At 56.1% G+C, this 67,708-nt stretch overlaps 4 protein-coding genes across 7 annotated transcripts in view; 2 read left to right on the forward strand and 2 right to left on the reverse strand.

Moving 5' to 3' along the window:
- Positions 1–10,800: 10,800 nt before the first annotated feature.
- On the reverse strand, positions 10,801–22,066 carry GML (glycosylphosphatidylinositol anchored molecule like). The gene is made up of 4 exons (XM_043601937.1): positions 21,788–22,066; positions 19,686–19,768; positions 19,033–19,140; positions 10,801–11,270 (listed from the first exon to the last, which is right to left on the reverse strand). Exons 2-4 carry the CDS (start codon positions 19,747–19,749, stop codon positions 10,975–10,977), a joined length of 468 nt encoding a protein of 155 aa, XP_043457872.1. The 5' UTR covers positions 19,750–19,768; positions 21,788–22,066; the 3' UTR covers positions 10,801–10,974.
- Positions 22,067–22,721: 655 nt separating this feature from the next.
- On the forward strand, positions 22,722–30,097 carry LOC122495878 (lymphocyte antigen 6K-like). The gene is made up of 4 exons (XM_043601938.1): positions 22,722–22,867; positions 27,623–27,718; positions 28,483–28,587; positions 29,741–30,097. The coding sequence occupies exons 2-4, from the start codon at positions 27,640–27,642 to the stop codon at positions 29,998–30,000; spliced, it is 444 nt and encodes a 147-aa protein (XP_043457873.1). The 5' UTR covers positions 22,722–22,867; positions 27,623–27,639; the 3' UTR covers positions 30,001–30,097.
- A 6,261-nt stretch (positions 30,098–36,358) lies between these two features.
- LOC122496111 (cytochrome P450 11B1, mitochondrial-like) lies at positions 36,359–43,023 on the forward strand. 2 transcript variants are annotated; one of them, XM_043602255.1, is made up of 9 exons: positions 36,359–36,597; positions 36,992–37,147; positions 38,190–38,389; positions 38,519–38,722; positions 39,143–39,297; positions 40,319–40,485; positions 40,916–40,994; positions 41,092–41,289; positions 41,519–43,023. In XM_043602255.1, the coding sequence occupies exons 1-9, from the start codon at positions 36,359–36,361 to the stop codon at positions 41,630–41,632; spliced, it is 1,512 nt and encodes a 503-aa protein (XP_043458190.1). In that variant the 3' UTR covers positions 41,633–43,023. The 2 variants fall into 2 exon arrangements, with proteins under 2 accessions (XP_043458190.1, XP_043458191.1); XM_043602256.1 differs by lacking the exon at positions 41,092–41,289.
- Positions 43,024–64,251: 21,228 nt separating this feature from the next.
- The window catches only part of LY6E (lymphocyte antigen 6 family member E), a 3,776-nt gene continuing 319 nt past the window's right edge, over positions 64,252–67,708 (reverse strand). The window contains exons 1-4 of one of the 3 annotated variants that reach the window (XM_043601940.1): positions 66,499–66,604; positions 65,926–66,035; positions 65,379–65,498; positions 64,252–65,223 (exon numbers count right to left, since the gene is read on the reverse strand). In XM_043601940.1, coding sequence (XP_043457875.1) covers positions 65,003–65,223; positions 65,379–65,498; positions 65,926–66,035; positions 66,499–66,539 — 492 coding nt within the window. In that variant the 5' untranslated portion in view covers positions 66,540–66,604 and the 3' untranslated portion in view covers positions 64,252–65,002. Of the gene's footprint in view, positions 65,242–65,378; positions 65,499–65,925; positions 66,036–66,498; positions 66,605–67,708 lie in introns of those variants that run through there. The other 2 variants (XM_043601939.1, XM_043601941.1) reach the window with 2 other exon arrangements.

The following is a 67,708-nucleotide window of genomic DNA, read 5'->3' on the forward strand; positions in this document are numbered from 1 at the left end:
ATCCTGATTCTGTTTGGGGAGGTTATATGTTTCTAGGAATGTACTCATATCTTCGGGTTATCCAGTTTGTTAGCATGTAATTTTTCATAACATCCTCTTATAATCTTTTTTATTTTCTGTGATGTCAGCTGTCATTTCTCCTCTTTCATTTCTGATTTCATTTATTTTTTTCTCTTTCTTTTCATCAGCCTAACAGTTGATCAATTTTATGTTTTCAAAACATAAACCAGCTCCTGGTTTCATTGATCTGTTCAATTGTTTTCTAGTCTCTATTTGATTTATTCATGCTCTAATCTTTATTATTTTCTTCCTTGTACTGGCTTTGGCCTTTGTTCTTCTGTTTCTAGCTCTTTCAGGTGTAAGTTTAGTTTGTTTGTTTGAGATTTTTCTTGCTTCTCGAGGTAGGCCTAACCTGCAAAACTGTCTGTCTTAGATCAGCTTTGCTGTGTCCCAAATATTTTGGACCATTGTGTGTTCACTTTCATTTGTCCCCATATGTCTTTTTATTTCCTCTTTGATCTCTTAGTTGGCCCATTTGTTGGTTTAGCAGGATGGTATTTAGCCTCCATGTGTTTGTGCTCTTTCCAGATTTTTCCTTGTGGTTGATTTCTAGTTTCCTAGCATTGTGTTTGGAAGATGCATGATATGACTTCAGTCTTTTTAAACTTGTTGATACTTGTTTTGTGGCCTAACATATGCTCCATTCTGGAGAATGTTCCATGTCCACTTGAAAAGAATGTGTATTCCACTCTTTTAGGATGGAATGTTCTGAATATACCTATTAGGTCCATCTAGTCCAGTGTGTCATTCAAAGCCATTGTTTCCTTGTTGATTTTCTATTTGGATGAGCTGTCCATTGATGTAAGTGGGGTGTTATGATGGATTACTTTCTTTATGTTTGTAATTAGCTGCTTTATGTTTTGGGTACTCCCATCTTGGGTCCATAAAGAGTTTCAATTGTTATATCTTCATGTTGGATTGTCCTTTGTATGATTATGTAGTGTCCTTCTTTGTTTCTTGTTGCAGGCTTTATTTTAATGTCCATTCTGTCGATATAAGTATTGCAGTCTGGCTTTCTTTTCACTTCCACTTGCATGATAAATGCTTTTCCATTCCTTCACTTTCAATCTGCAGGTATCCTTAGGTCCGGAATAGGTCTCTTGTAGGCAGCATAAAGATGTGTCTTGCCTTTTTATCCATTCTATCACCGTATGTCTTTTGATTGGAGCGTTTAGTCCATTTCCATTCAAAGTGATTACTGACAGGATGTACTTCTTGCCATTTTGGTTCTCGTTTTACGGTGGTTTTTGTGGTTCTCTGTTCCTTTCTTCTCTTGCTCTCTTCTCTCACATCTTGCTGTCTTTCTTTAGTGGTTGGATTCCTTTCTCTTTATTGTTTGTGTGTCCATTATAGGTTTTTGAGTTGTGGTTACCATTAGGTTTGTATACAACCTCCTCTGCATATAGCAGTCAGTCTGTGTTAAGTTGATGGTCGCTTAAGTTTGAACACATTCGTTACTCCTCCCCACCCCGCCATGTTTTAGGCAGATGGCATCATACTTTACATCCTTTCATTTTTGTTTCTATATTATTTTGTGAATCCTTTGACTGAATTTTAGTGGGATATACTTAACTTTGCTGCTTTTGTGCTTCCTACCTTTTTTTGTTTTTGTTTTTTACTCTACTTATGGTCTTTTCTTTCCACTCAGCATTCCCCTTAACATTTCTTGTAGGACTGGTTTATTGGTGATGAATTCCTTAACTTTTGTTTGTCTGGGAAACTCTTTCCCCCTCCTTCTGTTTTGAGTGACAGCCTTGCTGGATAGAGAATTCCTGGCTGCAGGCTTTCCCCTTTCAGCACTTGGAATATATCATGCCACTTCCTTCTGGCCTGCCAAGTTTATGCTGAAAAATCTGCTGATAGCCTAACGGGGTGTCCCTTACATGTAACTGTTTTTTCTTTTGCTGCTTTTAAAATTCTCTATCACTTTTTGCATTTAATTATTAAGTGTCTTGGTGTGGACCTCCTTGTGTTGATTTGGTTGGAGGCTCTCTGTGCCTCTTGAATCTGGGTTTCTGTTTTCTTCCACAGATTTCGGAAGTTTTCAGCTATTATTTCTTTAAATAAGTTTTCTGCCCCCTTTTACTCTCTACTCTCCTTCTGGGACCCCTATAATGTGAATGTTATTACACTTGATGGTGTCGTGGAGTTCCTTTAAACTTAGTTCTCAGTTTTTATTGTTCCTTTTTCTTTTTGTTCAGCTTGGTTACTTTTCATTACTCCGTCCTCCAGGTCGCTGATCTGTTCTTCTGCCTCTTCTAATCTGCTATTAATTCCCTCTAGAGTATTTCTAACTTCAGTATTAAGTTTTTCATCTCTTATTCGTTCTTTTTTATATTTTCTATCTCTTTGCTGAAGGTCTCACTGGGACCCCTCACTCTTCTCAAGTCCAGTGAACATTTTTATGACCATTACCTTAAATTATTTATCAGGCATTTCTTATCTCTATTTCATTTAGTTCTTTTGCTGTGATTTTGTCCTGTTCTTTCATTTGGGAGACATTCTTCTGCCTCATTTTGTGTAGCTTTCTATTCATCTCTGTGTGTTAGAGAGGTCAGCTACATCTCTTGATCTTGAAAGTAGCGGCCTTATGAAGAAGAGGTTTTGGGGTGCCGTGCAGGACAATGCCCCTTGTTCACCAGAATCATATTTAGTGGTGTCTTCTATGTGGACTGCATGCATTCTGCTGTTGTGGCTGAGCTGTGTTTGTCTTCAGTCTAATTGGTTGCAGTGGCCCACAACAGGGGGTGGGCCCTGTGCTATTAAAGGGCCAGTCTGGGGCTGCTGTGGGCTTGTAGTTAGGTGGTGTCAGCAGTGAAACCAGATGCCTGCCCTCAGCCTGCTTGCTGGGACTACAGTCACACGAAGCTGCTGAATTTCCTTCCTTTTTAAGGTTGAATCATATTCCATTGTATACATATACACACATTTTGCTTTTCTATTCATCTGTCAATGGACACTTGGGTTACTTCCGTGTTTAGCCAATGTGAATAATGCTGCTATGAACATGAGTGTAAAAATATCTCTTTGAGTCCCTGCTCTCAATTTTTTTGTGTATATATACCCAGAAATGGAATTGCTGGGTTGTAAGGTAATTCTATTTTTAATAATTTGAAGAATCACCATACTTTTTCCACAGCAGTTATAACATTTAACATTTCCACCAACAGTACACACAGTTTCCAATTTCACTAAATCCTCACCAGAATTCATCGTTTTCTGTTTTTGCTGATAGTAGCCACCCTAATGGGAGTGAGGTCATATCATATTTTTGATTTGCATTTCTCTAGTGATTAGTGATGTTGAGCATCTTTTTGTATGCTTATTGCCCATTTCCATATTTGCTTTGGGAAAATGTCTATTCCTGTCTTTGGTCCATTTTTTATTTAGATTATTTGTTTTTTGTTGTTGTGGAATTTTAAGAGTATGTATTCTGGATATTAATACCTTATCATATATATGACTTATAAATATGTTCTTTTTCTGTGGGTTGCCTTTTACTCAGTGAATAGTGTCTTTTGATACAAAATTTTTTTTTAATTTTTATGAAGTCAATTTTGGCTAATTTTTTTTTGTCTCCTGTGCCTTTACTGTCATACCAAAAAAAAAAAAAAAAATCACTATCCAATCCAATGTTGAGAAGATTTCCACCTTTGTTTTCTTCTTAGAGTTTTGTTGTTTTAGGGCTTATCCTTAGGTGTTTGATCAACTTTGAGTGAACTTTTATGCATGGTTTGAAGTAAGGCTCCATCTTCTTTCTTTTTCATATCGATACCCAGTTTTGCCAGCATCATTTATTGAAAAGACTGTCCTTTCCCCATTGCATGGTCTTGACACCCATGTAAAAAATTATTTGACCATTTTGTGAGGGTATATTTCCAGGCTCACTAACTTATTCCATTAATTTATATGCCTGTCTTTATGCTAGTACCACCCTGTTTTGATGACTGTAGTTCTGTGGTAAGTTTTGAAATGAGAGAGTGTGAGTCTTCCCGGTTGTTCTTTTCCAAGATGGTTTTGGCCAGTAGATATCCCTTAAGACTCCATATGAATTTTAGGATTTTTTAAAATTTTCTGCAATGCACATCATTAGGATTTTGATGGGGATTGCATGGAATCTGTAGATCCCTTCTGGTATTTTGACATTTTTACAATACTGTCTTCTAATCCATGAGCATGGGATGTGTTTCCATTTATTTATGCCTTCTCTAATCTCTTTCAGCAGTGTTTTGTAGTTTTCACTGTATGAGTCTTTCACCTCTTTGGTTAAGTCAACTCCAAAGTGTCTTATTCTTTTTCATGCTATTGTAAATGGGATTGTTGTGGTCATTTCCTTTTCAGATTGTTCACGTTTTTGCATAGAAATGCAACTGATTTTCATATGTTGGCTTTGGATCCTGCTTGTTTGCTAAATTCGTTTATCACTTTTAACACTTCTTTGCAATCTTTAGGGTTTTCTACATATAAGATCACATCATTTGCAAAGAGATCATTTTACTTCTTCCTTTCCAATCTAATGTCTTTTATTTCTCCTTGTCCAACTGCTCTGGCTAGAACTTCCAGTACTATTTTGAATACAAGTGAGGAAAGCACGTATCCTTGCCTTGTTCCTGATCTTAGAGGGAAAATTTTAGTCTTTCACCATTAAGTATGATGTTGGCTGTGGGATTTTCATACATGCCCTTTATTATGTCAAAGTATTTTCTTTCTTATTTTGTTGAGTGTTTTTATCACAAAAGAGTGTTTGTCAGATGATTTTCTGTATCACTTTGAGATGATTTGTGGTGGTTTTTATCCTTCATTTTGTGGATGTGGCATATTACATTGATCAATTTTCATATTTTGAAACTTTTCTGAATCCAAGAAATAAATTCTACTTGGTCATGGTGTATTATCCTTTTAATATGCTGATGAATTCTGTTCCTTAGTATTTTGTTGAGCATTTTTGCATCAATGTTCATAAGGGATATTGGTCTGTAGTTTTCTTGTACTGACTGTCTGGCTTTGTTCTCAGGGTCTTGCTGGCCTGATAGAATGAGGTAGGAAGTGTTCCCATCTCTATAAAATTCTGGAAAGGTTCGAGAAGGAGTAGTGTTTGTTCTTCTTTAAATGTTTGGTAGAATCACCAGTGAAGCTGTCAGATCCAAGATTTTTGTTGTTGGGAGATTTGTGACTACTGAGTCAATCTCCTTGCTAGTTATAGATCTGTTCATATTTTCTATTTCTTTATGACTTACTCTTGGTAGGGTTTTTTTTCCTAGAAATATATCCATTTCATCTAGGTTATCCCAGTTTTTGGTGTACAGTTGTTCATGTTATTTTTATTTTTATTTTTTTATAATCATTTTTATTTCTGTGGAGTCAATGTTATGTCCCCACTTTCATTTCTGATTTTCATAATTTGAGCCTTCTCTCTTTTTTCTTTAGTTGATCTAGATAAGGTTTGTCAATTTCATTGATCTTTTCAAAGAACCAAATTTTGGTTTCATTATCTATTTCTTTCTATTCTCTATTCCATTTTTCTCATCTTGAGTTTTTATTACTTCATTACCCGTATGACTTCTTCCTGATCCATTTGTGTACAGTTGTGTGGCTTTTCCAGTTTTACTTTTGTTATTAACTTCTAACTTTGTCCTGTTCCTGTCAGAGGAGATACTTTGTGTAATATCTTTTTGAAACCTACTGAGAGTTAATTCATGGCCTACCATATGGTCTCTCCAGGTCTATCAGGTCTATCCTGTGCACCTAAGAAGAATGTTGTCGGGAAGAGTGTTGTGAATATGTCTGTTAGGTCCAGTTGGATTATTGTCCATTTCCTCACTAATCTTCTCTATGGTTTTCCATCCTATCATGTATGAGATCTTGAATTCTCCAACTGTTACTGTAGAAATGTCTATTTCTTCCTTCAATTCTGTCATTTTTTGCTTCATATATTTTGATGGTCTGTTATGTGTGCAAATGTTTATAATTATTACATCTTTTTGCTGTACTGAAACTTTTTGTTCATATATGATGTCCTTCTTTGTCTAAGCTTTTTTATTTTAAATCTCAAGTCTATTTTGTCTAATGTTGGTATAGCCACCCCTGTTCTCTTTTGGTCACTATATGCATGGAATATCATTTTGTATCCTTTCTCTTACAAACTGTTTGTGTCTTTCAATCTCAAGCGAGTCACTTGTAGACAGCATATAGTTAGGTCATGTGGTTATTTTTGTTGTTTTTTTTTTAATTGAAGTATAGTTGACATACAAGGCTATATTAGTTTCATATGTACAATATAGTGACTTGAGAATTCTATACATTACACTATGCTCACAAGTATACCTACAATGTGTCACCATACAATGCTATCACAATATCATTGACTATATTTCCTATGCTGTACTTTTCATCCCCATGTCTTATTTATTGTATACTGGAAGTTTGTACCTCTTAATCGCCTTCGCCTCTTTTACTCATTCCCCCACCTTCTCCTCTCTGGCAACCATCAGTGTTCTTTGTATCTATGAGTCTGTTTCTGTTTTGATTTGTTTTGTTTTGTTTGTTCATTTCCTTTGTTTTTTAGATTCCCCATATAAGTGAAATCATATGGTGTTTGTCTTTCTATGTCTGACTTATTTCACTTAGTATAATACCCTCTAGGTCCAGCTATGTTTTCACAAATAGCGAGATCCCATTCTTTTTTAAGGATGTGTAATACTCTGTTATATACATATAATATTCCATATATATACAATCCATATATATACTCCATTAAATATATATGTGTGTATATATATCACATATTTGTTTATCCTTTATTGGATGTGTCATATGTTTATATCCATTCTTCCAATCTTTGTTTTTTGACCAGAACTTAATCCACTTGTATTTAAAGTACTTACTGATAAAGAGGGACTTCCTACTGTCACTGTGCTCCCTACTTCTTATATCTGGACAGCTTTTTGTACATTCTTTCTTGCATTCCTGTCTTTTTTTGTGTTTAGTTGATTTTTTTGTAGTGAAATTTATATTCCTTTCTCATTTCCCTTTGTATGTATTCTATAGTGAGTTTCTTTGTGGTGACCATGAGAATGACCTTTCACATCCTAAAGTTGTACCTCTCTAATTTGAATTTATACCAATTTAACTTCAGTGGCATACAAAAACTCTGCTCCTTTACACACCCATCCCTACTCATTTTAGTTGTTGATATCACAAACTTATATCTTTATAAACCGTGTGTCCCCGAACATAAACTAAAAATTCTTTTATATGTGTTAGTCTTCTAAATTACATAGCAAAAAAGTTTAGAGTTAAAATCTGAGTTACAGTAATAGTAATTTTTATACTTTTTTTTCCTTTAAATGTATTAGTCTCTTAAATCATGTAGAAAGCAAAGTTAAAGTACAGTTTAAACTTAAAGGACTAATACAAGTTATTGTTACAATAATGTTTGCTTTTATAATTGCCAAAGCATTTATCTATATTGAGATCATTTCTCCACATAGCTTTGATTACTGTCTAGTGTTCTTCCATTTCACCTATCAGGACTCTTTTGAACATCTCTTGCAGAGCAGGTCTAGAGTGCACAAACTCACTCAACTTTTGTTTATCAGGAAATGTCTTAATTTCCCCCTCACTTTTGAAGGAAAGTTTTGCCATATATAGGATCCTTGATTGACAATTTTTTTCTTTTATCACTTTGTCCTGGCCTCCATTTATGATGAGATATCAGCCAATGATCTTCTCAAGGATCCTCTGTATGGGATGATTCACTACTCTTTGCTGCATTTAAGATACTATTTTTGTTTTGTTTTGTTTTGTTTTGTTTCTTGAAATTTTCATTTTAAGCTGTCTTGATGGGGTCTCATTGAGTTCAACTTCCTTGGAGTTCATTCAACTTCTTGGAACCTCTGTGACTGGAAGCAGCAATCAGCAATCAGAGCACGGATCCCCAACATCTGGAAGACAGGGTGCTTTTTGTCCACCCAAGCTCCCACAGCTGTGTGCAAGATGCTCCAGGAGCATATGGGCAGGTGTCCGCTGTGAGATGAGGTGGGAGATGGGTAGTTGCTACCATGCTAAGGGCTCAAATTGACTACATCTTACTGTCCAAGTCTTTCCCTGGAAGTTTCAAGCTTTAAACAGATGCCACATTTCCAAAATAGTTACATAAGATTGATTCTGCCAGTGCAATCATTGTCCAGGTGGTGAGACAGGTTCTGTGCCCTTCCCACTTCTTCCCAGAATCCTCCTCCAAGTTCTCCATTTTTAAACTCTGTTCCCCTTTCTCTCCCATTTTGGAAGATATATATTCCATGTCTACCATCTTGGTCGTTATCGTAGACATTCTGAAAAGAATTTTGTAACTTAAGATACAAAAGTATTCAATGGCATCTCAAAACAAAATGCAGACACTTTAGAGCTTATCTTTTTAACTTTAGAGATTTTTTTTATAGAATCATTTTTTTATGTTTATTTTGAGAGAAATACAGAGAAAAGGAGAGCAAGAGAGCACGTGCACATGCGCTCATGTGAGCAGTGCAGGCACACAGAGAGAGGGAGAGAGGGAATCCCAAGCAGGCTCAACACTGTCAGCGCAGAGCCTGATGTGGGGCTCGGACTCACAAACCGTGTGATCATGACCTGAGTCAAAATCAAGAGTCAGATGTTCAACCAGCCGAGCCACCCTGGTGCCCTAGAGCTCTTTTTAGCTAAAGTTCTATTTTGTTTCTTTAACACCATAAAGATGTGATTGGATTTGTGTTTCCATTTACTCACATGTTCACTATTTTCTGTGCTCACCATTCTTTTCTGTATTTAAAATGTTCCTAGTAGATAAACTCCATTTTTCCTAAAGATCATTCTTTAAAATTTCTGTGAGTAAGGTTCTGCTGGTAGAGGTCAATCTCAAAATTGTTGATCTGAAAATGTTTATTTTAGCCACCGTCTTCAATGACCATTTTGTACAGTGTTTTTTCCAGTTATGAAGTGCTTTTATTTTAGCTTTCTGAAGATGTTAAAGGGGGCAGATGATGTTAACTGTCCATCAATCACACGTCCTCTGCTTCCTAGACACATACACAGGCTACACTTCCCAGCTTATCTTGCAGTTGGTGTAGTCATGTGTCTAAGTTTTCATCAATGGAATTGCCACAAATATCATGTGCAACTCCTCTGGCGTTAGACCATGGAAACATCCCACACAATTCTCCATGTTTTGCCCTCTCCCACCAGCTGGACCTGGAAACATTGGACAGTACACGTTGAATTTACTGCTAGCAGGAGAGCTACTTGCCTTCTAGGAATTCTCATTTTACACTTTATGGAAGGAATAAGTTTCTTCAGTGTTGGATCCATACTCTCCATTTGGTATTTTGTCACAGCGGTAAACATGAACTAACACACTGGTCTAGTATCATCTGGATTGTATTGTTCACAACGAAAGGTAGCCCGGGAGTTGCACTAACATCCCTAACTGTGATCCTTATTTAATCTCTGGATGCTTTTAAGATCAACTCTTGGCCTTCTGTGTTCTTTGGCTTTGGCTTTACTATATGAAGGGTATGTAGAAGTCCCTTTTTAATTTTCCTGATGGAAGTTAGGTCTCTCTTCTCACTCCCTTTCCTCCCATACCTCTCTTCTTCCCTTCTTCTCTGGCCACATATATTTATGTCTCATACTGATTCTGCTTCTCTCCTGAACCAAGTCCAAGAGACCCAGCAGAGGCAAATCCAGAGAGACTGAGTGCAGATCAGTGGTTGCAAAGACCTACAGATGAATGAGGACAAACCACTTACCTGATGCAGGTTTCCTTTTGTGGGGAGGGGGAAATATTCTGGAATTAAATAGTGGTGATGGCCGCACAAGATTGTGAATATAGTAAAAAAAAAAAAAAAACCCACTGAATTATACCTTTGAAATGATGCATTTTATGTTACATGAATTTCATCTAATTTAAACTCAAGTTTGATTTTAAAAAGGAGGAGAGGATGAGGGCTAAGAAGATCTTCCTTTTCTGTTCCCCTCACACCTCTTTTCTGAAACCACCACATGTGCAAGAATGACAACCTCAGCACAGAAGTCTCCATGCCATTTCAAGGTGGTCACCAGCAGACTCCCAGCCTCTCCCCCTGCTCAAATGTCAGCACCTGGGAGACCTTCTAGCCCTGGTGGGAGGATAGGCCCAACTTTGAGGGAGGACTGCGGCTCGTGCACAACTTGTCTGATTGGCCCACACTGGGCACCGGGCACAGTCTCTAACGTCAGGCCATGATATCCACGTGCCACCTCTTGCCCAGCTCCCTCTCGGCTTCCATCATCCCCACCTGAGAACTAAAGCACAGAGTCTCAGGTGGCCTCGGGTGCCTGTGGTCCGAGCATAGCTGGGACCTCTCTTTGAGCGAACTCATACACTCTCCCCCATAACTGTTTGCCTTTAATTAAAATACTTAGTCTCTTGGGGTACCTGAGTGGCTCAGTTGGTTGAGCAGTTGGGCGTCTGATTTAGGCTCAGGTCGTGATCTCACGGTTCCTGAGTTTGAGCCCAGCATGGGGCTCTGTCTCCCTCTCTCTGCCCCTCCCTGCTCACATTCCCATGCATGTTCTCTCTCTCTCTCCCTCTCTCTCTGAAAAATAAACTTAAAAAAATACTCCATCTCTGCATGCTAAAGCAACACGATGTTTTGGTCTATTTGCAAGATGATGTCTAAAGAGGAAGAAACAGATCAAATGCTAAAACCACAAACAAATCTCTAGGTAAGCAGTACCCAAGCAATAATGTTCTTTATTTCTCTCTTGAAATAAGCTGGGAAAGGGTAACTGGTCCACCTGGGGCCCTGTGGGTCAGTATCCCTGGCTCACAAGGGAGGAAAGGAGAGTGAACTTGCTCTGAGGAATGAGAGAAGAGACCAGACCCTCCCAGAGGGCTTCTCATGTCAGTGTATGGCTGACCAGGATGGAGGCAATGCTCAGGGAAAATGGTGACTCCCCCATGTGTGCCATTGCTACTACACGCTCCTCAATTATATCCTCATGTACAATATCCTTTTCAAGAGAAATAGGACCTCCTTCATTGCAATTAATACTACCACAACAACGAACAAAATAGAAACTATTAGTTTTAAAAAATTTTGATCTTGGGGCTTCATCAGGCACTTCGCTTGGATACACAAATGTGCAGTTGCTCGTACAGTTCTTGTAAACAAGTAGCTCCCGACTGTTCAAACCTTAAAAAGTAGAGATGAAAGTCATTGATTTCAGGTTTTCTGCTTGCAAACAACAAAGCACAGTTCACCCAGTAACTAGTGTTTTACATCCCCAGATGTGACTACGTGGCCTAGAATTTTCACGGATAAAGAACGCCCAAGAAAGGCCACCAGAGGGTCTGTTTCCTCCATGGACAACTTCTCCTGGAGATGGTTTTCTGTCTACACGGCCATCTCATCTCTGCCTCTGGCTGTCTCTAAATAGTATCAAGGTGCCTTGGCACATGGCTGCACAGATGAAATGTCCTGTTCATTATTTGTCCTAAGAATCTCAGGGCTCTAGAAAGAGAACGGAGGCCAAAGAAATGTTTCCCTCATGTCTCACAGGATCACACAGACCCTGAAGTGGAGTGCCCCGTCCATGTGGCCCTCACCTGATTTTCTGAGACTCAGTGTGGCCCCTCTAGGACGAGCTCCCGCCTGGGACCCTCGGCCAGGTGTTCCCAGCTCCTGGCCCAACATATAAACCTCGATGCACGCTTAATGCCAACCTGCGCCCCAGCACAGACAGGGTGCTCCACCGCAAGCAGAGTCCCACAACTACTGTGATTACCTTGACTGGTGGGCTCACCCAACAGCCTTGGCCAACCACCAAGGCTGAGTCCTTAAGATGCACAAGCATGTGTAACTTGGCCATGTGAGCAAGGCGCCATCTGAGGCCTCCTTAGAGAGTCCTTGAGTTAAATTCTTCGGCGCTCACTCACCACTTCTGCTCCCTTGTGACCCCAGTCTTTACCCAATACTTTCTCCCTGGAACTTGCCACCGTTGACGTTTCCACTCATGGCTCTGAGGTCAAAGGAAGGAACTCCCAGCTAAGCTCCCGTCACTTGCTTGTCTCTATTTGCCACATGAAGGGTTTCTGGAAGTCCAACGTTCTACGGAAGAGTGCACACTCATAAGCCAGCTGACAGCTGACTGGATTTCAGGAAGTGCTCATAACTATGGAACCGGCACGAGCTCCAGAAACAGAACTGGATAAAAACTACCGAATTCCCGCCTCTGTTCCTCCATCAGGCACTAAAAGCAGCCAAGGCTAAAGATAAGAAATGTCTGGATTTCCAAGCCTATGTGTTAGTTTTGTCTGTTTTTGCACTTTGTGAATATGAACTCCTGTACTGTCTGTTTTGGGGTCTGGCTTCTTTTCTCTGCTTTGTGTTTGGGAAACCCATCCCTGATGTGGCCCAGCGCTGTATATGGTTTACACTCCCCTTTGTACACTTTTCCACTGATGAACATTCCATCGTTGACTGCTGATGGGCGTTAGCATTGTTTCTGGCTGTTACCTCCCCCAAAGAGTGCTGCAGTGAATATTCTCATCCTCGTCTTGAGGTGAGCATGTGTGAGTTCTTGACATGGTGGTAAATGCTGAGTCCTTAAGATGCATACATATGGCTTTAGCAGACGCTGCTGAAGAGGTTTCCAGAGCGGGTGAACCTATTTATACTCCAAAGGATCGTGTCCACCTCAACATCTTGCCACCACACAAGTAGCTGTTTGTGAATGTTTAATCATTCCTTTTGGTGTTACCATACCATAGTTCTGAGGTTCATTTCCACCAGAAACGTTCACGTTGGATGACTTTTCTTATATTTAGTAGCCACTTGGATATCATTTTCTGGTAAACAGCCTCCAAGCCTTTGGCTCCAATTTCTATTGGATGATCTGCTTGTTCAAGTAGTGATTCGTAGAAGAAGTTCACTCCATATACGGAATATAAGCCCTTGGGCAGACAGTGTTTTAAAGGGCCTTCTCTTCATCTGTGGCATCTTTACACTTACCAGTATCCTCTCGGGGGCAGAAGTTATGAATTTTTATGTAATCCCAGTTACCGATTTTCCTCATCAGTGATCAGCACTATATTGTTCAGGTGTCTTAAATTCTTAATTATCTCAGGGATACATTCTTCTACATTTCCCTTCCAAAAAAAATAAAGCCCACGTTTTGTTCTTTTACTATTTACATGGAGATCTAGAAAGCATCTGAAAGTGCTTCTGTTGTGTAAATCATGTGTATAAGATTTCCTGCATCCACTACTGGTGAGTGCCGACGAGTGTCTTTCCCTACAACCTTCTGGGTCAACGTTGTCAGAAAGCATGTGGCTTTTTCTGAGACCTCTTTTCTCCACTGTCGGTCTATTTTTCAATCCCAACACCAACACTAGACCATGTGCATTGACGAGACGAAAGAATATTGTGTAAGAGTGCAGGTTCTCTGTTCCTCTCTTCTTCCACGAGATTGCCTTGGACATTCCTAGCCCCCAAAGTTCCATAAACATTTGAATATTTTGAATCAACTTGCCCCCACCCCCACCCCAACACACACACACACACACACACACACACACACACACACTAACCTGGTGAGACTCTGACTGGGATTTCATGGAATCTGAGGATGAACTTGAGGAGAACAGCTGTCCTACCTCTACTGGGTTGCTCCATCCAGAAGCCTGGCTCACCCGTTGGTTTAAGTCCTTCCATTTCACCTGTTGCACAGCTTCGATATGGAAGTCTTGCAGAAATCTGCTTGCGTTTGTTTCCAGGTATGTGGTGGTTTTTAAATGCTATGTGTGTTTTTGCACATTTCATTTTCCACGTGTTCATTGTTGTTGTATAAATACACCATGGGTTTTTTAATTTGATTTTTGAGTACTGACCTTGTATTTCGGGCCATGCCCAAGGTACTGCTTATGTCCAAACTTCATCATCTTTGGTGAATAGTAGCTGCTTGCTTCCTATTTCCCAGCCACTGTGTGTTTCATTTCTTCCAGTGACCTAGTAATTCCTGTGCCACCCATAATTCTGCCTCATGGAAGTGGAGGTCGTGACAAGACGCATCTGACCCCACTTTCACCTCAAGGGAAAAGTGTTCCAGTATTTTCCTTGGGACAGAAAATGTCCTCTTGTCTTCCATTTCCTTAATTTTTTTGTTTAATTCGGAAAGGTTGTTGGATTTCATCAGTTTTCAGCATCTGTGGCTGTGATGTTTCCCATTTTCTTTGCTAAGATGGTGAACTCGTGGGTTTCAATTGTAAGCCACACTGCAGTGTGTAAGTGTCTGTGTGTGTGTGTCTGTGTGTTCTAAACACCTACACCCAGGCCCCTCTTGTCTCTCATCATTTGCCATCCTATGGCACATTTTCCCACACTTTATTCAGATTTCATTCTTTTCCCCTTAATGTTCTTTTCCTGTTCCAGGATGCCATGCAGGATACAACATTCTGTTGGGTGTGGTATAGATTATCCACAGTAGGATTCTATTGGTTCAGATCTGGCTAGTACCGCTGCAGCTCTAGTCACAGGAGAGGTTTGTCTGTGCTTTCCATCCTTCCAACGTCCTTCCTAGGCTTTCTGTTAGAGTCAGACTGTCGTCATGAATGTGTTGGGGAGCAATCCTCCTCATTTATTGTCTGGAAGAGTTTGTGTACGGTAGGGTGATTTCTCCTACGAAGCTAGTGGACTTTGCCAGAGACGCAATCTCTAGTTGGTTTTCAGAAAGGATTTCCAGGTTTTCCAGGTTTTCCATTTCTAGGTTTTCCAGAAAGGATTCAGGGCACTTCAGCTTTACAATCTCATTGTGGGTCAGAGCCAATTCAACTGTGTTTTTCAAGGTGTGATTCATTTCATCACGATTCTCCAATGTGTCACAGGAAGGCTATCATAGAGGCTTCTTGTTTTCTTTACAAGGGAAAGAAAAAAGTGGCCTCTGATGGATGCCCCCCCTTTGCATTTATGATAACAAAAGTGTGAATTTTACGTTTCTGCCTTTGAGCTCCCCTACCCCATTTTACCCATACTATGAATCCTTTCAAAAACCAACTGTTGGCTTTGTGGGGATTCTTTCTGGGTTTTCATATTCCCATTACAAGGATTTCTGCTGTCTTCCTGACATTCCCTACCTCATTTCTCTGGGTGGATCTCCTATTCTTCTGTCTTCCTGAGTGGAAGCTTGGGGCCTTGGCACACGTTCTCTCTTCTACGAGAGGCCGAGAGTGTCTATTTGCGCTCTCGACTCGGCTTTCGCTGCACTCCACTCATTTTCCCCACGTCCTAGCTTTAGAATCATGGAGTCCTTCTTCTTTACTAACTTCCATGTGGCTTCTCTTTGGGTCTTTGGTTATTCAGAACTGCTCTGTGTGATTATAAGGAGTGGAGGTTTTCCCAGTTCTCTTTGGAGTCACGATTTCTAGCTTAAGTCCACCGTAACAGAGAAGGAACTCTGCAGAAATGCCTTCCTTTGACACGTGTAGATGCTTGCATTAGGTCCTGGCATGAACTCAGTATCACAAACGTCATTAGCGACCTTGTAAAAAAATGTGTATTGGGTCATGGGTAGCTCTGCTGTCACACATCATGAGTATTCCTCCTTCGTAACCAGCGTCCTTCAGACCTTCTGTAGCAGAGGGTGGCAAACAAGAGCCCGCGGGGCAGCCCCAGTCCACCAGCTGCGTCTATGGGTAAAGATCTGTTGGGACATAGGAACGATCACTCTGTTTACCAACACTCCGTGGCTTCTCCTACCCCCTCACAGGCAGTGCGGGGCACTTGCCACGAGTCTAGGTGGCTTACTAAGCTAACTGGGGTTTCTTCTGCTCCTTTAAAGAAAGACTTGGTCTACCCCAGCTGTATAACTCTGGTAAATTTGGGGTCCTTGCTCTAGCTACCTGGCAGCCATTGGCAGAGGTATGTTAATGACTGTGCCCCTACCTACATTTCCTAAGCTCTGGGGCCATTTTTCGGTGGGGCCCTTCCTACTGCATTATCGGGCGTGTGTGCACTTCGATGCTGGTGTCTTCCCGGTTGTCTCACCCTTTCATCTCCATCCAGTGCTGTTCTGCTCTTCACACAAGCAACGCCCTTGAGTTCACGTTAGCTTTGCCACAGTGCGTGCTTAAGAGCTTGGGGTCGGTATTTACGTTGTATACCATGTTCTGTATTTTATTCTCAGAGTTTTTATATTCTCATTTGAAAGCATGCCTCTATGAAGCAAAACATATGCATTTAGTTTGTTCTGAAAGTCATGGGTTCCTACTTGTATCCATTTTAATATTAGTGTCATTAGCAATCCGTTAGATCTTAAATTGCTTTTCTGATGTTCCGTGTCTTACTTCCGATAATTGTACCTTCAAAACGTTTTCAGGAAATACGAAAGCCCCCGTGCACTTGGACTCAGTCACTTCCAACGGTACCTCATGGCCAGACAGCAGTGCAGCAGCGTGACTAGGGCATCGGCTCTCAAAGCGGTGACGGGGAACACCAGGCTTACACCACAGTCATCCCTCATATGGACACACCCACCCTTTTCCCACACAAATGCCTGGCCATTGATTCCCACAAAACGATTCCAGGGTCCGCTTCTAGAAGTTGGTCATTTCTAGGATGTCTATAAGAGGAAACATGGACAGTTACCTCTGGAGCTGGCCCTTTCTCATTCCCCGTGTTTCCCAGGACACTCATTCAGGATAACGGAGCAGTAGCTGCCCTGCTTTACTGCCGAGTAATGCCCAAGGTGGACTCACCACGGTGTCTTTACCGTTTAGGTGCTCCAGGATGTCTGGGTTGCTTCGGGGATCGAGGTGCTACAAACCACTCTGGGACAAACATCCACGCATGGTTTCACACAGGTGAAGTTTCAACTCTTCTGGGAAAAGCCCCAGAAATGCAATTCGGGGATCGACGGTAGCTGCATGTTGTGTTTTCAAGAAACCGGACCGCATTCCCCATAATTTGTGGTCCCATTTTTCACTGTCACTGGCCACATACGAAAACCTGGTTTCTTTACCATCCCGGCCAGCCTTTGGTGTGGCCACTGTTTTTGACTTTGGTCACTCTGATTAGAGACACCTAATTGTGTTTTCAATTTTAATTTCCCTAATGACCAAAGATGTGGACCATCTCTTAGAGGCTTATCTGCTTATTGGTGCCGGCAGTCTAAAACCAGGTCTATCTGACGCTGAGGCGGGGCGGGGCCGGGGGGACGAGAACAGTTGGGAGGAAAATATGGACGCCATGCTTCTCTGCCCCCGCCCCCCGTCTCGGCCCACACACAGGAGACTCTCGTGAAGATGTCTGAGGTGTTCACCCACACACCTGTCGCCTGTGCAGGCCAGCGGCCACGCAAGTGCTACCGTCTCAGAAACAGTTCGTGGACAACGGGGCTGATGGGGTGGACGTGAAGCAGGATGAAGTGTGGAGATGCTGGATGGGGTCCCCTGGCGTCCATCACCACAGAACCATCACGACCTTCGAGACCAACCGTCTGCTTCACCTCAGCCCTGCAGACCTCATGCGGGCTCTCCCTGGGCCAAGTATAGCCCAGAGCCACACAGGGCGAGAGGCTGGGAAACAGAGCCCAACGCCCCCTTCAGAAGCAGCCTTCCCAGAGCGGCAACCCGCCACCCACCGGGGTCTCCCAGAGGGGCAGCAGCGGAGCTCTGAAGGTGGCTTCTGTTCCTCCTGTGGTGCAAGTGCCTGAGGAGCTTTGACTGCCAAGGCACCCACCTCAAGGACGGCTCTCTGGGGGAAACACCACCAGCCGCTGGACTAGATACAGAGCCCAGACCGCCGCACCGCTACCGCCCGAGGCTCCTTCGTTCCAGGGCTCTTGGTGGGGCTCCAGAACTGATCACGGGTCTCTGATTTCTCTTCTTCTCGCGTTTTAGATGTCCCCTTGAGCCCAGAAAAGGCACACTCCCAGCCCGTGCATCTCTCGTCCCACCACGACTTGGCCATGTGCCTTGGAAGCTCCAGGACTCGTGAGCCACAGCCCTGTGGGTTCCCAGTTCCTGACGGCCGCGCCAAGGGCGTCCTCAGTCATCACAAGAACCACGAGGGCCAGTCCCACCATATCGTTGCACGTCGATAGGCCGAGACCTGCACACAACAGGTGCCCGCTGCAGGAACCCGGGACAGATTCCAGCTCCTTCCTGAGTTCCAAAGCCCCAGATGCCCACAGGGTAGGCCAGCTGGTACCACCGAGAGGAGGCAGAAAGAAGACCGTGTTGCAGGGGGCTTGGAACACAGAATGGCACGTTAAGGTGCAAAGAGACACTGGGGAAGGCCAGGGGCCAGAGGACAGGCCCCCGGCAGGGCCCCACACGGGGCCACTGCCTCCCTGCCAGGCCCTGCACTGGCTGCAGCCTCCCAGGCTCATCGAATGGTCACTGGCCTCTGGCCGACCCTGTGCTTCAGCTTAGGGCCCTGGCGAGCGGGACGCCTTTCTCAGGGCACCTGAGCCTCTGAGTAAGAGCCAAGAGCACCCTGAAAAATCACGCTCTGCCCTGAGCCCACACTTGGCCTTGCCCACCGTGTGCAGTAGTCCTTGCCCTGAGAAGTCCGCAGGATGCCCGCTTTTCGGGCCTACTTAGCTGGAAGCCCTCCCCCCACCAGCCTGAATCAAATGGGCAACGAGGGACCGCCCGGGCCACTCGGGGGCGCCAGCACCGCCACCAAGGACTGACACGGAGCAGAGGCCTAGGGTCTGGCAACCCCCCATGGTGCACGTGGACCCTGACAGCCCCACCTTGCGGGGTGCCTGGCTCTCCAGGATGGTGCACACCGGCCTCTCCTGGGGCTGAGCCTAGAGGCAGGGGTGCCTCTAGGCAAAGAGCAGGCCAAGGGCCACGGGGCTGGGTCCAAGACAGAGCAGATCAGACAGCTCCCTGAAAGTGCTCAGGTGGGGTGCCTAATTCACAACACGCAAGGAAGACAAACAGGTACTTACGAACAGAGATGGTCATACAGCGCCTGAGGTCTGTTGGACACAACGTAATTTGTGGACACTTAAAATTGTTGATGGTCCAACAATCGTAGCATTTCAGATTATAGGTCCCTGAGGAAACAGTAAGCAGCATCTGGCTCCAGTGCCCCGGGCACCGTCCACCGTTACACTTGGCTGTGCCCTCCCCCTGCCTTGAAGGACTTCTGGAGGCCTCCACCGCCCGGCCCTCGACGGGCTCCACTCTGGCCAGGGTAGCTTCCGGGCAGAGTGGGTACATGCGGGAGTTGTTCCTGTTCCCAGAGACAGATGCCGGCGAGCACCGCCAGGGAGCCAGCTGAGGGGACCCTCTGCCCCGCAGATGACGGTCCCTGTGCCCAAGAGAGCCTGGCAGTCAGAAAAGGCCAGCGCCCTCCCAGACTTCCCTGGACTCTCCAACGCTGTCCTGCCCAGGTGAGGGAGGGCCGAGCTAGAAACGCCCTCCCGACCCTCACCTAGCTCGGGGACCCTTCCAAACCCACCCTGTGCCCACCAACTGCACTGACATCGGGGGTCCCGGCTGCCTAAGGTGACGGAATCCCACCCAGACCCTTTCTCTGACCCTGGATAACAGTAAAGTCTTATCGCCGGGAAGACAGGGAGAGGAATCGATACTTAACAAGCTTTAGCCAGGGTGACCTGAGGCAACCAGATGACAAGGAGAAAGGCCCAGAGGAGCATCATCTCCTGCAGGAACTTGAACCTATAGGTGAGGAGACCGGGGCACACGTCAGCAGCCTGCACGTCACAGAGGCCACCTCACAGGATGCGTGTCTGCAGGACCCACGTGAGCAGGGTGTGGGGATCCCGGAGGGAGGCTTTGGGGTCCACCAGTGTCCACCAGCCCCTCCCAGCTCCTATCCCCACCCCAACGTCCCCTGCACCTCCCCTCCCTCGTTCCTCTCCCCTCCTGCACTTCCTCCCCTCCTGGCTCCTCTCTCCACCCACACCTCCCCTGCACCTCCCCTCCTGGCTCCTCTCCCCACCCACACCTCCCCTGCACCTCCCCTCCTGGCTCCTCTCCCCACCCACACCTCCCCTGCACCTCCCCTCCTGGCCCTCTCCCCACCCACACCTCCCCTGCACCTCCCCTCCTGGCTCCTCTCTCCACCCACACCTCCCCTGCACCTCCCCTCCTGGCTCCTCTCCCCACCCACACCTCCCCTGCACCTCCCCTCCTGGCTCCTCTCCCCACCGCACCTCCCCTGCACCTCCCCTCCTGGCCCTCTCCCCACCCACACCTCCCCTGCACCTCCCCTCCTGGCTCCTCTCCCCACCCGCACCTCCCCTGCATCTCCCCTCCTGGCTCCTCTCCCCACCCGCTCCTCCCCTGCACCTCCCTTCCAGGGTCCTCTCCCCACCCGCTCCTCCCCTGCATCTCCCCTCCTGGCTCCTCTCCCCACCTGCTCCTCCCCTGCACCTCCCTTCCAGGGTCCTCTCCCCACCCGCTCCTCCCCTGCATTTCCCCTCCTGGCTCCTCTCCCCACCCGCTCCTCCCCTGCACCTCCCTTCCAGGGTCCTCTCCCCACCCGCTCCTCCCCTGCACCTCCCCTCACAGTTCCTCTCCCCACCCGCACCTCCCCTGCACCTCCCCTCACAGTTCCTCTCCCCACCGACACCTCCCCTGCACCTCCCCTCCTGGCTCCTCTCTCCACCCACACCTCCCCTGCACCTCCCCTCCTGGCTCCTCTCCCACCCACACCTCCCCTGCACCTCCCCTCCTGGCTCCTCTCCCCACCCACACCTCCCCTGCACCTCCCCTACACCTCCCCTCACAGTTCCTCTCCCCACCCACACCTCCCCTGCATCTCCCCTCCTGGCTCCTCTCCCCACCCACACGTCCCCTGCACCTCCCCTCTTGGCTCCTCTCCCCACCCGCAACTCCCCTGAACCTCCCCTCCTGGCTCCTCTCCCCACCCACACCTCCCCTGCATCTCCCCTCTTGGCTCCTCTCCCCACCCGCACCTCCCCTGCACCTCCCCTCCTGGCTCCTCTCCCCACCCGCACCTCCCCTGCACCTCCCCTCCTGGCTCCTCTCCCCACCCGCACCTCCCCTGCACCTCCCCTCCTGGCTCCTCTCCCCACCCGCACCTCCCCTGCACCTCCCCTCCAGGCTCCTCTCCACACCCGCTCCTCCCCTGCACCTCCCCTCCTGGCTCCTCTCCCCACCCACTCCTCCCTTGCACCTCCCCTCCTGGCTCCTCTCCCCACCCGCACCTCCCCTGCACCTCCCCTCCTGGCTCCTCTCCCCACCCGCAGCTCCCCTGCACCTCACTTCCAGGCTCCTCTCCCCACCCGCACCTCCCCTGCACCTCCCCTCCTGGCTCCTCTCCCCACCCGCAGCTCCCCTGCACCTCACTTCCAGGCTCCTCTCCCCACCCGCACCTCCCCTGCACCTCCCCTCCAGGCTCCTCTCCCCACCCGCTCCTCCCCTGCACCTCCCTTCCAGGCTCCTCTCCCCACCCGCTCCTCCCCTGCACCTCCCCTCCTGGCTCCTCTCCCCACCCGCACCTCCCCTGCACCTCCCCTCCTGGCTCCTCTCCCCACCCGCACCTCCCTGCCCAGCAGGTCCCAGGCTCCCCCACCGGGCTCTACAGGCAGCAGGCAGGCCTTTCCACACACCCCTCAGGCCTCCTCTTGCACGAAGTCACCTGGGCCTGCCTCCGCTGGGAGCTCAGCCGAGGTCCCCATGCCCCCCCCAACAATGCTTGTCCTGACCTACTCACTGACCCCGACCTCAAGAGCAGCTGGGGAAAAGTGCCGGGACACCGTCCACGCAGATGTTTCCCGCTCCTACAGGTGATGGACAAATGCGGGGCGGCACGGGGTGACCACCCTGCTCCCTTGGAGGCCGGCAGTCTGACTTGCGCAGTGGCCACAGTGTGCGCCAGAACGTTCCGCTGCCCCCCACCCCCGCACCCCACCCCTCCCGCGGAATCGGGTGGCCCTGAAGCGCAGGCGGGGGAGGGCCCGGGGGTCCCCACACCTGAGCCCTGACCCTGGCCCTTGCTCCAGGACCCCCCCCCCCCCCCGGCACCTGGCAGTGCCCGCTTCCGCCCAGCGTTCCCGCGGGGACCCATCTGCACCCCCAAGTCTGCGAGCCCGGGATCCTGACGGAAAACTGCTTCCCACCCCCCGCCCCCCCACACACACACCTGGGCGGGAGCACCTGCCGGAAGAGGACGCCTGTCTGGGGAGCACCTGCCTGGGGGAGGGGGTTCACCTCTCTGGGGGAGTCCCTGCCTGAGGGGGGACGCCTGTCTGGGGGAGCGCCTGACTGGGGCTTGGGGTGGCGCCCGTGTGGGCGGGGCCGCCTCACCCGCCGTGTCCCCACCCCGCGAGGACCCGGGCAGCCCAGCCGCCCCCCGCTGAGGGCCCGGGACAGGCGCCCACGGTGCCCCCCGCCCCCCACCGCCCTTTCGAACGCCGCCCCGCAGGCTCCCTGCGCCCTCCGTCCCCACGCGTCCCCACGCGTCCCCACGCGTCCCCACGGCGACCGCAGAGAACCTTCTGGAACCCTGGACGGCGAGGCCTCCAAGCGGCGGGCACAGCAGGGTGAGCGCGAAGACTCTCCGGGCCGCAGCCCACAGCCCGGGCGCGTCCGCAAGGGAGGGGTCCCCGTCGCTGCGCGCGCGACTCCCGGCAGGCCCCGCGCCCACGCATGCGCACGCGCACACTCGGGTTCCACAAGGTTCCACGAGCCTTGAAGGCCCCCCTCTCAGAGAGTCCGGCGGCGCCAGAGGTTCCGGAAGGTTCGGGGCTCACCTCACAGGCGGGCAGCGTGGAAGTTAATCGGCAGAAGGTTGGACGCCTGGGGGGGGGGGGGGGCCTGGAAGGTTCCAGAAGGCCTGGCTAGTCTCAGTAGGGTGAAGGGGGGGGGGCGACATAGGGTCCAGGAGGTTCGGGGCGTGGCCCAGGGCTGGCGTGGGGGGTGCTTGCAACGGCCCTGCCCCTGCCGCTGGCGCTGCCCGGGGGTCCCTGGGCCCCCGGAGTCCCCGCCCCGCCCGCCCCGCCCGCCCCGCCTGGACCTCTTCTCCGCGCAGTTTCTGCGCTTTCCTCCTCCAGGCCCTTTGTGCGGGGCCCAGTTTGACGTCGTGTGTTCAGTTTCCAGAAGGAAAAGCGGGTCCTTGACTGCGACCCTCAGCCTCCTGGAACCTTCTCTGACCTCCGCCCGCAGAGCGTGCGCTTCCTTGCCGGCGCCGGGGCCGGTCCCGTCGGGCTTCGCTTGGTCCCTCGTCCCTCGCGTGGCTGTCCCTCGCGTGGCTTTTCCGCGGGGACCGGTGGGGGCGGGGTCCCGGTCGGAAGAGCCTTCTTACTCCGCAAGGCCACCGTTTCCTGCCTGTCCTTCTGGGCCTCCCTGCTGGTGCCGCTGTGCTCTGGAAAGGTCTCTGGCTGGGTCCGGCCGGTTCCAGGGACGGAAATCTCCCCGCCTCCCCGCCAGACCCTGCAGCTGGAGCGGGCCCTGCCAGGTGCCTGGGGGGCCAGCCTGGAGGAGAGGGCCAGGGTCTGCGTTCAGGGCCGCCGAGGGGGCGGGGTGGCGGAGGGGCACGTTTGCCCATCACCGGTAGGAGCAGGAAACGTCCCAGCACTTTTCCCAAGCTGCTCTTGAGGTCGGGGTCAGCGAGTACATCAGGACAAGCATTGTCCTGCGGGGGTGGGGGGATGGGGGGGGTGGAGGGGGTTCGACGAGGGGAACTCCGCTGAGCTCCAGGTGGATGACCTCCTGCAAGAGGAGGGCTGAGGGGTGTGTGCAAAGGCCTGCCTGCTGCTGGCAGTGCCCTGTGGGGGAGCCTGGTAGCTGCTGTGCGGGGGAGGTGCGGGTGGGGAGAGGAGCCAGGAGGGGAGGTGCAGGGGAGGTGCGGGTGGGGAGAGGAGCCAGGAGGGGAGGTGCAGGGGAGGTGCGGGTGGGGAGAGGAGCCAGGAGGGGAGGTGCAGGGGAGGAGCCAGGAGGGGAGGTGCAGGGGAGGTGCGGGTGGGGAGAGGAGCCAGGAGGGGAGATGGAGGGGAGGTGCGGGTGGGGAGAGGAGCCAGGAGGGGAGGTGCAGGGGAGGTGTGGGTGGGGAGAGGAGCCAGGAGGGGAGGTGCAGGGGAGGTGTGGGTGGGGAGAGGAGCCAGGAGGGGAGGTGCAGGGGAGGAGCGGGTGGGGAGAGGAGTCAGGAGGGGAGGTGCAGGGGAGGTGCGGGTGGGTGAGGAGCCAGGACTGGAGGTGCAGGTGGGGAGAGGAGCCAGGAGGGGAGATGCAAGGGAGGTGCGGGTGGGTGAGGAGCCAGGACTGGAGGTGCAGGTGGGGAGAGGAGCCAGGAGGGGAGATGCAGGGGAGGAGCGGGTGGGGAGAGGAGCCAGGAGGGGAGGTGCAGGGGAGGTGCGGGTGGGGAGAGGAGCCAGGAGGGGAGGTGCAGGGGAGGTGCGGGTGGGGAGAGGAGCCAGGAGGGGAGGTGCAGGGGAGGTGCGGGTGGGGAGAGGAGCCAGGAGGGGAGGTGCAGGGGAGGTGCGGGTGGGGAGAGGAGCCAGGAGGGGAGGTGCAGGGGAGTTGTGGGTGGGGAGAAGAGCCTGGAAGGGAGGTGCAGGGGAGGAGCGGGTGGGGAGAGGAGCCAGGAGGGGAGGTGCAGGGGAGTTGTGGGTGGGGAGAGGAGCCTGGAGGGGCGGTGCAGGTGGGGAGGGGGGCGGTGGGGCCTGTGCAGGGGGCTGCTGGATTCTGACCCTCCGGGAGCTGCCTTGCACTCTGCTGATGTGCACCGAGCCTCTGTGCTCAGTGCATGTGGCGGAAATCGCAGGTAAATGTGTCAAGAGAGCTTCCTCGCAGTTTGTTTTTTTTTTAGCGTGTGTTTTAGTTTTTATTTACTGCGATGTTTGAAAGGTGATGGGATTTCCTCTCCAAACATATTGCTATATTTTATCGTGGACTCAACACCGGAAGAGAGATGAAGTGAGCAGTGGACACACTGTGTGGTGGGTGTCGCGGGCGTTAAGAAACTACAGTCTGCTGTGCTTCGAAGGGGAGCTCCTCTAGCTACCGGGTTCTAGGTTGGCAGACGTCGTCTTCCGACACCTGAAATGCTTTTTACGGGCTTTTGCTTGGGTGGTTCGATGTGAAGTGCACGGAAGGCCCTCTTCTTGTTTCTTGGCACGTCACGTGTGTTGTTTCTTCCTCCGGGTTCCGGACAGCTTTCTCTGTGATTTTCTGTGCTTTGAACACGCCTCGGTAGACGTGGTTTTGTGTGTGTGTATTTGTTTGTTTCGGGGGTTGTGCCCGTCCTGTTCTCTAAGCTTCCCGAGTCTCCACAGCGATGTCTGTCGGGACCGCTGGAAAGCCCTTAGCCAGTATGGTTTCAGGGATGCTTCCGTGCCATCCCTCCTCCTCCTTTTGGTCTTTCGGGGAGCTGGGTGTTACCGAAAAGAAGCTCGTGCCACGGTTCTTGGACGTTCTGTTCTGTTTTCTTGTTGTGTTTGTCTTGGCGTTTCAGGCAAGGAGAGTTCTACCGACCCGTCTTCAAGCTCGCGGAGTCTTTCTGCAGCTGTGTCGAGGGCAGTGGTGACCCACCCGACACATTCCTCATTTTCATCAAAAAAGACGTGGTTTTTGAGTTTGAGCCCCGCGTCGGGCTCTGTGCTGACGCCTCAGAGCCTGGAGCCTGTTTCGGATTCTGTGTCTCCCTCTCTCTGACCCTCCCCCGTTCACGCTCTGTCTCTCTCTGTCTCAAAAATAAATAAATGTTAAAAAAAAATTTTTTTTAAAAGACGTGGTTTTGCTTCCTAGCATTCCCATGTGACGCTCAGAGTTTTCCTTCCTAAGCTCACGTTGCGTATCTGTTCTCACGTGTGGTCTGCCTTCTCCACCGGCGCTCTTAGTGTCCTGGTCCTGTCATTTCACATCCCCTCTCTGACGAAGGTGACTTGTCCGTCACCTGTGTCACATCCTCGTGCTGGCTTTTCCTCTGCGGACGGTTTATCTTGGCTCCGGGCATGCCTTGTGTGTCCGGCTGCCAGTTGGTCGTGTATTGTGGGTTGAGAGGAAGCGCGGTAAGTAGGCCCTGAGCGCGAGCACTCACGTTACGGGGCCCCGGGGCCTGGACTCTGTGCCCAGTTTGCCGTAGCTGTCGTCACCTTAGGTCGTACACTCTCGGTGTCCTTGTTTTCGTCTCCCGCTTTAGCTTCGAATCTTTCTCACGCGTTGCTCCTTGGAGGGAGGGCGTGTTGTGTGGCACTGTCAGCTGTTACCCACTCAGAGAAAGAAAGGGCTCGGAGACGAAGTGCCGGGGGCTGGATGGAGACCCTTGTGCGCTCGGGAGACCGCCCCCCCCCCCCAGCCCAGGGACGGCTCTTCCTGCTCTGGCACTCAGCCTCTAGCCCTCTGTCAAAATCACAGTGAAGGGCTCCCACCGGCTCGTGGTTCCCACAGCTTCTGCTCCAGGTGAGCATATTTAGGGTTGCCTCGCGGGGCACCCCTGCTCGCCAGGCTTGGGAGCGCCAGTTCTGTGACCTCAGTGCTCTGACAGGCGCAAGACGTGTTGTTGATTTTCGGTGTGGCCAGTGTTTGCTTTGGGGAATGATGGTTCTTTATCTATAGGACTGAATACTTCTGCTCTCCTCTGTCTGATCTGATGAGGCAGAAATGATGCAACTAAAACCGGGCCACGAAGGGAGAGGACAGGAGCACGGGCTCACTGCATCGGAAGCGGTCCGTTGTGAAGCAGGGTGATGGGTGGGAAGGATAGGGTGCCGTTGAAAAGTGACAACCCGGGGAGCAAATCTTACACGACAAAACTTGGAGAAAGAAAGTTGTTTCAAGAGATGTAAGTATAGGGGCGCCAGGGTGGCTCAGTGGGTTAAGCATCCGACTTCGGCTCGGGTCGTGATCTCACGGTTTGTGAGTTCGGGCCCCACGTCAGACTCTGTGCTGTCAGCCCGGAGCCTGGAGCCTGCTTCGGAATCTGCGTCTCCCTCTCTCTCTGCTCTTCCCCGCTCGTGCCCTGTCTCGCTCTCTCTCCATCAAAGATAAATAAACGTTAAAGAAAAGAGAGAGATGTAAGGATGAAGGTAAAACTCAAACAAACATACAAAGTGGGGCTACCGAGAGAAACCTTAAAAAGAAGCGCGGACGTGTCACGTAAAGAAACGACCAACTGCGTGTATAACGATCGACATACCTAATAATCGTCGCGCAGAGAGCGTCTCGGAGGGCGTTGAAGCCGAACACACCAGTCCCTTCAGTGAGCGTCCATGGCTGCAGTTACTTCTCATCTGCTGGGAAGGCCTAGAGGGCCACCCCTGGCCTGTTTTGCTGTCAAGGGTGGGGTGGGGCCCGCGCAGGGTGGGTTCAGGAGACCGTCCTGGAGGGCTGGGGTGGGAGCAAAGGGTGACGGTGCCAGAACGGGATCTGGTGGGCGTGTATGCTTGGGCCTAAACTGGGTCACAGGACTAGGGAATGGCCAGTAGGCATCCATACTCTTCAAGGGAGCGCCCCGCCTTCCCTGGGCCCACGGGGTGGCCTCCCAGGTGGCCAGGTCTGACCCCGGAGCCACAGAGCTGACCGCGTGGCCTCACTCCCCGTGTCCAGGGCCAGGCACCACGGAAATGATGATTCTCTTTGCTTTGCTCCTGGTCACGGGCCTGCCGCGGGTGGAGACAAACGTCACCGTGTCTGGAAAACAAGGTAAGTCTGGGCCCCTCAACCCCCTGGGCTGGGAGAAGGAAGCGGGCCAGAATGCCTCTGCAGACACGGGGTGGCCACCCATGTCTGGACCCCGCGGGGGCCCCAGGGCGGTGGCAGGCACGGGGGTCAGGGAGCGAGAGAGCGTCAGGAGGGCAGCCTGTGGATTTGGACACCCGATGGGGGAGCCTCTTGATTTGGGGCTCCCCTGTCGAGGGCCGGCAGGAGTGGCCGGAATCCTGGCTTACTCCCCAGCACCGTGCTGTCCCCTCGGTGTCCCTGCCTTCCTGGGAGACATCAGGCTGGGCGCCACGCGTGGCCCGGCCCTCACAGGACCATCCAGGGCTGTGTCAGAGAACTGGAGCAGCCGCAGAAGGGTGACCGGCTTGTCCCCAGGGAGCGGGGAGCGAGTCCTGCCCTAATGCAGACCAGGCAGCGGGCCACACCCAGGGGAGGGGATGCAGGGCCTGGGGCCGGGGAGGGAGGAGTGGGGAAGGTGAGTGGGAAGGGCCCTGGAAGGCAGATTGCAAATCTTTCGAGCCATTGAACTTGAGGTGCCGTGTGTGTGTGCGCGCGCGCGTGTGTGTGTGTGTGGGTGCGTGTGTGTGTGTGAGAGGTAGGGTGAGGGCAGCCCAGGGGAGAATACAAGGACTCGGGACCCGTGGCTTTGTGCTCCCTGGAGGAGGGAGAGATGGGGGAAGGGGCGGTGCTCCTCCGATAGGCCTGGAGAGCGGTGGTATTTCACTCTGGTTTTCTTCCCGTTTCAGCTGCAACCCTGAAGTGTCACGTCTGCGAGATAGAGAATAGTTTCGGTTGCACAAATCCATCAAACTGTCCTAGGGATTTTCACTTTTGTACCTCCGTTGCCGTGAGTGAGTATCTCCGTGCATCCCGGGTTCACAGGAAAGTCGGTCAATCCTTTCAGCAGTTGGGGTCTGTCTGGGTTTTCTCAACAGAGTAACTAAGGTAATCACGTTCGTTCAAGAGAAACGGAGGAAAGTCCCGAGACGTCAGAACACAGGCAGGTGACAGGCCAGCTTGTGTGAGAGCGGTGCCGACGGAGGGCGGGGCGCCAGGACTGGGCGCGATGGAATATCGGGGTGCGGGAAGAAAAGACTAGGCTTATCTGTGTTCGTTTTAAATGAACGACGAAAGCCTTCATTTCAACCGCCCCACGGAGAAGTGCTGTTACAAGAGGTGTACGTAATGAGGGGCGGGGCTTACGCTACGTTCTGGAAGGAGTGTTGTGTGCTTTAAGAAGGGTGGAGACCACCTCTCTGTCTCGCTTCTGTCACCCGGGAGCTCCAGGCCGCATGAAGCCCCCGAAGGGGAGTGCGGAGGCCCAGCAGCGCCCAGCGCTGGGAGGCAGAGTGTCAGCCCCTACCGGCGGGTCCGCGTTCCCGGAAACACGCGGGGTGCCGAGGGGGTGCTTGGGACTCGCGCCAGCCCCGCGTGAACGTCATCACCTCGTAGGGAAAAGCGATTGTCACCGTGAACCACAGATGAGGCGAAGCCAGCAGCGTGACCCCGCGGCCGGGGCGGAGCCGGGCCGTGTACAGCAGGCTCACGGTGACAGCGCCGGCCCAAGGAGAGGCCGGCGCTGAGCCCCGGGCAGCGGCCAGGATGGGCAAGAGCCCCTTGCTCCCCTGCCTGTCCCGTGGTTACAAAGTCCAGAGCGACCTGGTGGTGAGCGGTGAGGCCCGGGAGCCTGTACATCCCCGGACGGAGAGCCCCAGACCCGGGCTCCCCCTGCACGTGGACAGGCCAGCCGGGGAGGGGCGGGCAGCATCTCGTGGTCACACTGCACGCAAGCCACCCCCGCCCCCAGAGGCAGCCGTGAACACAAAGGCCGGACCCCGTCCTGGGCGGTGGCTCCCGACCGCCCTGTAGACGAGGGGCCGCTTCAACCGTGGCCTCTGAGCGGGGGCACCGGAAGGTCGGGATGGGACGGGCACAGGCCCGAAGCGCTTTGGTGTCGCTGCTCTCAGTTCACGTGGTGCCTTTCTCTTCTTCACTTCCTGTCAGGAATCTATCCGCGTTTCTTCTATGTTTCGAAGCAGTGCTCCAGGAATTGTCCAGTAAGTGCTCCGTTTGCTCCGGGACTCAAGTCCTTTGTCCTCGTCGAGCCTATGCCCTTCCTGTACGCGCACTGCTGTTCGGAGTTCTTGTGCAATACGCAGGAGCCGAACATCCGCGAGCCGGAATTCAGAGAAGGCGGACGAGCAAGCCGCTTGAGGAGCAGCGGGGCCTGGCTGGCCGCCTTCCTGACTCTGTCCTCTGTGTGAGGGGCCTCGGGCGGTGCCTTGGGAGCGCGGCACCGATGACCCGGACTCTCCGCGGGTGCTGGGAACCGCAGCATTAAACCTGTTTTCCGCTGGTTAACGCGTGGTCTGCCTCTCGAGGGGCCGGAGAACAGGTGGGGGGGACCAAATCCTGTCGGCCCAGCCCGATGCTCCCTTTCGAGCAAGTCCGGCCCTGGCGGGGGGGAGGCCTCGAGTACTAGTGTTCGTCTCTTAACGCAAGCCTTGTAACTGTTCGTGGCCGACGCTCTCTCCTTCTGTCCGTGTCCGAGGGTTTCAGCACTGCTGGGGGGCCTGAGGGTCACCCGGCAAGGGAAGCGCTCGGAGGCTCCCGGCCTTTGCAGGATCAGGGTCGGTAGGAAGACAGGATGCATTGGGCGGGAGACGCCAGCAGGGAAGGGCTCCTGGGCAGGGCACGGGGTGCGGGGATGTGGTCCCGGGGACGGCCCTCCTGTGACGGGGGCGGCACCATGGCTGCTCTGCCTCAGCTCCTCCCACATCAGGGATCCTGTGGATGAACTCGGACTTCGCCCAGCGACTGGCACAGGTGCCTGGGCTCACAGGTTCGCCCACGTGCCTTCGACCAACACGTGAGCCTCGGCCAGGGAGAGGGAGCAGGGTCCTCCTTTCATTTCTCAGCTGAGCTGCAGCCGCCCTCGAGGCGTGAGGGTCACACTCCCCGTCTGCAGAAGACAAGGGCTTTCTTCTCCTGACCCTGTTGACTCCCTGTGGGGGCTGCACTGAGCACCTCCCCCCTGCACCTTCCTCTCCTCGCCCCCTCCCCACCTGCTCTAACAGGGCTGACCCAGGGACACGGCTGGGCGCGGCACCCTGAGAACCTTCCAGAAAGAGTCTCCTTGGCCCCAGAAGGAGGCAGCATGGTGCAGGCCGTGGATGGTTTCTGGGCCATCCCTGAGGCACGGACGAGGCCCGTCTCTGTCATGTCTGAACCCTCCACGGCAGAGGCCTAAATGCATCCTGGGGGCCGGTGCAGAGGGCGGCCCCCCGAGGGTTGACCCGCAACTCCAGGAGTGGAGAGGATTTCAAACAGCGTCTGTCACCTCCTACCGTGTGCACGTCCCTTTCCCCGGCACAGGCTGTGTGCTCGCATCCTGCCGATCACACTCGTCCTCAGGAACAGCGTCGCCCAGCTGCCCCGAACTCACAGCCTGGGACTGGAGCTGGGGGGCCCCTGTTCTGTAAGGGCAGGCAGAAGTGGGCGCCTCCCCACAAAGAGCAAGAGAGGCGGGATGTCACCCCCACGCAGGACCTGGCCCGGCCACCTGACGGTGGAGTGTCTTCAGAGACAGGCCAGGGACATGCCTTGTAAGACAGCAGGGAGCCCAGAAGTGGGCGCCTGGAGAAGCCCTACCGCTGGAACTGGCGGGGGTTTGGTGAGCTGATGGTGCAGGTGGGTGAGGCATGAAGCTCTTGGAGGAGGGGGAGGAGAGGGAAGTGGGGGAGGAGGAGGGGAGGAGGGGGGGAGGAGGAGGAGGAGGGGGGGAGGGGGGAGGGGGGGAAGAGGAGTAGGGGGAGGAGGGGTAGGGGAGGAGGGGTAGGGGAGGAGGGGAGGGGAGGAGTGGAGAGGAAGAGGAGAGGACAGGGGGAGGAGGGAGGGGGAGGGGGGGCGGTGAGTTGGGGATATATTGTCACCAGTGTGGTAGATTCTCATCTGGGAAAGTGCGGAAGGGAGGCGATGCACAGGTTGCTCAGAAAAAGAGGTCGAGGGTCAACACAGGTGCCAGGGTCAGAAGGTAAACACGAGGGCGAGGGCGTCGGAGCCCCGGATGGGAGGCCTGAAGAGGCGGGAACACGCGGGGTGGTGGCTGAGACCCGGAAGCGCCTACTGGTGGGTTTCCCCGGGAGCCCTCCCCCTAGAGGGGGGTGGGCCGCGCGCGGGTGGCCGGGTGACACGTGGGTGGGAGCTAATCCGCCAGGGCTCGGGCCCAAGCTAAGTGCGGGTGGTCTCGGGAGAGCGGCTGAGTAATGCCCCGTGGACACCCGCCGGATAAAGGAGGAGGGCGAAGCAAAGTGACCGGCCCAGGGCCAGGCGGTGGCGACCGCGTGCAGGCGCAGAGCCGTGTATTGGCCGTGATCGGAGGCGGAGCACGAGGGGAAGGGGCCACGGGCACGGGGAAGAGGTGACAGCTCACATCACGGGGAGGGGACGGGTGGTCACCAAATGGCTCTGCTGCGGGGGCCGCCGGGCCCGAGAATGCGTGTGATGTAGGCGACACTGAGTCCCCAAGCACGGTGGCTGCATCGAGGGGGACGGGTGTCGTTTCTTGTTCACGGGAAGGGCGTGCAGAGGTCCGCGGCCCAGACTGTGTGGTCACAGGGAGGCGCGCTCTGCGGAGAGCCCCTGGGCCCGCAGGTCCCCCTGCTGAGTGCGGCTGCGCCTGGGGGCCGGTGCGTCAATGCCCCCGCTGTCCCGCTGGCAAATGTATACGCGCCCAGATGCGCCTGCGTGGAAAATCCAGCACCTGTGCGTAGGCTCTGCAAACACACACGAAGGCGACGTCCAGGGTCCCCGTGGAGTCTAGGCAGTGCTCTTCCAAGGGGAACGAGTCTCTGAAGCTCCACAAGCTGCCAGTCCCCGTCCTCCGGTGGCCGGACGCCACGGGTCACACAGAGAGGCTCACGGGAGGAGCTGGGGAGTGTGGACTCCAGATCTTGCGCTGCGGACACGGCCGGGGCCGCCTCCCCTGATGCCCACGGAGCTGCTGGCACATCCCTGACCCCACAGGGCCTCTGAGGCCTCTGCTCTTTGAACAAGCATGTCCGTCTGTCTCAAAGTCATTCTGTCCCAAGCACTTAGATAGCGCCTACCAGCTCATTCCCTTTACGGAATGGATACGACCACGAGACAAAAATGGTCCAGGAAAGCTGGAGGCCAACAAATGGTGAACCAAAAATACCACTAGCTGCTAAACCCAAGTGAATGAAGTAAGGATAGGTTCCGCGCAAGTAGTTTTCCCCAGAAATGTAAGAACGGCTCAATCTTACGCAAAGATGTCTATGGCTATAATTCGAGAATGAACGGTAATAGCCGTAGTTCATCACCATTCACTTATTATGATGTTTTTAAAATTCTGGAATAGAAGGAGATTTCAATATTTAATAACAGTTTTTCAATAATTTAATTTACCTAAAATAAACACTTAAAACTCAGAATTCATAGAATCTTTCCAGTATTACCTCATAAATTCCTGCTAAAATATAAAAATTTACAATACACAACAGGGACACCTGGCTGGCTTGGTTGCTTAAGCGTCTGACTCTTAGTTTCAGCTCAGGTCATGATCTCCCGCTCCCTGAGTTCGAGCCCCACATCCGGCTCTACACTGATGGCGTGGAGCCTGCTTGGGATTCTGTCTCTCCCTCTCTCTTCCCCTACCCCCTTGTACGTGTGCTCTCTCACTCTCTCTTTCTCAAAATAAAGTTTAAAATATTTTAGAAATATTAGGGGGATTTCACGGAAAGAAAAAAAAATCCGAAGAGAACTAGGAGTGAGATCTGACAGTTGAGTGTAGAAACGTGACGGATAAAGAAACACCATATTACACACAGATGAAGACTAAGACACCGGCATTTCAGCCATTAACCGCCAAGCAGTTACTTTACCAGCAAAATGGGTGTATTCCGAGGATGGCCACTCAGGACAGCTAAGCTGCAGCAGAACTCCAGGCGATCCCACAAAGGGGAGGAGCCTTCTTTCACAGCAAACAAGGAGGGAGTTGGGAGGGCTGTTCTGAAGGGAAGTCCACTGGAGACCAGCAGCGGTGCAGGGTGACGAGGTTTCTGGCAGCTGAGTTGCAGGGGTGGTGGATTTCTCAGAGGCAGTGGCCACCTTTCCCTGCTGGGTGCGGAGGTGATGACTCCCTCCGGAGGCTAGAGGCTAACTTGGAGGGGGCTCCCCATCCGTATCCCCCTCTGGCTTCCGGAGTCCACTTTAGTGAGTTTCCCTTCACTAATGTTCACCAAGCTGAGCAAATTAATGAACCTCACAGATAAAAGGAGATGGGAAATACAGAGACTGGAATATCTGGAACCAGAAAGGAACCGTCTGATACAGAAGGAAGCAAACCGCCAGAAGTGGAGGGAATGGGGGCCTGGGCGGAACTGGGAGGCAGAACCACAAGCTTCCCAAGGCCTCGAGAGGCAGGGGCAGGGGAGACCGGGCTATTTCTGCTCACAAAGCTTCCTTTTTCTGGGATGATATGAGACGTGGGGAGGGACGACAGGGAAGGAAAGCCCAACACAAACAAGCAGCAACGCACGTCTAGCTGCACATCCCCAGGGAACCCGCCTTCCGGTCCCCCAACACCAGGCCTCATCACTCAGTCCCTGTCTCTCCCAGGCCTTGGGGCCTGGTGGTAAACGGCCGTTATTTGGCGCACTGCGTTGTCTGCACTTCAGCCGTGCTGGAAACCAGGCAGAGTGTGTCGTGCTGTCGTGAGCTTCCGAGACGTGTCTCTTGTCCCTCAGTGCCGTCCTGTCACCTGACCCTCCACGGTCGCGCGTCCTTCCCACGTGGGCCCTGGGACAGCGCTCCCCACTCGCGTTGGGAAGCCCGCTGTGTGCCCGGACACGATGACGCGCTTGTCCTGCGCCACGTCCCGTGGCGGCTCCTGCTCACTACAGCGCGGAAGGACGGGTGCACGCACTCCTTTCCAACCCCGCAAATTCAGCGGTGGGAACGCACCGCCGCAGAGACCCTGCTCCCCGACTGGGCCTTGGCCGGTGGTCCCCACTTCGGCCGGCTCTTCCTATCGCCCACACTCTTGTTGGCAGCGCAATGCAGTGGAAATACGTGCGTGGAAGCCGCTGGGTCCCAGGGCCCCTTAAGAGCCGCGCTTCCAGAAGAGGGGCCGCCTGGACCCGCGGTGGGCAGACGACGGGGGGCGGGGACAGTCCCCGCTGGGGGCGGGGCCCGAGGCGCGGTTGCAGTTGGCTCGCGGGCCTCCAGAGGGCGCCCACGACTCCCGCCGCCCGGGCCGCCGCTGGGGGTGGAGGGTGGGCAGCAGGCGGGGCCGGCTTGGCCTGGGCCGCTGTGGCTTCAGCCTGCTCCTCTGCCGAAGCAAGGCGTGCCCACCGTTCGGGGCTGAGGCACGCGCACGTGGCAGCTTGCTGAAGGGGCCTGGGCAGTCGTGACTCCTCGCCCCGCCGAAGACTCCCCGGGGCAACGACTGGAGCAGGGACAGGATCCCACTGAAGTAACGTTGAAGAACGCAGATCTTGGCCCTTCCCACCGACACCCGCACGCAGCCTCCGTGCTGCCTCCAGAGCCCCAGCTGCGGCTACCCCATCGCCCCCTCCCCTCCCCAAATCACGGTCAGGGCTGGGGGCCCAGAGGAGCCAGGGCCGCGGGGCCCCTGTGACACGTTGGGGGCCCTGGGGGTGGCAGGAACCCAGGGCTTGTGTCCCCTCATCTGAAAATGGGAACGACGATGGCCAGAGCCACCTCGGGGGAACCCCGCCTGACGTGGGTGAGGTGCCCTGGGACCCCAAACCCGGGATCCACCCTCCAGAGGGTGGGAGCCCCCGCCCACAGCCCCCATTGTGGACTTGATCCTCCCGCCACTGGCCTGAGCTCTGGGTCCGCACCCCTGAGCGCAGGCTTCCGGGTGAGAAAGGAGGGCCTGGGCACGGAGCGCCGCCCCTGCGGGGGGCCACACGGGGGGGGGGGGGGGCAGGCAAGCGGTGCCTCATTTCCCCGCCTGAGGAGTGGCTTGCTCGTGTCCTGGGCATTCGCTGCCCCAGAGCTGAGGCAGCAGAGCCAGCGAGACGGGGTGCCGGCCACATCGGTGCCACCCACGGTTGGGTCGCCGGAGTCCCCTAAGTGCCCTGAAAGCCCTCCCGGCGGGGACCCTTGTCGGCTCACGTGGGCGTTCCCTGCACCCAGCCTGTGATCTGGGAAGAGCGGGCAGAAGGCACGGCGGTTTGTGGGACTCACGGCTGCCCACTGCTTCCTGCTCTGGTCCTCGTAGAAAGGAGAGGAGAACAGCGCAGGCCCCTGCGTCTCTCGATTAGATAAGGGGCCCCATCCATCTTGCTCCCTTCCCCCACCGGGGAGGAGGGAAGTGCTCACGACCCCGCCAGCCCCACTCAGCCCCCGATCCAGACCCTGCCCTGCTCTCCACATCCAGCAGCCAGCAGGCCTTGCGAAATCGTGGCACAAGGTGCCCATCCGTCTCTTCTGGAGGCCTCCAGCCCTGACCCCCGCCGCGGGTTTCCTGGCCTGGTCCAGGGACGACTTCTCCCATGACGCCATCAGGCCGCAGGCCCAGGCCTCCAGCGAGATAAAAGAATTGGGCCGACGGGGGGCGGAGGGAGCAGCACGATGGCATTCGGGGCAAAGGCACGAGTGTGGCTGGCAGGGCCCTGGCCGTCCCCGGGCAGGGCACGGGCACCGGGCGCCGGAGCCGCTCCGGCCCCCAAGGCGGTGCTGCCCTTCGAAGCCATACCGCGCTGTCCCGGCAACAAGTGGATGAGATTGCTGCAGATCTGGAAGGAGCGGCGCCTGGAGAACCTTCACCTGGAGATGCACCAGCTCTTCCAGGAGCTGGGGCCCATTTTCAGGTAAAGGCCTCCCCGCCCACCTCAGCCACAGCACCTGTGCGGCTCTCCCTAGCGGCTGCCGAGTCCAGGCCAGGCGCACTGCCGCCTGTGCTCTGCGTCCCCGTCCCCGGGGAGGCGGGGTGGGTGCCGAGCAGCGGGGGTTCTGGGCCTGGCACCTGGAGACTGCGGCTCTTGGGGAGGAGGGAGCACTCCCTGGCCGCGGCTGAGAGGGCAGAGCGCGGACAGCAGAGCAGGAGAGGCTTGGGTCAGACCGCGGCAGGGACTGCCCGCTCCGGGAGAGCCCCAGTCCGGGAGCAGGGACGGGCCCACGGGAGACGGGCCGCCTCGGTCCTGCACAGTGAGGCCTGGGGGAGGGCACGGGTCCCCCAGCAGGGCTCTGAGCTTCGTCCCACAGGTATGACGTGGGAGGGACACAGATGGTGCTCCTGATGCTGCCCGAGGATGTGCAGAGGCTACAGCAAGTGGACGGCCATCAACCGTGGCGGCCGCCCGTGGACCCCTGGCTGGCCTACCGACAGCATCGCGGGCACAAATGTGGCGTGTTCTTGCTGTGAGAGGGAGTCTGGGCGGGCAGGGGCGGGGAGGGGCGGGGCAGGGCTGATGGCAAGCGGGCCTGCCCAAGGCCCGTCCAGGTTGGGGCGGGAGAGCGGCCGCCGGCTCCCGCTGGGTGCCCACCCCTTGGGGATCATATGTGTCCTGGGGCTGAGGAGGGGCGGCGGGGCCACGGCCTCAGAGAGGAGGACGGATGATCGCTGCCATCAGGGAGCCCCCAGGCTGCACAGGCCTCCGCGGACTCCCCGTGCGGGGTGGGCTTCTCCCTTCCTACAGGTCAGGGCGGGAAGCCCAGGGCAGCGGGAGGAGAGTCGGGGCTAGGGGCTCGGGAACGTGTCAGCATGTGCTGTGCTGGGGCCTGAGGACCCACTGGCATTGACTAGAGCCCAGGTGGCTGAGGAGGAGAGAGGCCGGGGCTGGGGAGGGGGGGTTGGGGAGACGGGGGACGGGGGAAGAAGGCACCTTTGCCCGGGAGCTAAGCTGTAGGTGGGTGGGTGTGTGAGCACGTGTGTGTGTGTGTGTGCGCGCGTGTGTGTGTGTGTGCGCACGAGTGTGTGTGTGTGTGCATGTGTGCGTGTGTGTCCTCTTGGGTGGACAGGGGACGTGGGACCGGCCCAGAAGCATCATTCTCAGAGCAGGGGGGGTTGGAGGGAGAAGGTTGCCGGGGGCCCCTCACTCTGGAGCTGGCTGGCCCACCTCTCCCCTGCCTTCAGGGACAGGGAGAGCCCGGACAGCTGCTGACGTGCCAGCCAAGGGGCCTGCAGGTGTGCGTGAGCAAACTCCACGAACCCAGGCGGCACTGCCAGGCAGAAGTTCTGGGCTCAGCCCCACCTTCGACGGGGGCACCCTGGGCCCAGCACACGAGGCCTCCTTGAGGGAAAGGGCTGGTGCTCACGCCCCCAGGCAGGCAGCCTGCCCCCTGGGACCAGCGGGCCGCTCCCTGCCTCGCCCCTTCCCCTTGGAGACGAGGAGGATGGGTCCAGGGCTGGCCCCAGGCTGCTGACTCGGGCTCCCCTGAAGCGCCTCTCTCTGCTCTACAGAAACGGGCCCGAATGGCGCATGAACCGACTGAAGCTGAACCCAGACGTGCTGTCGCCTCAGGCCGTCCAGAAGTACCTGCCCATGGTGGACTGGGTGGCCAGGGATTTCTCGAAGGCCCTGAAGTCGAGAGTGCTGCAGAATGCCCGGGGGAGTCTGACCGTGGACATCCAGCCCAGCATCCTCTACTACACCATAGAAGGTCCGCGGGGTCAGGGTGGGAGGGAAGGGGGGTCAGGGCTCGGGGAAGCCGGGACCGGCCGGGAACGGGGCCGAGGCCCCCGTGACGCTGCCGGCCACCCTGGGCTCAGCAACCGTTCCCTGTCCACAGCCAGCAATCTAGCCCTTTTTGGAGAGCGGCTGGGCCTCCTTGGCCCCAGCCCAAGTCCTGCCAGCCTGAACTTTCTCCGGGCTTTGAAGGTCATGTTAAAGTCTACTACGCAGCTCATGTTCGTGCCCAGGGTCCTATCGCGCTGGACAAGCACCCAGCTGTGGAAGGAGCACTTTGAGTCCTGGGACTACATCTTCCAGTATGGTGAGGGCCAGAGACTGGGCAAGCACTGAATGCCAGGGACACCAGGGTCCCTGGTTTCCTGTCACCACAGGCTGGGGGAGGGCTGAGGCCGCCTCGGGGGCCTTTGTGGCCCCGAGACGCTTGGCGGGGAGTCTGGGCCGGGCCGGTGCTGAGCACTTTGAGTCCTGGGATTACATCTTCCAGTATGGTGAGGGCCAGAGACCGGGCAAGCGCTGAATGCCAGGGACACCAGGGTCCCCGGTTTCCTGTCACCACAGGCTGGGGGAGGGCTGAGGCCGCCTCGGGGGCCTTTGTGGCCCCGAGACGCTTGGCGGGGAGTCTGGGCCGGGCCGGTGCTGAGCACGTGGCACGGGGCAGGCGGGCTGATGGGCAGGGGCATGAGGAGAAGTGCCCCGGCCCCTGTCTCTCCGTGCCCCACAGCCAACAATGCCATCCAGAAAACCTACCAGGAGGTGGCCCTCAGCCGCCCGGAGCACTACAGCGGCATCGTGGGGGAGCTGCTGACGCACGCGGACCTGAGCCTCGAGGCCATCCGGGCCAACTCCATCGAGCTCACCACCGGGAGCGTGGACACGGTCAGGACAGCAACCAGCCCTGCCCTAGGCCATGGAGCCTCCTGACCCCAGGCTGCCTGCCCCCCGTGCCCGTGTCTCCTTCAGGCTCCTGTTCTGAGCTGACGGAAGGCTCTGCCCTGGGGCGGGGGGCCCGGGAACTGACCCTCAAGGGAAGGGGTCTGCAGTTCCCCGAGTGGGATGCCACACTCTAGGCCCAGTGCAGGGTGGACGAGCCCAGAGACGTGAGCAGCACAGACACCATTCAGTCGCCTGGGTCCTGGGAAGAGGGGAAGGGCCGCGATGCAGCTGGAGGGCTGCCTGCACCAGGAACCCTTCCCAGGCACAGAGTCCATTTGGCCCCAGGTCAGAGATGCTTTGGAGGTGACGGGCGGATGACAGAAAGGGGCGCACAGGGCTCCAGCTTGTGCGAGAGAGAACAGATGGCATGCAGCCTGCGGGTGGGGGCAGGCCGCAGGGTGTGGAGTGCAGCCAGAGCCTCCTGGCCCTCCACCCCAGGTTCACGCACCAGCATCTGTGATGTGCTCTGGGCCGGGCACCCGGGGCTCCGAGGAGAGGCACAGGCCTGCGGTGGAGAAACTCCCCAAATTTCCAGCCGACTCAGGGGCCGGGGCGGGCCGTCCGTGTTCCGACCACAAGGTCTGGGCTGACCTGCCTGCGGGTGTCCGGGCGACAATCCTACTGGGTGCCAACGGTTTGGGGCAGTAGAACACCCCCCCCCCATACACACCCGTGAGAGGAAGGACCCCAGAGGAGGGTGAGAACCAGGCCTCGAAGGGGCTGGAGAAGGCCTGGATCTTTACTGAGCCTGGGGACACCTTCCCTGAGGGAGTCAGGTGTTAGGTTTTAGATCCTGAGGTCCCAGATCCCTGGGAGGAGTCCTTCTCCGGGCGTCCACGTCACCGCGGATCTGAGGCGACCCCTCCCCCCCAAGGGAGGACCGTCTTCCGGGGTGGAGAGGCCCCGGGAGCTGAGGTGCGTGGCCTGGGCCAAGGTCTCAGCCCTGCACCCGTGGCTCCTGCAGACGGTCTACCCCCTGTTGATGACTCTCTTTGAGCTGGCTCGAAACCCTGAAGTGCAGCAGGCCCTACGCCAGGAGAGCCTGGGGGCCGAGGCCAGGATCTCGCAGGATCCCCAGAGCGCAACCTCGGAGCTGCCCCTGCTGCGGGCGGCCCTCAAGGAGACCTTGAGGTGGGTGTGGCAGGCCCCGGCTGCCGCCTCTGTCCTGGCCCCACTGTCTGGACGGCAGTGCTCAGGGAGCCTGCGGCCAGGTCCTGGGGCTGAGAAGCGGCTTCGCCCAAGATGCAACCCTGTACCTCGTCCCGTTCTCCCGAAAGGGTTAGGAGCTCTTCTCCCCCTGGGATCCCACTTCAATGCCCCGGGCCCCATCCTCGGCCGTGTCCGCCGTGTCCGGGGGCTGCTCAGGCTCAGGGAACTTTGTCTGACTCAGGAGGTGCAAGGAAGCAGCTCCTCGTGATCTAGGCTTCCCGCTGCCAGAGGCGACCCGGGAGGGTGGCCGGCAGCTCCCCCAGGCCGACGCATCCTGGGATAGGAAGGTGGCCGAAGGGAAGCGAGGGTCCCAGGGACAGCTGAGGACCCTGTCGGGTGCCCCCATCCACAGGCTGTACCCCGTGGGGATGTCTGTGGACCGAAAGGTGACCTCGGACGTGGTGCTGCAGAACTACCACATCCCGGCAGGGGTGAGTGAGGCCCCACAGCCCCTCCAGCAGACGCCAAGCCCGCGTGACCTTCTCACTCCTGGGGCCACCGACCCCGCCCCTCCCCACCTCTCCGCAGACAGTGGTCAAGGTGCAACTCTACTCCCTGGGTCGAAACCCCTCTGTGTTTGAGAGGCCCGAGTGCTACCATCCCCAGCGCTGGCTGGACAACAGGGGCTCTGGCACCAGATACCCACACCTGGCCTTCGGCTTTGGTCTGCGCCAGTGCCTGGGGCGGCGCCTGGCAGAGACAGAGATGCTGCTGTTGCTGCACCACGTGAGCGGGCCTGGGTGGCCCCGGGGCGGGACGGGATGCGACCGGGCAGGGCGTGGCCTGCGGGTGGGCGGGGCCTGGGGGTGCCGGGTGGTCTGCTTGGGGACCACCGGCCTCTCCTTCTCCTCCGCTGCGCCTGACCCGAAAGGTAGGGTTCAGAAAGGCGAGGGAAGGTGGACCAGGACATCGGGGTTGACCATTTGGCCAGGTGGAACCCGTGCCTCTGTCCTAGGTGCTGAAAAGCTTCCTGGTGGAGACGCTCAGGCAGGAGGATGTAAAGATGACCTACCAGTTCGTGTTCGTGCCCTCCACCCCCCTCCTCCTCACCTTCCGGGCCATCAACTAGTCACGTCACCGCGCCGTCGGGCCAGCGGTGCTGCCAGCCCCCTTCTGCCTGCCCCCGGCCACCCTTGTTTTCTCCCACGGACCCTGCTTCTGGAGCCACAGCACTGTCCAGCCGGCGCCTCGCACCGAGGGGCAGGGGGATGAATCTGGCCGCGGGTCCTGCCTGTGAGCCCAGTGCCACCTGCGCCTTCTCCAGCGAGGAGCACCATCGGAGGGCCTTGGCCCCCGTAGCCCCCAACACTAGCTCCAGGGGCTTCAGATCCGCCCCCACCCCCACCTGCCTGTCCAATCTCATATCCCCTCTGTACTCAACCCGCCCCCACGCACAACAGACAGGTTGGCGCCCCTGTCCTGCTCACCGCCACTCCAAAGGCCAGACTCTTTGTCTGCATTGGTCTTGCCAGCCTAGACCTTGAAGCTGGGCCGTGAGTCGTCCCCCTCCCTGCTCTGCTCAGTCCACTTGGGCTCCTCCCGGCCCTGCCAGTGCTCTGGGACTGTGACTGAAGCACCCAGCCGAGGGCCTGGGTAAGCAGGTCAGGAGTATTGTTTCTTACAAGAGCCACCGAGGAGCTGAGGTGGACATCTGGGCCCATGAGACTCCTCTGAAAGCAGGGAGGATGGTGATCTCCTCTGGCGGGCTGCAGGGTGACCACAGAGAAGCCACCTCGGCCAGGCACAGCCACTCACTCCCTTTAACGAAGCCGTCTGCGTGCCGTGCCCGGCTGGCCTCCCACGGTGGCCCTCAGGACAGGGGCCACCCCTGACCTCGTGGGAGGAAGGGGTTTTGGACAGCTGTGAGGCGGCTGGGATCTCCTAGATGGCAGGAGCGAGCAGCCTGTCCCACGCTGCCTGCGGCCAGGTGACACCCCCGGCGTGGAAAGGGGCCGGGAGGCAAGGGTGAGTGGTGGGGTGGCTCTGCTCCCCCTCCTTCCCCACCCCCACCTCACTGGGGGAGAACTGGGCACTCAGCTCACAGCAAAGCAATGACGGAGGGGCCGCACATGTGCCTGGGCCAGCCCCGGGCGCCCGCCCAGTGGCCCGCTGGCGTGTGTTCCCTGTGCGGACTCCCTGGAGGAGGATAGAGCGTGCGCCCTCCTCGCTGGGCCCGGTGCAGGAGGGCTGCTGCCGGGAGGAGGTCTTCTCCGTGCCCCAGCCAGGCGCAGCTGAAGGGCACGTGGAGGCAGGAAGAGAGGGCCCTGGGGACCCTGGGGACACACGGGCACAAGCTGGAGCCTGGGCTTGCCACGCCGGCCCAGCCCTTCTCCCGCCGAGCTGTGAGGTCTTCCCGTGGGCACTCTATGCAGCCATTCCCCTTTCGCAGGCCCCAGGGAGGCAGGTGGGCCTTGGGAAAGCCCAGCTGCTTCAATAGGCGCTCAGCAGGGGGATTGTGGCTCCTGCCACTGCCAAGCCTCCTTCCCTGAGGCCCTGCCCTGTGGGGACACCTGCTGGCTGCTGGTGGGCAGGCCCGGAATCCAAACTGCTGCCCCGGAGGCAGTGTGTGTGAGTCCCTCTGTGCAGCGGGGCACAGGCTCTCCTGATCTTCATGGCAGCCCTGGCAGGTGAGCACCGGGACTGTCCCCGTGTCGCCCGCGGCAAAGCCGAGGCTCAGAGAATTCGTGCAGCCGCACGGCCTCGCAGCTCATCCCTGGCAGAGATGCCAGCGGAACCCCCGCCGCCGGGCCCTCCTCTCGAGGCCTTGGTGCCTCCTCCGCCTCGAAGGACCTTGGATCGAGAGTGGCGTCACACATCTTGCAAACATCCTGCAGTGAAAGCGTCTCCGGGTCGTTTCCTGCTTCTCTGTGCTCCTCCAGCCGTGCTGTATGAGGGCTTCGTGGGGGTCCCTGTTCGTGTAACCTGCGTGCCATCTCCTGAGGCTTGGCTGTGGGTGTCCGTTGGGCTCTTTCTAAAAATCCTTCCTCTTACCTGGAGACACCGTGCTTAAGAATCATCGTCTTATGCCTTGTCATTCTTTCCATACACAAATAGCCTTGCCTTTAAAATCCGTGACCTCCGAGCGCGGCTGGGTGGCTCAGTCGGTTGTACATCCGACTTCAGCCCAGGTCATGATCTCATGGTTTGTGGGTTCGAGCCCCACACGGGGCTTTGCACTGACAGGGTGCAGCCTGCTTTGGATTCTCTGTCTCCCTCTCTGCCTGCCTCCCTCCCTCTCTCTGTCTCTCTCTCAAAAATAAACGTTAGAAAAATCCTCAAAAATAAAGTAAAATTCAAATGAAATAAAATGAAATAAAATAACAAACAAACCTGACGTCCACTCCCGGGACATCTGGTCTCCCGGCAGGTGGGGCCTGGGCCCAGGCTGTGCTCCACCTGAGCCTCTAGGTGGCCTCTTCCTGTTACCCGAGCACGGTCCCTTGCCCAGGGCCACGTTTGTGTGAATTACTCAGCCTGGGGGGGCCCCCGAAGGCTCCACCGGAGCGAGAAGGATCCTCAGCCAACCTGAGGGCATTCATCCGCGTTCTCAGGCGGGAACATAGTCCTCCTCAGCCCCAGCCTCGTGGAGCTCAGCTTCCTTCTCTTCTCCCGATGCTGCTGGACCGAGTTTCTGCACCACGTCGTCCATTCTCCACAGTCCTGCCTTCCCGTGGGCTTCTGGTCCCATCTTCTGATCCTGCCTGGGCCTCTGCCTCGCATCCTTTCCCTCACGGAACTGGACCCACACCTGTCCCCGGGGGCTGCTGTGCGGGCTGCTCCCTAGTCTGTGATTCTTCTCATTTCGGGAATTAGGAGCCCTCTCTTTTTTTTTCACGCAAGTTTTCTTGTACGAGTTTGTGATTATTTACAGTTGCTGGAAGGGGAGAGACTTTCAGAGCATCAGCCTCATGATTTCGCCAGAGTTTGCACACCCTTGCTGGGGCACAGAAGTGGAGGGTTGGCGTCGGACGCTCTCGTGGCTGCCCCGGGGGAAGGACCGGGCTGACCGTGCGTGTGGCACCGCCTCACCGCTGCTGACCTGAAGTCTCACTTTCTTTGCAAATGTTTTTTCGCTTTCCTGCAGAAATAACTGCCTACTTTGCAAGAGAGGTCCTGCGGTTCCTGGCTGTTGGCAACAACGGGAATGCCTGCCAATGTGCCAAACGGCCAAGTGCACATTTTCATCCCGTCTGTCGGCATATTTACTGGGAGCTTCTGCACAGCAGGCACTGTGCTGTGCAGATGTGTGAAAGATACATTCTTGGCCTCAGTGCACTCCGAGACCAAAGTGTAGAAATAGGTGTCATTGTATTTATTTTAATAATATTGGCATTCAGAAATACACACCACAAAATTGTCTTTCAATAAAAGGTTTGCTAATTTTTGGCATGTCCATTTTGGGGATTGAATGTCTAGTTGTTGACTAGCCGACAGTCAACCAAAACCAGAGGTAAATATCTAAGTGTTCTTGTACGATGATGCTCACCGTGTATTAACTAACAAGGGACAGTTACACTGGCGTGTCCCTGGGTTCACACATGCCTGCAGTTACACTCACCCATGCTCACACTCCTGTTCAACCCTACACAAATGTGTATTCTGTTGTAAGCAGAACATTAATAGTGAAGAGAAAAGTCTAAAAGCCTCTAGAAATCATAGACAAATGTCCGCTGAATTTGTCGTGACGACACAATTAGATGTCAGAAAACAAGAGAACAGTATGTTCAAAGTGCACACGGAAGACAAGTAACAACATAGGAGCCTAAACACAGTTAAATGCACATTCACCAACACCTGCTGAGGGAAGCAGGGGTGACAGACCCAGAGCCTCACGGAAGGAACTAGTGAGAATTGGCTTTAAAAAGAAAAAAAAAGGAGGGGGCACCTGGGTGGCTCAGTCAGTTAAGCATCCAACTTCAGCTCCAATCATGATCTCACGGTTCCTGGGTTCGAATCCTGTGTCGGGCTCTGTGCCGACAGCTCAGAGCCTGGAGCCTGCTCTGGATTCTGTCTCCCTCTCTCTCTCCCCCTCCCCTGTTCACACTCTGTCTCTTTCTCTCTCTCTTTCTCTCTCTCTCAAAAACAATCATTTAAAAAAATTCTTTTTAAAGAAAAAAAAAGGGAAAGTGGGGGCGGGGACACCTGGTTGGCTCAGTCAGTGTAGCACACAATTCTTGATCTCAGGGTTGAGTTCAAGCCCTACATTGGGCCTAGAGCTTACTTTAAAAAAAGAAAAAGAGGGGCACCTGGGTGGCTCAGTCGGTTAAGCCGCCGACTTCGGCTCAGGTCACGATCTCGCGGTCCGTGAGTTTGAGCCCCGTGTCGGGCTCTGTGCTGACAGCTCAGAGCCTGGAGCCTGTTTCACATTCTGTGTCTCCCTCTCTCTGACCCTCCCCTGTTCATGCTCTGTCTCTCCCGGTCTCAAAAATAAATAAAACGTTAAAAAAAATTTTTTTAAATAAAAAAAAAAGAAAAAGAAAAAGAAAAAGAAAAAAGGAAAGCGAACTAATATGTGGATATAAAATGTGAGCATGACCACAGCAGCCACTGCAATTCTGTGGCTACACTAATCAGTCACTGACGGTGGAGAGCCTATGAGCCACGCCCCCACCTCACTGAACTTTGAAACCCTTGGAAGGTCCCGATGCCATCAGGTCCCGGCTCTGATGTGTCTTCATCAGTAATCAAGATCAGCCCGTCTTAAAATAAAATAATAATCAGCTGGTGTTGACCTTCAGTATATGCCAAGGACACTGTGTTGATGTTAAGCCTTTCATCTGCGCCATCAAGGGCTCCCGGACAGTGACGGATGCGGCCCCTGATGACAAGCTGCGGGCAACCTTGCGGGGGGCCCAGGAAGTCCGAGCAGTTTTAGCTACAGCCCTGTGAGCCTGGACAGGCGGTTTCACCCCTTCTGGTGCTCCGGATGTTTCCTTAATCGGCAGAACAATACTGAAGGCGTAAGTAAGGGCAGCGGGTATAAGGATACAGCACTGGCGAGTTACCTGCTCCACACTTTATAGGCTACGATGGAGAATCAGGCATTAATTAATCCACCTTATCCATCAGCTAATGGAGGCCCGAAATATGAAGATCTTTGCCTGAGGACACAAGACGAGCCCGTGAGACCCTGAGGACTGGAACGCTCGTCCCTGTGGCTGCCCGGGCTCCTCCTGGGCTTGTCCACAAAGCCAGGCAGAGGGAAGCGTTCTTGCCAGTGGGGGCGGGGAGGTCAGGGACCATGAGGAAGAGCCGCCCTGGGGAAGCAGACCCCAGGTACACCCCTGGGTCCCACTGGGACCTACTCTGGGGTTCAGTGGGGTCTGCATTCCCTCCAGCCCTTTCCACCTTCCCCCACATGCGGGTCACGCGAGGAACCTCTGAGCAGCCCTCGCCCCCAGCAAATTGCACTAACATGCCCCCTCCAGAGACTGACACCAACTTGTACCCACCCACCCAGGGACAGTGTGCGCACACGCACGGCTCAGTCCCCACGATCACCAGGCCAGGTGCTGGCTGCTCTACCGACCCCCAGCACCGTCAGGGCCTCTGTCTGAGGGGTCCTTCCGGTGCACCTGGGTCTTCCCACCCAGGTGGGGCTTCCAAAGGTCCGGGGTCCACTGCAAACTTCACAGTCCTCTTCCAGCAGCCCCTGGAGGAGACTTTGCTTTCCCGAATCTAAATAAGATTCTTATCTGTTTCTCCCAGAGAAAAGATAAGGCGGGAAACACCTGCTACAGAACAGCCACCTGGAACCGCTGTCCTTCCTTCCAGGTGAGATCTGGGAGGGGCGACGGCCGCCTGGAGGGAGGGACCCCACACACCTCGGATGATTCAAGTCCCTGGGAGCGTGCGCACAATCCCTTGTGGCAGATGCCGCCGGGAGGAAGACCCAGACGTGGGGAGCCACTGGCCTGGTGTCTGCTGGGGCGACGTGCCCTGGTCACCACCGGGGACCCCAGGAGGGGCAAGGCTGATTCCTGGGGCAAGAGGGGGTGGCACTCACGGATTGGTTGTCCGTCTGGGGAGCACTGAGCCCAATCACAGGAAGCCCTGGGGTTCCAGAACGGTCCACACCAGGCCCTGGTCTCAGTCTGGGAGGAGGGCCGGATGTCCTGACAGTCCTCCAGGAAGTGACCCATGTCTGGACATGTTCCCACTGAGGCCAGTGGCCAGGCATGGCTACAGGAGTTCCACTGGGGACCCCACCCCTGCTGAACACCACTCTGTCTAGTTGGGGTTAGGATCCAGTGCAGCAAAGAAACCGAAAGTCCCAAGACATGTCCCTCCCCGTCCCCCCAACACCAGGCACCCCCACGAGGCTTCCATGGCCGGATGTTAGCTTCTTAGCGACGCGTCAGAGATGCAGAGACAGTGCCCATCGCGCCAGGAAGGGCTCTGAGCCTGTGGCAGGTCCCGACTCAGCCAGTCCTCTCCACAAGCACCACTAGGGTGCCCGGTTTCGGAGAGGCAGCTGGGGCTCAGAGCCGACACAGGCAGTAACGGAGGGAACCTGGGATCCGGTCCCCAGCCACCAGAGGAAGCACTCCTCCTCTGTCCCAGACCAGGTCCGGGAGGCCACTCGCAGGGGCTGAGGTCTGACCGGGGCAGGGAGCGGCGTGCCATCTGGGAATGCGAACCCCGCCCTCTCAGGGGAGCTCCACTGTGAGAACGCCCTATAGGTGACTCCTGTGGATGGAGAAGGACTGGGGTCCCCGACCTGGCCTTCTTCGTGTCCCCCCGCCAACACCCCTACCTTGCTGCCACCCGCAAGGCCCACTCCAACCCCTCCTCCCTGTTCTCCACACCGGGACCTCTGACTGTCCTGCTCTTCTCCTGCTTATGGGGTCCAGCACCCCCAGGGCGACCTCTCCGTCAGGCAAAGGAGGCAGGGGGCCCATGCTCTGAGATACCTTTGGGGCCCAGGGAAATGTTTTCATTTAATTTTGTTAAACGACAAAGAAAGAGTCATAATAATAATGTATATGTGATAATACATATAATAATGTCAGAATCCAACCTGGAGGGGTGTTGCCTCTGTACTGGGGCAGTCATAGAATTGTGACTTTTTCTTTATGAGACAAGAATCCATGGCCCTGGACCCATGAAATCTCTAATGCAGCCTGGGGCAGCCTCGACAGCTCAAAGTCAACTTTTCCACTGAGACGCTTTAGTGACACGTCCCCGCACACAAGAGACACCGCATTTCTGGATATCTCTGTCCCTGCCTCTCTCCCTCTGCCGGTCTCACCCACACACATGGGCACACCGTTCTCCAAAGGACATCATGAATGACTGTGTTTTAGAAGCTGCATTTGCAAGACCAGCAGCTCATTGAGGCATTGAGCCCATGTTCACTGAGCTCCCACTACTGACCGAGTATGTTTGTGCATTTTGTACGAGTGTTTGGGATACAGAACAGATTCAAAAACAGAACTTTTCTCCATGGAGTTTACGTTCTAGTGAGAGGGGCAGCTCAGAGGTGACAAGCCATGGGGTGTGTCCACAGTGCTGTGAGCTCTGAGGGTGGGGTGGGGGCCGGGGGTCGGGCGAGGACAGGTGCACCGGCTCAGCGGAGTTGAACAAGCCTCTCATGAGGTCACCATCTTTTCATCTTATTTCCAGGCTTTTATTGGTTTTTTTTTTCCTTAACAGGGAAGCAGGAGACTGAGATACCTCTTTGAGGAGACACATGAAGCCACAAGGCAGAGAGGCCACCCAGAAATTCCGTTACAAATCGTGAGTCTGCAAACCGAGGCGGGAGAGCAGCCCGAGGGGAAGGGTCTTCGGGAAGGCGGGTGGCACAGAGCGCTGGTGGTTGAGGAAGTACGTTGGGGACTGAAACTGAACCCTGGGTCTGCATCGTGGCGGCCCAGGCGACCGTGAGCAAAGCAGTATGGGGGGGGGGGGGGCGGGGTGCAAATCTAGATCAGGTTCCAGAGGAGGAGGTGTAGAAACAGTACCTAGAGACGATCTTCTCGCATTTTTCTATAAAAGAAAGTAGAGAGACGGTGGGGAGGACAGCTGGACAGGGCACTGAAGTTCAGGAGAAGAAGGGCGTCATCCCAGCGCATCGCTACACCGAGGGGGGCCAATGCGTTCCAGAGAGCGCCGGCAAGCGCTGGAGCCGTGTCCTTGAGCAGATGAGAGGGACGGGGGCCCACTGGGGCGACCGGAGGGACGAGCCGTGGGCACGGTGTGTGGCCTCCTGTGAGGACGGCCTCGGTGTCCTCAATGAAGTGAGAAGCAAGGCCACCGGCTGAGTGCGGAAAGGTGAGGACAGAGTGGGGCCTGCGGATTGTCTCATGGGATGGAAGGGCAGCTGACACGCGTTCTCCTGATGAGCAGGGCGGAGCAGGCACGAGGGGCAGGACACAAGGGAACAAGGACCCGGTCTCGCTGTCACAGAGTGTTTGGTCCAGTGGGGCTGGGGCAGTAGTCACTGCTCCTGAGGGGCTCCCGGCCCCCGGCACGGCCCCCCAGTGTATCCCACACAGGAAAGAGTGCCCTTGGGGGAACCCCCACAGCCTTGGACACAACTGTGAAGAAAAAAAAAAAGAAATAGAGGCCACTGTAGGTGGCGGAGAACTGGCGGGCCCCCAAATCCCCGTCTCACGTCACGTCCCGTCAGCACCCAGTGGAGAGAGGTCTGGTCAGAGCCGGGGGCGGGGGGAGGGGGGGTGGGTAGAGGCACCCCAGGCGCCCTGCACTTCCGTGAGGGGGGCTCTGGGTGGGTCAGGGAGGTGCATGGAGGGGAATATTGATCCCTTCTTAGGGGGAGCCAGGCCAGGCCAGGAGGCAGGAAGTGGAGGAGCCAGATGGACGGAGACTGGTGCTCGCTGAGCACTGATGAGCATCGGGGTGCAGTCACGGCCATGGCCGCGAGGTAACTCAGAGCACTAATGGCGCTCGGGGAAGACACTGGACAGGACTCAGATGCTCGTCAGAACGGCTGGCGGAGGGCCCCTGAGAAGGTGGCCTTTGACACGAGCGAGGGAAGGGAAGCCACACTCACCACCGTCCACTTCGAGCCAAAGCCAAGGCCTCAGGCCGGTCCAGAAACAACTCTCCTTTTTACTGAGCATTTCTCAGCCACTGCGTCATCCACCGGCCGTGCAGCCACCTCAGTGGCAGTGAGACCTCCTGGCTTCTCAGGCTGAGGGGAGCGGACTTGGGCGCACGCCCTCCAACCCCCCGAGCCCGAGAGCGGACAGCGGGGTGCTAGGCCTCCCGGGCGCTAGAAAAGCCTCCTTGGGGCCCTTCCCGAGGCAGCGACCCTCTGCCCTCCCTGGGCAGACCCCGCTGCCCCCTCCCCTGCAGGCCCCAGTAAGGATGAGGCCATGGTGTTGCTGTGATGCTGTCTCAAGAGCCTGTGGTTTTGCGGGTTCAGAGAACTCTTCCTTGGTCGCGGGCAAGCTGCGTGCAAAGGGGCTGTGGGGTGGCAAGGACTTAGCGCAGGGGACCCAGCCAGGCCCCCTCTGACAGAGTGGCAGGTAGTGGTGTTGCGGGGCTCCAGGGGCGGGGAAACCAGGAAGAGCGGAGCTTCAGGAGCTCACTGGGCTTCTGGGTCTTTTTCAGGAGCCATTGGGCAACTGGGGAGAGGGATGCCCAGGGACTGCCTGCGGGACCGTGCTCCCATCCCACGCGGTGAGGCAGCGACCCAGGAGTCCTATGCCGCTCTCCGAGGAGGCGTCCGCACACATTTCTCAAGGGATGCCGTTGCCCCAAGGGTCCCGCGCTGCCCATCCCACTCGGGCGCTGTGCCTCCTGCCTGATCTCTCTTGCTGTTCACAGAAGACCTTGGCCCCCAGCACCCAGTTCCTGACCTCATCTGATGGTCTCCAGCAACCCCGTCCCAGGACCTCATCTGGGCACCTGCCATCTGCCGATCGTCTGCTCCCAGACCCCAAACCCCACTTGTCGAACAGGATCCCCCAACATTTCTTCTAGGACCTTCCCCCCACATCCACCCACGGCCGCGTTCAGCCTTCGGGCTCCTTGGCTTTGCCTTGTTTTATTGTTTTCTCCCTGCCTGAGGGTGCAGTCTTTCAGACCTTCCTGTTCTACCCCACCCAGATCTCACGGTCACGGATTTCTCCAGCAGGCTGTTCCTGCAGCCCTCACACCCTGAAGACCCCTGTTAAAACACTACAATTTAGTGGCCTGGTGAAGCGAATGAGTCAGCTATTGGCCGCAAGTTCGAGCCTTTGTCACCATCAGATTCATGATCTTGAGGAAGTCACTGGCCTCATCCACATCTACACCCTCGGGTACACAAGAACGCTGTAATGAAGCCCGAACTGGGCACCGTTTTACGGATCGCACCTTGAAAATAGCCGGCATGGAATGAAAGCACTCAGTAGACGCTAGAGTCCCGAAGCACACTCCTTGCTCTGGCAGGAGCTCTGAAAGCGGGTGGTGGGGGGCGAAGCAGAGGCAGTGAGGGTTGCTCACCTGGTGCAACACACAGCCTTGTGTCCAGGTTCCGGCCAGACCACAGCCCTCCACCTCCCCAGCCTCCCCTACCCCGCTTCCCTTGACAGATAGCCCTGCGGAAAGGGGGAGCCGGGCAGAGATCCCTCCCTCAGATGCCAGAGCCACCCCACCCCCTTGCCTCTTGAGTGGCAGCCAGGAAGGGCAGGCAGCAGCAGGAAGAAGGAAGGTGGTCGGCAGAGAGAGGGATGCCGATCCAGTGAGCAGAGAGGTCTGAGCCAGAGCCAAGCTCTGTGACAAATGTGTGTAGACCAGGGGCTCCTGCACTGTGCGCAGGCCGACGCAGAGGACCTCATGGGGTCTTGGTGTCCACGGGCCTTCCGCCATCAGCGCCAGCCCTGCCCTGGCGCGCAGGGAGCTGCCTCCCCAGCCGTGCACAGGAGTCTCCCGGATGGTCCACGGCGGCCAGGGCACAGCTCAGGAGTGTAGAGCCTGAGGCCTGACTTACACCCCAGAGCCCCCAGTCAGGCTGGGACGCTGCCTGCACTGGGCCCTTCCCGTGGCCCCTCTTGTCCCTGTCCAGCTGCCCCCCCTCGCTGCTCCCCCAGGGATGCTTCTGGAATAAAGTTCATGCATGTGAGTTCCGCCTCAGCATCAAGAGAACCAGACCCCAGGGTCTCCAGGGGGACTCAGTCACTTAAGTGTCAGACTCTTGACGTTGGCTTAGGTCATGACCACACGGGCCGTGGGTGGGAGCCCCGAGTCAGGCTCTGAGCGGACAGTGAGGGTTCTCTCTCTCCCTCTGCCCCTTCCGACGCGCACATGCGCTCCCCTGCGCATGCACTCTCTCTCTCTCTCTCTCTCTCTCTCTGTCTCTCTCTCAAATAAATAAATAATAAAACCATTTTTTAAAAAGAAAGAAACTATAAGAGAACCAGACCCGAAATCCAGCTGCCCCGCGTGGCCATGGGGAACAGGTGGGGATGTGTTCTGTGTTGGGTTCCAAGCCTCTGGGGAAATGCCTCCTTCTGCCTTCTGAAACCATTAAAACCCGCAAAGTAGTGTACTGGCTGCAGCAGGCGGGACAGGAAGTGCTCAGGGTGCTGGGGGTGGGGGTGGGGTGACTTGGGTGCCCTCTGGGGAGACGGTGACCACAGTCCCAGGTGCCAGGAGTCGGACCAGCCAGGGCACCAGTGGCCTGGCCTCCTCCTCCCCCCTGGGCAACGGGGACCAGGGCGGCCAGAGGAGGGACCCCGGCGGGGCTGGCCAGGCTGCAGCAACCGGAACTCAGACCCCCGACGGGGGCAAGGCCGAGGGTGGCGCAGGGGGCAGGAGCGTGCTCTTCATGGGCCCCTGGCACGGACCCCACCTGGGGTCCCCCTACACGGCTGGGAGGGGCGGGGCTTTCCACAAAGACAATACTAAAAGCTGGGGGAGAAGTCGCTCAGGGTGCGGGCTCTCACTTCCTTTAGTCCCCAAACCGCTGGTGAGAACCGGCATCCAGGTCACCCTCCTCTGTATGGTAAAAGGACTCGAGAGGCTGGGTGCTAGTCTGCTCAGACCGCTGTAACAAAGTGCCTCCGGGCACAGCCAGGAGGCTGCGGCAGCTGGGAGTCTGCGACCCAGGAACAGTCAGGGCTGGGTCCTCCTGAGCCCCACCCCCCGCGCGTGCTTTCGTCTCCGCCCCCTTCCCGCTTCCCGTGTCCTCATGTGGGCGCCACCTGCCACCCTGGGGCAGGGTGGGGGTGTGTGTGTCTGTGTTCTAATTTCCCCTTCTTATAAGGCACCGACTATATTAGTTTAGGGTCACCTGTAGGACCCCATTTTTCCTTAATCACCTCTTTAAAGGCCCATCTCCAAACACAGTCACCTTCTGAGGTCCTGAGGGTTAGAGCTTCCACATCTGAACATGGGAGGGACACAGTTCAGGCCGTTACACGGGAGGAGTGGTAGTGCCCTTGAGCTCCAAGCCAGGAGTTGGCAAGGCCCCAGGGACACCTGTGCCAGGACAAGGAAGGGGGACCTGCTTGTACACCACGGGACCAGGAAGGTGGCTCCTTGTGAGTAAAAGAAATTAATCTTACTCAAGGGAGGTCTGGCCTCTGGCCTTGGCTGCTGGGAGGTCACCGCCAAGCCTGGGGACATCCAGAGTCCAGCGTCCTTGTTTCCCCGGGGCTCTGGGCCACACGGGATCGGCTCGGCCTCCCGAGGGGCCGGAGACTGAGGTCAGCCACGCGGGCAGTGAACCAGGTCTACGCGACCGAAGCCAGATAAAGGCCTCGCATGCCGGAGGCTGCCGCACTGCCGGAAGCTGGGGGCTTCCCGGTTGGCAAAGCTGGTGCGTGCCATCACGTCGTTGCCAGGGGAGCCAACGCTGCCAACGGCCCCGCGGGGAGGGGACGGTTTGCACCCTCCTGGGCCCTGCCCGGTGCGCCCCTCCCCCTGGCTGATGGTGGTATGTGTCCTTTCCCCGTGATAAACCGTGACTGTGAGCATGACACCCCCCGGGGGTGCTGGGAGTCCTCCTGGCGGACAACCCAACCCGACGGGGTCCCAGGACCACTTCCCAACTTGACAGGGTCACGGCAACTGTCCACCACCTCCTAAAGTGGATGCGAAGTGAGTACAATCAAGAAGGCCTGTCACAACACACCTGACAAGGAAGGGAAAACCAACAATAAAGAAAGAAGAAAGGGGGCCTTCCCGCTCCAAAGCCCTGAGCCCACACGGACCCGCCATGGGCAGAACTGTCCTGTCCCTCCTGTCCACCAGCAGGTGGGGCCAGCGGTCAAGTTCCAGAAAGTAAAGTCGTTGTGGCTTGACCAGTGGTAAAAATCCAGCTTGCCAAATTTACAGCAATCATAATAGCTGAGGTCCATTCCAAGAGTGTGTGGTGTTAAGTTTTTACCCGTTTGTCCACTTTTGACCTTTCTGGGGCCATTGTAGCCTTTTATTCTAACGACTCGTCTTTCCAATTTCATGTCACACCCGTTCGTTGCAAGCTACTGATTGGAAAGCGGGGGCCAGCCTGAGCCTGTGAGCTGTCTGTGCCCCCACACCCAGCGTCAGGAGCATGGAGGTAGGAAGGAATTACAACCCGGAGACGTGCTGTCTCCAGCCGGGGAAGCACGGCACCCCACGCACCGTGGGCAGCGAGAGCGGGAGCCGGGAGGAGACTCCCTCACTTTGTCGTTGAGACCCAGATGGATGGGAGTTCTGCGAAACCACTCGGCTGCAGACAAATCTGCTTTTGCTGTGGGAGGGACTTTCTGAGCATTTAAGGAAAGGCTTTATACTTTCCATGATAAAAAATGCCAATCTTATACATCAACAAAATTTACAAGTATATGGAAAACTGAGAGAAAAATATATGACAGAGGATTTTTATCTTTGATATATAAGCAATTGTTAAAATTGCCATGTAGGCAAATAATAGGAAGTAGGGGCAGGTGACTCATAAGCAAAGGCCCGAAAATGACCACGATGCTTTGAAGGGCTCAGCTCCCCCCCCGGCAATAAAAATTTCAAACAAGGAGTCACTGCTTCACCCAGCCCCTGCCTTCTGTTTTATTTGGTTTTCTGTCATAAAACCCCAGTGTTGTACAGAGTTAGGATTGCACACTGAGGAAAACTGCAGACAGCTGTGGATTCTTCTAGAAAGCAGTCGGCTAATCTGTGCCCAAAGCTTTAGACTGGTTCCCAGTCTCCGACCTAGTCATCCCAATTTGAAAAAGTTATTGAAAGGTAATAATCAAAAATGCAATGTGTACATATCTGAACAAACAAATAAAGTCAAGAGAGAGGGACGGGACAAAGGGAAGAAACAGTCATTTTTCAGAAGATTAAGAAACGGACAGAGGCTGTGGGCCTGGGCCTGGAGGCAGCGAGGGGAAGCAGGCGGGTGGGTCACAGGAGAATTCAGCACCCTGGACAGCAGCAAGAACCCACCGCAGCACATCCGCCAGGGTCCTGTAGCGCCCCACTTCTCTCCCGGCCTCTTTACGGCTGGAGGCCCCAACAGCCTGCGCCGAGCCTTCCAGAGTACTCTCCCATCCTACGGGGATGCACAAGAATGGGTAAGTGGGATCAGGGCTCTGCATGCTCCCAGGGTCAGGGCGTGAGCAGGGTCAAGTCTTATACCCACTACCCCACTCTTCTCCCTCTTCCTTTCCCTGCAGCCTATACCCTCCATTCAGTAATTACAGCCATCCTTGTTATAAACTGAGCATTTCCTTGTGGGAGCGGCCCGCAAAGACCCTCTCCTTCACTCGTCTTAAGGACCTTGGGATGGCACAATGGTCTCATTCCCATTTTGGGAGGGGAAGACTGAGGACCAGGACAGTTACAGTGTGTGGCCGATGCAACTGTGTGTACCTGGATTTGAAACAGGGGCTTCTTGGGGCGCCTGGTGGGCTCAGTCACCGTAGCACATGACTGTTGATTTTGGGGTTGTGAGCTCGAGCCCCACACTGGGTGCAGAGATTACTTAAAAATAAAGTCTTTTTAGAAAAGGAAAGAAATGGGGTCTTGTCAGACTCTCCTGATGGCACCAGCCGCTCCGGACCCCGTGCGCTCACTGTGAGCTGCCCCCGCCTATGTCCCTCCAGAGGGTAGTGCTCACCCCTCCCCGAGCTCTGGCAGAGCCCAGGTTCTCCCTGCAAGATGTGGGCTGTTAGTGCTGCCTGGGCCGGGGGAGACAGAGATGGCGGTCGGGGGCCGAGCCCGGGTCCTGCCCTGCCCTCCCATGCCACAGCCTCACAGTCCTGGGCCCGGCTCGACCCCCGGCAGTCTCGAAAGCCTGCCAGACGCCTCTCCCTCTACCTGTGAGGGGAAGCTCTGTGACCATCACCGCCCTGTGGGTGCACATGCGGGCACAGACGAGGAAGCCACTCGAATGTAGAGCCTGTGGTCACTTTCTGGAGAGAGCACCACAAAGCCCCGAGGTGGTGGATGTATGAGCCGGGGGAGGTCCTGGTCACAAGGAGCCCAGCCCCTCAGCCCTCACAGCATCTCTGGGGACGCCCACCAGCCAGATGGAGGGGCAACTCTCCAGGACTCAAAAGCAATAGTAGGTCCAGTGACACCTCTGGGTGAATCAGGAAAAGGCAGAGGGGTGTGGGCAGGTCGGGGCTGGAAGCAGAACTGGGTGCTGGGGGCTTCTGGCAAGGCTTTTCCTCTGTGCGCCCTGTCTTCCCCCTCTGGGCAGCAGGTCAGGTCACAGCCCTCAGGATGGCAGCTAGGGTTCTGGGGGACCGGGGGACCCAGAGCGAGGACGTCCATTGGCTCAAGGGCCAAGCCAGCAGGAACAGAGGCGGCAGCCAGAGGAGGGGGTCCTCACCACCAGCAAGGCAGGTGGGCAAGTCGTGTCCCAGCCTGCCCGGGGGCAGGCTGTCTGTGGCCTGGATCAGGCCAGCTCGTCTTTGTAGGGCCTCCCTCCAGCTGTGACTGGGCGGGGCAGTCCCAGCCCTCACTCCCTCCTGACTCTCTCCATCCAAGCCTGAGGTGAGGTCAGAGCAAGAAATGCTTCAGCCACAGCTGCCCAGGCCCTCCCTTCCCCGACCCCCTCACAGGCCTGCTCCTCCACCCCTCCCTTCACCCGGCAGGCATCCAAAACCAGTGGGAGAGTGGGACTCCGCTCGCCACCTGGGGTGTGATGTCTGCAGCATCACCATAACAAACAGCCCTGCCCGGCCTGAGACACAGAGACCCAGGCTCGAAAGGCCGAGAAGCTGCAGGGGCGGGGCGGGGCGCAGGCACGCGCTGAGGCCTCTCCCTGGCGGGTGGACGGCGTCCCCTCCCCATGTCCTCACGTGGTCACCCCCCCAACCCCCGTGCGTGTCTGCGTCCTGGCCTCCCCTTTTTGTGGGGACACCAGCCTGGATCAGGGCCCCCAGTGCCCTCCTGTACCTCAGTCACCTCCGCAAAGGCCCACCTCCGAGCACAGTCACCCTGCGGCCCTGGGGGTGGGACTCGGGTGTGGCTCCGGGGACACGGTTCGTCCTGTGACACAGGAGACACAGGACACGCCTGTTTGGTGGCAGCTCTGTTTGTAACGTCCCCCCAAGTGGAAACACTCCAGACGCCCTTCACCAGGTGGGGGTTAAACAGCATGCCGCGGACCCACATCGGGAAGCGGCTCCGCAGGAAAAGAACTGTGTCATGGGGGGCGGTTCTCCGGGGTGGCAGGCTGCGTGGAAAAAGCCACAGGCTCTGTGATTCCATTTCAGGAACACTGCCCTGCACCCCACGCTCACAGCAGTGTTATGCAATAGCCAAGACATGGGGGCTCCCGGCGCGTCCCAGGATGGACGAATGAATAAAGAGCATGCGGTGTATGCTGGGGAGGCGGGGGGTGTTAACTGGGCCACGAAGAAGGGGAGCCTGCCATCGGTGAAGCGCGCGTGGGCCCGCTGACACAAGTCTGAGGACAGATGCTGTCACACACCGCGCGCTCTCACTTGTATGTGGAATCTGAACCAAGAGGAGGAAGAGAGACGAGAAAAACCAAACTCGTGGAAAAGGCGCTCGGCTCTGTGGTTCCCGAGGCGGGGCTGGGGAAGGCGAGCGCGGCCTCAGGCGCCGAAGGTCAGGTGCGCGGCCCCCTGGGGCGGGAGCTAGCCGACCGAGGGCAGAGGCGCGCCCGCCCCGCCAGGAGGAGACACTGGTTCCCGGGAGCCCGCGCGGCCGGCGCTCGGCGGCACTTGTGAGTCAGGCCCGCACACCTGACGCCCGCGCCGCCTGCGCGTCAACCGCGTCCCCATAAAGCGGCCAGGAATACGCGACACCGGAAAACACGCCAACCACCGCGCCCGAAGTGACCCGTTTGCGGGGACGACGAACCGCCGAGAAGCTGCAGGGGCGGGGCGGGGCGCACGCGCGCGCGCTGCACGGCGGCAGGGGCGAGGCCGGGCGGGTCGCGCCGCGGGTCCTCGCGCACGAGGGCCTCTCCGGGCTCCGCAGCCTCCTGGGACTGCGGTCAAGTCAGAGTAAAACTTTCACAAGAAACAACAAAAATCCGAGCTTCCTGTGTTCTATTTTTCCTGGCAATGTTTTTTATTAGCTCTGGATGAATGATTTACCTCTATCACTTTAAATGTTCAAATTTTTCTGTTAAAGGTGAGAGCCAAATCCTTGTGTCATGTTTTAAACCTGTGTCGATACTGTCGTCGTCTGTTTGGGCTGCGGTGACAAAACACTACCGTTTGGGTGGCTTGTGCACGTCCCCCCCCCCCCCCCCCCCCCCCCGGGACTCTGAGGTCAGGCCACCCCCAAGTTCAGGGCCGGGCCACCTTCCGGGCTCAGAGCCCCCTCCTGGAGGCGTGGGCACCTGGCCAAGGGCTCAGGGGGCCCTCTGCAACCTCTTTAAAAAGGACAGGAGTCCCCTCCTTGTGTGTCTGTCACTCCGAGGGCTCAGGCGCCCCCCTCCCCTACCCCCCTGCAGACCCCGCCTCCTAACACTTTCGCTGGAGGGTCAGGCTCCGGACCCCTAGGGGACTGGAAGGAGACGCAGCCATTCAGACCACAGCCTGCCGGTTCTTCCCATTGCTGTATTGCCTTTTCCCCCTCTTTTTCCCCTGACCGGTCTCACCAGCGTTACACGCGTTGCCAGTGTTTCCCAATAAATAACTATTTTTGGTAAGCCCGCTTCCTGCATCCACGGCCTCTGTATCCTTCAGGTCTGCTCTTTAATTATTTTTCCTTCCTCTTTCCTATCTTCCTCCTTTCTTTCTCCTTTATTCTATTTTGGGGGATTTATTCTGCCTTCTTTCTATAACTTCTTTCGATGTATGCTTCATTCATTAATGCTGAATCTTTTCTTGTTTTTAATACATGAAGGTAAACCCATAAGTTCTAAGCGCGGATCAGCTATTTCCATGGGTTCTGATATACAGTATACCTGTTACCATTTCGTTAAGGTGTGATATGATGCCCGTTTTGATTTCTTCTGTGACCCATGAGTTATTTAGAAGACATATCTTTCATTTTCAGACACAGAATTTTCTGTATTCTTGTTGATAGTTTAAAGCACAATTGCATTGTGATTGGAGAACCTACTTGGTATGATGTTTCGTCTTTCGATCATGTAATTATATAAGATGTATCGTTTTTTAAAAGATTTCATGAGGGACGCCTGGGTGGCACAGTCGGTTAAGCGTCCGACTTCAGCCAGGTCACGATCTCGCGGTCCGTGAGTTCGAGCCCCGCGTCAGGCTCTGGGCTGATGGCTCAGAGCCTGGAGCCTGTTTCCGATTCTGTGTCTCCCTCTCTCTCTGCCCCTCCCCCATTCATGCTCTGTCTCTCTCTGTCCCAAAAATAAATAAACATTAAAAAAAAAAAAAAGATTTCATGAGTTGCCGTGATGCTCTGTTTTGCTCCAAAGTATGTAGTCTCAGGTTCAAGTGTCTCTGTGGACAGCACATGCTGGGTAGTTTCAGAACTGCTCAGACAACCTCTGTGCTTTCGTTGGATCATTAAATCCATTTACATTTAATAAAATTACGGAGACACGTGGGTTTTAATCCACCATATTACTGTGATTTTTTTAATGATCCCTCCTTGATGGACCTATGTTCCTTTCTTCTCTTTCTCTCCTTGCCTCTTTTCTTGGTGATTTTGGGTCTTTTTCAATTTTCCCTTTACTAGTTTGGAAGTTGAGATTCTCTTTCCAAGCATGCGGTGCTGTTCTGGAGGCGGCACGCATAGAGATGTCCCCGACAGGAGGGACCCTCTCTGCACCCCCCCGGGCTCACTGTGCTGATGGGTTCTGCACAGCACTGTGTCGTGACTTTCAATTCTCCCTGTACAGACCTATCTCCCATACAACACATTTATTAATCTTTTTACAAAATCAGTGTTCATTTAGACTTACCAGTGTCTTCCTCATTCCTGGGTCCAGGATTTACAAGTGGTATTTTCCTTCTGGCCCAGGAACATTTCTTACACTTCCTTCTAGTGCAAGGTGAGGGGAACTCTTGGTTTCGTTTGTCTGGCAATGGCTTTCTTTCAACTTTATTCTGATATTTTTGCTGCACAGAGAAATCTGGGTTACCATCTAGGTCCTTTATTCTGCTTCCATAGTTGCTGTCAAGAACTCAGGTGTTATTCTCAGTGTGACTCCTTAGTAGGTGATCTTTTTCTCCAGCCCACTGAGAGATGCCAAGGACGGGGTGTGGGGGAGGAGGTGCAGTGCCCTGCCGGCCTGGACCACGGGCAACCCTGGAGGAGCACAGTGGGAGGAAGCCAGAGGACAGGCAGGATCCCCTCCACCTCCCAGGCCAGCAGGTGCAGACCCAGCAGCCAGGGAGGGGCAGCCGGGGGGGGGGGGGGCAGGGGCCAGGCACACCCATGCACTCCCCAGAGAGACCCCCTCTGTGGGTAGATGCAGGAAATCCAGGGTCAGAAGACAAAGCTGAATTTGGCTACCCAGAAACAGGGTGGGGAGGGGCATCCCCAGGCACCTGGGCGCTGAGATTGGGGAGCCTGGGCTCCTGGCCAGAGCGGTGCCTGGCCCGACAGCCCTCGCAGGGCTCCTCGCTGCAGCCTGGACAGATGCCAGGGCCCAGGAGAGTCTGGGGCAGGGCCACCCAGCAAGGTTCTTTTCCCCAGCCCCGCCCCTCCCCACCCTACCTTCCCCTAGCCTGCAGGAAATGGAAACTCAGAGCCCCAGGCTCCTCCCCCCCCTCCTCCTCACCCAGCCCCACCCTGCCTCTCTCTGCTCCCACACTCAGCCTGCTCCTCACCAGCCTCCCACCTCCCCAGGCAGGGGCAGCAGGAACCAGGGGGGCCACCATTCTCTGACCCCAGCCCTACAGGGACTTGGTCCTTCGACCCAGAGCAGAAGGAGTGCTGGGCCTGAGGGCTGTCCACCCAGGAGGGCAAGTGGCTCCAATACCCAGCCCAGGGTATAATACTCTTACCAGGAACAGAGCACAGGGCACACAGATATCCCACCACTGCCCCCAGCGTCCAGTCCTGACCACGGTTTTCAGGTTTCAAGTCCACTTGCCAGCTCCCTCTTGCCCACCCCACCACTGCCCACCTACCTCAACTCAGCATCTAGCTACTCCAGCAAGGTGGCCTGATTTACTGTTGAGTGAGCAACCCAGCGAACAGATTCCACCTGGGGACTCAGAGCTCCGGGGAATCGTCGTCTGTGACAACAGTTGCCAGTGTTTCTGGGGGACATTCTGATTTCAAGCTCCTTGAATTCTTTTCCTTGTTTTAAAATTTTTTATTTTTATTTAATTTTTTCAAACATTTATTCATTTTTTGAGAGACAGAGACAGAGAGCAAGTAGGGGAAGGGCAGAGAGACTGGGAGACACAGAATCCAAAGCAGACTCCAGGCTCTGAGCCGTCAGCACAGAGCCCGATGCGAGGCTCGAACTCACAAACCATGATATCGTGACCTGAGCCGAAGTCAGACGCTTAACCGACTGGGCCACCCAAGAGCCCCTAATTTCTTATTTTTTAAGTGATGTCTACCCCCAACATGGGGCTCAAACTCACAACCCCGAGATCGAGGGTCACATGCTCTACCGGCAAAGCCAGCCAGGTGCCCCTTCTTTCATTTTTAATGCCAGTCTGACCCACTCAGGTGAATCACATACTCCCTGCCCACTGAATCTCAATCAGGCTGCCCTGATGGGCTTCTAGATCCTTCTGCAAGGCACTGGTTGGGACTGGGTCTTCTTCCTCTTGTTGCCCCACTGGGGCAGATCCCTCCTCCTGCCCTACTTGTCTGGGGCTACCCCTCCCTTGGGCGCAATCGTCGCATGACCACTTGGCTGTGCATGTAGGCTGGCTTTCGGTGGCCATGATGATGAGGACACATTTGTGCATTTCAGTGCCCATGGCCGATCACAGGGATCCCTGGAGATGGGCCAGAATCCTGAGTCCCCACGCTGACCACTGTCCCACCCTGCCGGACAGTGTTCCTTGGACTCTGGACACGGGCACACCAGGGTTCTGGCCAGCCTCGGGGCAACCTGGGTGGGGAGGCGGGTATGAGACACGAAGTGAAGGGACTCCATGTTAGAAAGGCTCCATGTCCGTTTCTTTTCGGCCCCAGTTACTCATGCATCTGAGTCAAAGAAGCCATTCCCACTCCAAGGGAGAAGCAAGAAAATTAATCATTCTGAGTTTCGTCCTAGCCCCCAAACACCTGATAACGTCTGAAAGAACAGGATCCCAAACACATTCCAGGACATTAGCTTGGAACAAACCTGGGCTGACACCAGCCGTCAATACCCCCACCTTCAGAACTCTTGGAATAACACCCGTCGCTCACCTGACACTGGCCTCTGATGGGACTCGACCCTGGATCCCTGAAGGAACACACACCCTGGACCCCTTTCCAATACGAACCCCTGACTCCCCGTGACGAGGAGACTCCCTCTCCTTCCCGAGTCCCTGAGCCCCCGGCCACTCCATCCCTCAGTTCCTCCCGGCTCCCGTTTGATTTCTATCCTGCATGAAACCTAGGACCCTCTCAGCTGGTCCCTCAGGGCCCCTCTGGGTCCTCAGACCCAGCCTGTCACATCGAGCGGACTCTGACCTGCCTCTCAGGGGCGTCCTGACCTGGCTTCAAGGCACCTTCGTCCTTATTTCCTCGCCAGCTACCCCCCTCCTCAGCCCCATCAAAGAAGCCCCAGGGGGTGACCATAGACCCTTCCCCAGGAGCAGACCCCGCAGACCCCAAACACATGGCCGGCAGAGGGTAAGTGAGCACGGGGCAGGGGTGGCCAGGGGCTTCAGGAACAGGTGTCTTGCTCACCCACTCACCAGGCCCCTGCCTGCCCAGCCAGGTTCTCCTGTGCCCACCTCGACCCGACCAGCCCTGGTATCCCATCCCCAAGTCCCAGAGACCCAGGTGCCGGTGTCCACCCCACGTGCCTGCTCCTACAGGCCCTCACCTTCCCAGTCCAGACCCATTCCTCCCTCTGGAGGGTGCTGCCTTCCTCCCAGAAGCAGACTGACCTCAGTCCCTGCTTCCTGTCCTAACCTGTCCAGACCTGTCCTGCCCGAGGATGAACTTCCCACACGGCCTGCCTCGCCAGCACAGGAAGAAGTGGAGGACGTGGGGTGGACGTTCCCTTCTCAGCCTGGAGGGCAGCCAGCTGTGAACTTGGGAGAGCCCTCTCCCTGCCGTGCACCTCGGGGAGGGGCCGTCCGGCAGGGAGCCCCCCCACACTAGGACCCTGCTGGGAGGGGGACTCCCAGACGAGCAGCCACAGGCTGTCACACCCAGGGCAGGAAGGGCTGGGAACACGCGTTTATTTGAGGCACCGAGGCAGCAGACAGACTCCAGTATGGGGTGGAGGGAGGGGGTGGGGGCCGCGGCTGGAGTTGGGGGTGGGAACCAATTCCTGGGTCCAGCAGTCAAGCCCAGACGCACTGGAACCCCGTCTTCCAAAAGGCTCCCCTTAAAGTGGGGCGTAGAAATGCCAGAGAAAAGAAGTTCTGGTGTGGACCCGGGGGGCTCGGCGGCTGCTAATGCCGGACCCCTGGCACTTATCCCGCACACACACGGGCCCGGACACGGCCACACACTCGCACACACGCCACAGGGGCACCCGGCACACGCGTCCACACAGCTGAGTTTACACAGTCACCTGTGGCAACAGCACGCTTGCCCTTCTGGGACACAGTGGCAGAGAGCACATCTTCCACACCACCTGGGGGCAGACACAGCCTGGACGGGGCAGGGCCTGGGGCTTACGTGTGCCTCCTAGTGTCCCCAGGACTCAGTTCTGACTCTGGGACCCTCAGGCTCCAGCCCTCATCCCTTCCCAGGTTCCCCGAGGAAGGTCACGTCACTGCCTGAGAAATGAGGGCAGCTGGCCCCTCTTAGGGCAGGTGCAGGCCCGGGGGCCTGACCAGGGGGGGACCGAGGGCGGGGAGGGCTGGGAGAACTGGGATCAAGCAGGGTGACGAGTCAAAGGAAGAGGGGCCGGGCCTTCCTTCCTGAGCTGGGGGAGTCTGGGCCGGCTGTAGGGCCCCGGCGGTCAGGGCCCAAGCCGCTGCAGGGCGGACAGCAGACTGAGCAGGAGCCCGAGGCCCAACACGGCGGCACTGGCCCTCAGCCCCCCGCCGGCCGTGCTGATGTTGCACAGGAAACTCTGGCAGCAATAGGTGCCCACAGACGCCACGCCGAGGTTGATGCTGGGGCTGGGGCAGATCGGGGAGCAGCCCTTGTTCAGGGTATGGCCGAAGTCCACCAGGTTCCCTAGGCGGGAAGACAAGGCTGTGAGGGTAAGGGCAGAGGGCAAAGGCCCAGGAAGCGGGGAGAGGCCGGCCGCCGGCACTCACGGATGCCGGTGGAGGCAGGCACCGGGGCTCACCGATGCCCAGATCCCGGCAGAGGCAGGTACCGGCACTCACCGATGCCGGCGGAGGCAGATACGGTCACGCAGTAGTTGTCCGAGTCCGAGCAGATGGTTGGTTTTAGGCAGTAGAAATTACTGTTCTGATTCGTGCAAGAGAAGCACACCAGGGAGCGAGCTGCAGAAGAAGGGGGGCATGCTGTAGGTGACAGCTGTCTCAAGCCAGGGAAACTTCCCTTCCAGTCCTGAGCCAACACCAACACCCGATCATTTGCCGATGCTAACAGAGCAATTATCACATTCCAGGCTCTGGCTGGAGACCCGAAAAGACAATGAATGACTGGGGACCCCGATCCTGAAGGGACTCCAGGGCCACCCAAGTGCACAGTGATAATGTGTTGGGGGCAGAACCCAGGCTTCCAGGGGGAGCAGGAAGCATGACCCCCCGCTTTGCTGGGGGAGAGGCTCCGCTAGGCCTCCTAGAACAGGTCCCACGGGAACTGGCCTGAAGGACCCCTGGGCACTGCTCAGGAGAGAAGGTGGAGAGAGAGTCCGGGAGGAAGGCCCAGGTCACCCACAGGCCTGGGGCCCCAAGGGCATCTCACCTTGCTCCACACCCAGAAGGGCAGCCAGCAGCACGGGCAGGAAGACCTTCATACTGGAGAAGACAGGTGTCCTGTCTGGGGTCTCACAAAGGCAAAGAAAGTGGCCCTGCCTGGAGAGACATCTGGTTGGAGGACCCGGGCTGTGTGCCCCACGCCTCCCTCCTCCCAGTGGAGCCAGAGCCCCTGGCCCTGGAGCCAGGCTGCCCCCATTGTGCAGATGGCAGGGGGGGCCTGCCAGCTTCCAGCAGCAGAGCCAGCACACAAAGGGTCTTTCTGTTCCACTCCTGACCCACCCCTCACTCGGTGCACAGTCCTCCTGGATGGGAAGCCCCCCCCCCCCCAAGCCTGTGCTGCTTGCGGATGGGGCCAGCTGAGGGAGCTCATTAGTCTCAGGACCAAACAGAAAGGGAGGCCAACAGAGTGGCCCCCTGGTCGTGGTCCTGGGGGAGAGGACATAGTGACCAGCGATATTAGCCAGGCTGCATCCAGAACCTTCCATGAGCCAGCTCCATTCCTGACACGGGGTCTCAGGGGCTGGGTGGGTGCACGAGGCACACTTAGCTGAGCCCCCACCTCCAGCCGCTTCTGTGCTGAGGGCACGGGGTGCTTTCCATTCTGTGTGTTATTCAGTGCTGAAATCAGCGAGCCCCCGAGTGTCTGCTCTTCCCCCATTCTGTGCCCAAAAAACAGGCTCAGGAGTCTGTGGGGGCTGCCCGGTGCCCTACACCAGGACCCTCTTGTGGGCAGGGACCAGAGGCAGTGGGTGGAGAAAGCACTCGGAAGGTGACCAGCTGGCGTTCTGGCTCTCCGTTCTGCAGGAGGCATGGTGTGGGAGGAGCTGCCTGGTGCCTTCTGCTGGGGACAGCCATGGGCGGGGGATGGGCATTCTAGGCCTGGGAGCTGGTTCCCAGGCACTGGGAGGAAGGAGAATATCAGAGAGAGAACAGCACCCCCCCCCTCCCCCCAGCCTAGTCCTGGGTCTGGGCTGACATCTTGGGGTCAGGGACAGGAGCTGCAAATGCCCAGAAACGGTGTCATGCCCAGCGGGGGCTTGACCCCAGATCCAGACAGTTCAGGGAGGAAGGAGCCTCCCTCGTTTCCTCTTCTATAAAGTAGGGTTTGTGCATGGAGAAGCCCTGAGCTGTTCTCAAGGAAGCTCTGGAATGCCCGGCCACCGTCCCCACTGTCCACTGCCAGGCACCCAATCAAACAGGCCCCACTGGGCTGAGTCCAGGCACTGGCTGGAGTGGATGGACATTAGCAGGGTCCAGCAAAAGGAGCCCTGAGAATGACCAGTGGGCTTCTGGGACAGCGCCATCTGGGACCCAGACAGCCTCCCCCAGGCTCATGGGCTGATTTCTGACAAAGCCAGGCATCCCGTGACTGGGGGCCAGCAGAGAAGTAAGAGCTAGTCCTCGCCCCCAGCGACGGGAAGGGGTCAGGTGGACCAGCGTGGGGGGCGGAGGCTCCCGGGCACCTCACACGCTTGCATAATCTTTGGCAGACAAGAAGCTTTCACGCCTCCCCTGGGTAGGCTCCAGTTCCAGGGGTCCCCCCCGGGGAGGCCAGTGCATTCTCCCCATCCCACCGGCCCGCCAAGATGCCAGCCCCCTTTCCAAGTCAGGAAGGCTGCCCCTCCCCAGTCCCCTCGGGAGCGAAGGTGGGGAACCTGGAGCTGGGTGACGGGCCCCATGCCCGCGCAGCTCTGGGTCACCCAGCCAGGAAGGGCGCCGGGTGGCGGTGTGCGCCCGCTCCAGCCCGGATCTCGGGGGATATTCGGGAG

This window comes from Prionailurus bengalensis, chromosome F2 (assembly GCF_016509475.1).
Source record: "Prionailurus bengalensis isolate Pbe53 chromosome F2, Fcat_Pben_1.1_paternal_pri, whole genome shotgun sequence".
In the NCBI taxonomy this organism is placed as follows: domain Eukaryota; kingdom Metazoa; phylum Chordata; class Mammalia; order Carnivora; family Felidae; genus Prionailurus; species Prionailurus bengalensis.

Coding starts and splice junctions, on each gene's coding strand:
- GML (XM_043601937.1), bottom strand. CDS start 19,749: ATGATGCTCCTCTGGGCCTTTCTCCTTGTCATCTGGTTGCCTCAGGTC. Junction 19,141..19,685: donor GGTCACCCTGGCTAAAGCTT/GTTAAGTATCGA, acceptor CTGTTTCCTCAG/GGACCTATAATCTGAAATGC. Junction 11,271..19,032: donor CTGTATGACCATCTCTGTTC/GTAAGTACCTGT, acceptor CTACTTTTTAAG/GTTTGAACAGTCGGGAGCTA.
- LOC122495878 (XM_043601938.1), top strand. CDS start 27,640: ATGATGATTCTCTTTGCTTTGCTCCTGGTCACGGGCCTGCCGCGGGTG. Junction 27,719..28,482: donor CACCGTGTCTGGAAAACAAG/GTAAGTCTGGGC, acceptor TTCCCGTTTCAG/CTGCAACCCTGAAGTGTCAC. Junction 28,588..29,740: donor TTGTACCTCCGTTGCCGTGA/GTGAGTATCTCC, acceptor ACTTCCTGTCAG/GAATCTATCCGCGTTTCTTC.
- LOC122496111 (XM_043602255.1), top strand. CDS start 36,359: ATGGCATTCGGGGCAAAGGCACGAGTGTGGCTGGCAGGGCCCTGGCCG. Junction 38,390..38,518: donor CCTCTACTACACCATAGAAG/GTCCGCGGGGTC, acceptor CCCTGTCCACAG/CCAGCAATCTAGCCCTTTTT. Junction 38,723..39,142: donor GGACTACATCTTCCAGTATG/GTGAGGGCCAGA, acceptor CGTGCCCCACAG/CCAACAATGCCATCCAGAAA.